The following is a 65,408-nucleotide window of genomic DNA, read 5'->3' as shown; positions in this document are numbered from 1 at the left end:
GTTTCGTTGTTTTTCATTATTTTTCCTCTTTTAAAGAAAAACAAAAGCCATAAAGAATGATAAAATAAGGGTAGATAACGAGAGAAAAGAAAAGAGCAGAGATTGATACGAAAAAAAGAGAGAAAAAAAAAAAAGAAAAATAATAATAATAATAAGTGTAGAGAAAAAAAATAGTGTAGACAAAAATTAGGATGATGTTAAAATGACCTCGCTACACTCAAAAGCTGGTAGAAATGAACATAAATTTAGGACAATTTTACAAATGTGATTCCTATGCTTGTTGTGTGCCCTAATCGTAACGGATGTCGTCTTTGATGAGCATGTTCTTTCAGATAACAGTGGTAGGTTTGCAGCATTCTGGCTAGTCACCCATACTTTACTACATCCAAAGCAAAGCTCGCCATGGCTAGCAGGGAGATTGAAAATTCGCTCATTGACCCAAATTAGGATCACAGGGAAGAAAGTTCTGAACACAATGATAAGGTAGTAAGGCTCAGGCAACAATTGATAGATTTACATCGGGCATGGGCCAGCAGAATGCCTCCTCTTCCGCTCCCTGAAGGTCTTGGGAATATCTCTAACTGTCCACCACTCTCTCAGGCGCAATTCTCTGCTCCTACGGAGTCACCTGAGCACGCGCCAGGATTCACTCCGCGACATTGTTATCCTGGCAGTTCTGGTGTGCCCTTGGCAGCTCCCCAATCAAGACCCGCTGCTCAGCCAGCGCCACTGATCACACCGGTATTCGTGGCTCCGCCACCACATGAAACTCCCATATATGCTGCGCGTCCCACAATGAGGCTTCCTAGGTCTGCCAGTGAGCCAGTACTGAAGGTTTCAGATAGTCAGTATTATGCCCCGGAGCCTACTTTGCAAATGAATGAACCGTATGGGTACACTCAGCCACCTGCATTTCCATTTGATATGGAGAAACCTATCGCAGCAGAGGAACAGGATATCATAGCCCAGAAACTGAAGAGTTTAGAGCAGGTTATGAGAAATCTGCAAGGGATCGGAGATTATAGGAGTGTTTCTTATAAAGATCTTTGTATGTTCCCAGACATCAATCTTCCCCCCGATTTTAAGATGCCTAAGTTCGAGAAGTATGCAGGACACGGCGATCCCGTGGCACACTTAAGACATTATTGCAACCAGTTGAGGGTTGTAGGAGGAAAGGAAGAATTGCTCATGGCCTTCTTTGGCGAGAGTCTTTCAGATCTGGCCTCAAAATAGTTTATCGATCGAGACATCGATAAATGGAACAGTTGGGATGATTTGGTTTCTGAATTTGTTCAATATTTTCAGTACAATATCGACCTGATTTCGGACGAAAAATCCTTGGTCAATATGAAGAAAATGAGCACCGAAGGTTTTAGGGAATACGCGATAAGGTGGCATGAACAGGCCGCCAGGGTAAAGCCTCCAATGAAAGAAAGTAAGTTGGTAGAAGTTTTCATTCAGGCACAGAATGAGACCTATTTTCAACATTTACTTTCGGCAATGGGAAAGTCTTTTATGGAAGTCCTCAAAATGGGAGAGATGATAGAGGACGGAATTAAGACCGACCGAATAGTGAGTTTTGCTGCATTGAAGGCCACCACACAAGCGATTCAAGGTGGATCTGGCGCATTTGGAGGTAAAAAGAAGAAAGAGGATGTGGCGACTGTCGTAGTTAGAACCCATTCCTATCCCAAAAGACCACCTCGCCCCTATCCCCAATCCCAAGCCCAAGTCTACACCCAAGCTCCATATATTCCTCCCTACCATTACTACCCTCCACAAAACCCTTTATATTCCATTCCACCACCTCCGTACCCAGTATATAGCGCGCAGCCATATGCCCAAACCCCTTCTTACTCGTATTGGCGCCCGCAAGCTCCACAAAATCGCCCATTCGCTCCACCAAATTACCAAAACCCCACTAAACCCAGTTTTCAGCCTAGGCCCGAGTATAAGAAGGAGAAGGCGGTCAAAAATCAATTCATACCTCTTGGGGAGTCATATGCTAGCTTGTTTGATAGGTTGAGAAAGTTGAAGGTTTTAAGCCCAATTCAAGGAAGGCTTTCAAATCCACCGCCGAGGAATCTCGATTATTCTTTAAGGTGTGTGTACTGTTCTGACATGCCATGCCATGATATCAAGAAATCCTGGCATTTAAAGAGAGTTGTCCAAGATTTAATTAATACAAATCAGATGCTGGTCCAAGCCCCGGAGGGTCCAAACATTAACCAGAATCCGCTGCCAACCTATGCTGAAGCTAATATCTTAGAATTGACATATGATGGGAAAGAGTCTTTGAGGGGTTATAAGCGTATTGTCAAGATACAGACCATTGATGAGAAATCGATGAATGTAGCGGAGTCTTTGAAAGCAATGTTGTTGAACCGAGAAGGAATGAGAGCAGATAAAGCCCAAGAAAGTACTAAGAAACCCCTGATCACAGTACAAGGCGCCAGAAGGCATGTTGATTCAAGTCAGGATAAGCCTAAGTTGACAGTGATGGGAGCTTTGAGTCAGCCCATCTTGACGGTGAAAGGAGCACTGGCAGCGCCTATTGTCCTCAAATCGGTGACCCAACCTCCGATAGTTGATACGAAAAGAGTTTCCTGAAATTATGGGCGGACTGTGATGACTTATCACGGGAAAGAAGTTGTGGAAGATGTAGATGAGGTAGGAGGTTTGACTAGGTCAGGAAGATGCTTCGTGCCTGAAAGCTTAAAGAAGTCCAAGCCAACGGTGAGTGGACCGTCATCTATCAAAAAGCCTATCACCGAAGAAGAATCCGAAGAATTTTTGAAAAAGATAAAATTGCCAGAGTATTTAATATTAGACCAGTTAAAGAAAACCCCTGCTCAAATTTCCCTTTTATCTTTGTTGTTGCACTCTAAGGAGCATCGTGATGTTTTACTGAAGGTATTAAATGAAGCATATGTTCCAAGGGAGATTACAATCAACCAACTTGAGAAAATGGTTGGAAAAATCTTTGAGGTCAATCGGATCAGCTTTTCTGACGATAAATTGCTTGTTGAAGGTACAGGGCATAATCGAGGCCTTTACATTACAGTGAAGTGTGAAGATTTCTACATCACTCATGTTATGATTGATGGAGGATCAGGTGCAAATATTTGACCTATTTCTACTTTGCAAAAGTTGAATATTGGTGCTGACAGGATTAGACCCAACAATGTATGTGTTAGGGCTTTCGATGGTGCAAAATCAAATTCCATTGGCAAAATAGAACTAATGTTGACCATAGGGCCTGTTGAGTTCGCTATAGAGTTTCAAGTATTGAATGTAGACTCCTCTTACAATCTATTATTGGGAAGGCCGTGGATCCACAAAGCCAAGGCGGTTGCATCTACACTGCACCAAATAATTAAGTTTGAGCACGACAGGCAAGAAGTAGTTATTCATGGTGAAGGAGATTTGTCAGCCTACGAAGATTCTCCCTTGTCTCTTATTGAAGCAAATAACGTAGAGGAGACATTCGTCTATCAAATTTTTAATACAGTGACAGTGAATCGTATCCTTGAATGGCAGGCTATACCGGGACCGCAATTGTCTTCTGCTTCTATCATGATGGTGAGTGAACTTTGAAAATACGGATTCGAGCCAGGAAAGGGCTTGAGAGCGTCTCTGCATGGTATAGTTTATCCCATACGTCCGAGTGAGAACGTGGGCACGTTTGGTCTGGGATTTGAGGCTACGGCTGAAGATCTGAAGAAGTCCAAGGGAAGGAAAAAGGAAACATGGTCACTCCCTCGCCCAATGCCACTACTCAGTGAATCATTTGTTAAGAGCGGTGTCACGAAGCATGTGGAATTTGAAGTTAAATTGGTTGATGACTTCCAGAACCTTTTTATTGAAGTTGATATGGTCGAAGCAGGAGAAGGTACCAGTATGGCCGACATGCAATTCATAGGTCCGGCTGTCTGACTCAATAATTAGGAAGTCACTCCTCTCCCCGTCAGGAGGGAGTTTTGGTAGTTTATTTTGTTTTTCTTTCCGTTTATTCGAGTTATTTTAGGGTTGTAATTCAGATTTTAGTTTGTTTATGTTATGTTAGAATCTATCTTTAAACCCTTCTATCTTTATTTAATGAAATCCAATGTCCCTTTTGTTTTGTGTCTAATATATTTTGTTTTTCTTTTCTTACACAGTTCTCTTTATGCTAATTCTAATGACATGACATGCATGCGGAATTTTTAGCCTGATCTTAAAATCCAAACTAATCAAGATATAATGAGGCCGGATGAGGAATATGATGAAGAAGAAGCACTAGAAGAAATAAGCAAAGAATTGGAACAGTTTGAATACAAACCAAATCCTAATTTGAATGAGACTGAGCCAATAAATCTAGGGGATCAAGAAGATGTTAGGGAAACTAAAATTAGTGTACATGTTTTGCCACAGCTAAAAGATGAAATGATTCAAGCATTAATTGATTATAAAGATGTTTTTGCATGGTCTTATGATGATATGCCTGGTTTAAGCACTGAATTAGTGGCTCACAAACTGCCAACTGATCTCGCGTTCCCTCCTGTCAAACAGAAGTTGAGGAAGTTTAAAATAGATGTAAGTATTAAAATCAAAGAGGAAATCATGAAACAACTTGAAGACAAAGTAATTCAAGTGGCTCGCTATCCCATGTGGTTATCCAATGTTGTTCCCGTACCAAAGAAAAATGGCAAAATTTGAGTGTATGTTGATTATCGTGATTTGAATAGAGCCAGTCCGAAAGATGATTTTCCACTGCCCAATATTCATATTTTGTTAGATAACTGTGCTAAACATGAGGTTGCCTCTTTTGTGGATTGCTATGCCGGATATCACCAGATCATTATGGATAATGAAGATGTGGAGAAGACATTTTTTATCACACCATGGGGAACTTATTGTTATCGAGTGATGCCGTTCGGTTTGAAGAATGATGGAGCAACATATATGAGAGCCATGACCACTATGTTTCATGACATGATGCATAAGGATATTGAGGTCTACGTGGATGATATGATTATTAAGTCAAAAAGTCAGGCCGACTATGTTAAAGGTTTAAGAAAGTTCTTTGAAAGGCTTCGCAGGTATAATCTCAAACTCAACCCGGCAAAATGTGTATTTGGAGTTCCCTCTGGAAAGCTGTTGGGGTTTGTAGTCAGCCGTCGGGGAATTGAATTGGATCCGTCGAAAATCAAAGTCATTTAGGATCTACCCCCGCCCAAGAATAGAGCAAAGGTAATAAGTTTGCTTGGTAGACTAAACTACATTAGCAGGTTTATTGCTCAACTCACAACCACTTGTGAACCCATATTCAAGTTGTTGAAAAAGAGTGTTGTGGTAAAATGGACTGAAGAATGTCAAGAAGCGTTCGATCGAATCAAAAGATATTTGTCAAATCCGCCCGTGCTGGTACCCCCAGAGCCTAGTAGGCCTTTGATCTTATATTTATCAGTCATGGATAATTCTTTCGGTTGTGTCTTGGGTCAACATGATGTCACAGGCAAAAAGGAGCGGGCTATTTATTATCTTAGCAAGAAGTTCACCGCATATGAGGCCAGGTATACTCTTCTTGAAAGGACGTGTTGTGCCCTAACTTGGGTGGCACAGAAGTTGAAGCATTATCTCTCTTCCTATACTACTTATCTCATCTCCCGCATGGATCCTTTAAAGTATATTTTTCAGAAGCCTATACCGACGGGTCGATTGGCAAAGTGGCAAATATTGCTTACCGAGTTCGACATTGTATATGTGACTCGAACCGCCATGAAAGCCCAAGCTTTGGCAAATCATCTTGCTGAGAATCCCATCGATGAAGAGTACGAGCCTTTAAAGACATATTTTCCTGACGAAGAAGTGTCGTGTGTTGATGAAGTCATTATAGATGCTGATCCCGGTTGGAGGTTATTCTTCGATGGAGCTGTCAATATGAAAGGAGTTGGAATAGGTGCGGTTCTTATCTCTGAATCGGGACAATATTTCCTGGTGACAGCGCAACTTCGATTCTACTGTACTAATAATATGGCAGAGTATGAAGCCTGCATTCTTGGTTTGAGGTTAGCTGTTGATATGGGAGTCTAAGAATTATTGGTGTTGGGAGATTCGGATTTACTCATCCATCAAATTCAAGGCGATTGGGAGACGCGAGATTTGAAGCTCGTCCCGTATCGACAATGCTTGCAGGAGCTATGTCAACGGTTTGTGTTAGTAAAATTTAGGCATATTCCAAGGATTCGCAATGAAATTGTTGATGCTTTAGCCACTCTGTCTTCAATGCTCCAATATCCTGATAAAGCCTACATCAATCCAGTGCATATACAGAGTCGTGATCAGCATGCTTACTGTAATGCGGTTGAAGAAGAGCTCGATGGAGAACCTTGGTTCTTGGATATCAAGCGGTACATTCAGTCAGGAGAATACCCAGCATATGCCACCAATGATCAAAAGAGGACTATTAGGCGTTTGGCTAGTGGATTTTTCTTAAGTGGGGGAATCTTGTATAAGAGGACCCCAGATCTGGGACTTTTAAGATGCGTAGATGCAAAAGAAGCCTCGGTAATTATGGTTGAAATACACTCTGGAGTATGCGGGTCGCATATGAACGGTCATGTCTTATCAAAGAAGATTCTTCGAGCAGGTTATTACTGGCTTACTATGGAAAGGGATTCTATTCAATTTGTTCGAAAGTGTCATCAATGTCAGGTACACGGTGATCTGATACGTTCTCCTCCTATTGAGTTGCATGCAATGGCCGCTCTATGGCCGTTTGTGGCTTGGGGAATGGATGTGATTGGACCGATTGAGCCGAAAGCATCAAATGGGCATAGATTCATTTTGGTAGCCATTGACTACTTCACAAAGTGGGTAGAAGCAGTAACTTTCAAGTCAGTGACAAAGAAGGCTATGGTAGATTTTGTTCATGCCAATATCATTTGTAGATTTGGAGTACCTAATATGATCATTACAGACAACGCTCCCAATCTCAATAGTCATTTGATGCAAGAAGTATGTCAACAATTTAAGATCGCACATCGAAATTCTACTTCATATCGCCCAAAGGCCAATGGTGCTGTAGAAGCCGCCAATAAGAATATAAAAAAGATACTATAAAAAATGGTATAAGAGTCTAGACAGTGGCATGAAAAGTTGTCGTTTTCATTGCTAGGCTATCGCACCACTGTTCGTACTTCAACAGGGGCAACTCCATATTTATTGGTGTATGGGACAGAAGCAGTCATCCCTGCAGAAGTTAAAATTCCCTCTCTTCGAGTCATTATAGAAGCAGAGATTGATGATAACGAATGGGTAAAAACCCAATTGGAACATTTGAGTTTGATTGAGGAAAAAAGGCTAACGTCTGTGTATCATGGTCGGTTGTATCAGAGGAGGATGGCTCAAGCGTATAACAAAAAGGTCTGTCCCAGAAATTTTGAAGTTGGTCAATTGGTATTGAGACGTATCCTTCCTCACCAGATTGAAGCGAAAGGCAAGTTCTCCGCTAACTGGCAAGGTCCCTTCGTTGTGAAGAAAGTGTTGCCCAATGGAGCCTTATATTTGACAGATATTGAAGGCAAAATGGCAGAAATGGCTATCAATGCTAATGCGGTCAAAAGATATTATGTATGATATTTGATCCTTTGTTGATTTTATTGCATGTTTAGTACTTGCATTTTTGAAGATTGATATGATGAAGGCATTTTACTCTTCTATCCAAACATTGTGTCATCCTTTGTTTACCCGTTTGAGCTTCGTTTTAATTTTCTTTCATATCCCTCTTTTGGAATCCAAATAGAGTCAAAGATAAATGTCAAGAAAATAAGAATAAAAGAAAGAGTTCGAAAATAAAAAAAATCAAAATCATATCAGAATAAAGAACAAGCTGATGGAACTACGTCCGACCTGATTCTCCTCTCTTGGGAGTGAGATACGTAGGCTGCCCTATTTCGAGCTCGGTCCAACCAAATAAAGATTTAAGATTCACCCATTCAACAAAATTGGGGCATGAGTTAATGCATTGTTTGAGTCGATTCCAAAAGTTGTAAGTCCTACCCCCACTTCAAGTATCGTTTGAGCCTCTTACCATCTTTTCTAACCTTAACCAAAAGCCAAGTTATAACCAAAGAAAACCTTTCAGATCAATTTTTGATAATGTTAAGGCTAAGCATGCAATGGATATGATGATGCATGGTGAAGTGCCGCTTGTCTCCCTCAGCATAAGAAATCAGGAAAGAAATACAAAAATGAAAGAGTCTTATTGGTGAAAACCCCCCGTGGGCATCATAAGGCGATGGTGAGTTGAGAGAAATGAAAATGAGAGAGTCTTATTGGTGAAAACCTTTGCAGGCACCATAAGGCGATGGTGAGTGGAGAGAAATAAAAATGAGAGAGTCTTATGGTGAAAACCCTCACGGGCACCGTAAGGCGATGGAGAGTTCAGGAGAAAAGTGAAAAGTGAGAAGAAAGAGATTTGTTGGCGAAAGTCTTTTAAAATGTTGTCAATCGAATATGATGTATGAGTCCAATGGATTTGAAGAAGCGGTTCAGCGGCAAAAGGTACGAACTCAACAACAAATGGGGAGTCTGGATTGGAAGATCAGGCAACTCAATCCAAAATGCATGTCATACTCATTGGAGTTGGTTGTCGTATTCAGATAAGTTTTCTTTTTGAATATGAGACATTGCCCTTCTCTTTCATTTACATATTCATGCTTTTTGTCTTTTTATCTCATTTATCAAAATAAAAGTCACCATCATTTCTTTACATTTTAAGTCAAGTCTATGTCAAAACAAACGAGAAAGGATTTCAAAATTTACTACCAGTCTTTCCAATTATATGAGGAAAAGCCAAGGAACAGCACAGGGAGAAATATGATTGTAATTCAACATGAAGCAAAGGAAGTCTATCAACCGACAGGCTATTGGATTCGTAGAAACATTCAGATTTGGAAAGAGTGCACCTCAGAGGCATAGTAAAATGGAAACCCGTTGTTTGAGTCAGAGCTCATTTCCCTCAATATGGGTCCGGGTCAATGATGCGGCAAGACAGGACAAGTGTTAGCGATTTGGAACAAAGATAAAAGGAATGAATGCTGGGCAGATACCTGAAAAGACAAGATCTGCAAGCCACCACTAAGTTTTTAACTGACAAATTTTCTTTGTTGAAATAGGGGCAAATTCATTTCACTTGATTCAGTGACCATTGGAAATGCACATCCGTGGGATTTTACTTTATGTTCAGGACCCTCCTGAATTATGGGATTTTACTTTATGTTTAGGACCCTCCTAAAAAATGGGATTTTACTTTCTGTTCAGGACACTCCTGAATTATGGGATTTTACTTTATGTTCAGGACCCTCCTGAAAAATAGAATTTTACTTTCTGCTCAGGACCCTCCTAAAAATGGGATTTTACTTTCTGTTCAGGACCCTCCTGAAAAATGAGATTTTATTTTATGTATAGGACCCTCTTGAAAAATGGGATTTTACTTTATGTTCAGGACCCTCCTGAAAAATGAGATTTTATTTTATGTTCAGGACCCTCCTGAAAAATGGGATTTTACTTTTTGTTCAGGACCCTCCTGAAAAATGGGATTTTACTTTATGTTCAGGACCCTCCTGGAAAATGGAACAACACTTTCAAAAATGAAATACTACTTTACTATAATGTTTTGTTTGGGATAATTTTTGTTCTGGTTTTAATTTTGGGTTTCAGGAGCCCGCCTGAAGAACAGGGTGATGAAATAGCAAGTCAGGAGCCCGCCTGAAGAACAGGGTGATGAAATAACAAGTCAGGAGCCCGCCTGAAGAATAGGGTGAAGAAACGAAAAGTCAAGAAACAAAGTGAAGCAATTGAAAGCCAAGCAACAAGTTGAAAGAAATTGCAAGTCAGGAGCCCGCCTGAAGAATAGGGTAATGAAAGTCGAGTCAAAAACCAACAAAAGTTGTATAGATAGGATTTTTGTAATTTCATTTATGTTTTAACTTGTAATTTTCAATTTGATGTAATAACAGAGTCGCGGACCGGAACCTCGACGGAACCTCACTCGACTCTCCAACTTGGTATAGTCCATCTCCATCCAATCCTTGGAGATACTTGTCACTTAATCCCGTCATAATTTGGGTGGGTAGGTTGTCCTAATTCAAGATCCGGTAGTCCTTCTTTCTTTGTTTCTTCCTTTGAATAATGGTCGGGATAAAATTCTGTCTCGTTGTCTACTTCTTTGTCTGAAAACACTGCGTGCTTACATTCAAAGGGGGCATGATGTAGACACGTAATTTTGCCCCCCTCAGAAGTTCGATTTTATTCATTGCTACCTTATCATATCATGTACTCTCACCCACGTGATTACATCCCACAAAAAATACAAAAAATAACTCTCAACAAAATCCCTAACAAACTTGTATTCTTTTAACACCCTAACAACCCTCTCCAATAAGAAAATGACAAATCACCACCTCACCACCCCATACCCTACCTCCCTACCCCTACCTAACCCTACCTCACGTCACACCCCTCCTCTTTTTCTTGTCCAAAAAGAAGAAGAAAAACACAATATATATATATACACAGTAACAAACAAAGAGCATAGACAAAAAAGGAAAAAAATGGCTGCCTCTCTCTCTACTCTCTCTCCAAAATCGAAAAAGAAAAGCTCCGTTCACCAGCGAGACCCCCCCCCCCCCCACCAACGAAAGCCATCTCTGGTGACGCACCAACGCCGACGCCAGCGATGGCGCCACACCGCTCCTCCATCACCGCCTAGATCTGCCGCCGCCGTCACCAACAAAACCCCCATCGCCGTCGGAGAAGAAAGCAAAACCATCTGCTGCTCCGCCGCCAGCAGTTGCTGCTCCGGCTGCGGCGCGTCGACCACTGGCTCCAGCCGCAACTCACCCAGCCGGTGAAACAGCTCCGGTCACCACCGGAGAACAGGCACCGTCGCCGTTCTCTCCATCACCGGAGCTCGATCTGCGTCTGGGTTTTGGGTTCCTGTTGTTTGATTGGGGGTCTTGGTTTCGTCTATTTCTTGGTTCATCGTCGATATTGGATTTCGAGTTGTCTTTATCGAATCGCGTCGTCGTTCTTGGTTGTGTTTTCGTATAACAAAGTTTGTCTCACTGATTTTGAAGTTGTCCTATTAGCTTTTCTCTCTACCGAGTTGGATTCATCGCAATCGAGGTTCTCCGGTCGAGTATTTTGGTCTTCGGATTTCTTTATTATCGACAAGGATTAATTTCATCGAGGTCCATTTCTTCTAACCGAATCTTTAATTTATTTTTGACTTTTCATGATGTTGTGGATGTGAATGACTTATTTGTTGCGTGTTTGGTATGTTCGAATATGTGTTATGTGTTGGTTGATGTTGGTTTCGGACTTTGAAAAGTGAATTGATAAATCGAAGCATGTTTAATCATATTGTTTGAAATAAATTTGGGGACGGGAATCGAAAATTGATAAAAGTGAATATTACAATATTTTTGATACGTTGTTGATATTGAATGTGATATGTCGTCGATGGGTAGGCAATATAGGTCCGGGTAGGCAAATTTTAAAACATGTTATTTTGGTTGAATGTTAGAATGTGCGTGTGAACGTTTTCTTTCTAGTTTATCGTATTTAATTCAATTGTATAATTTGGCCGGGGAATGCCCCGAAGTATCTGTATATATTAATTCACCGGAGAATGACCCGAGGAATTTTGTACGCTAAGGATGTTCGTGATCAAGGCCCGAGGCATCGGGTAAAGCATGGTTTAGGACTAGTGTAGGTTATTTCAGTATTTTTTATTTCGGGTTGTAATAATTGGACTGGACTTTACATTTTGTTTGGTTTTGTTATTGTTTGATTATTTGGCGTGCTTTTTGTGTGGTTTATACATTTGTAACGTCAATTTAGCCGATACGCTCTGCCAAGCGACCGTGGTTGAACCACGGGATCGAGGGGTGCCTAACACGTTCCCCTCGATCAACAGAATTCCTTAGCCGGAATCTCTGTTCGCAAACCAGTTTAAGAGTCAAATGGTTTTCAAAAAGGATTTTTCAAATGTGACTTGGCACACCGGATTATGCCAAGTGGCGACTCTGAATAAAAAATGCAAATAATTCTTTTCCGAAATAACTTTTCATTTCTTGTCACTTAAATAATAAAACCTTTTCGAACTTTAAAATATACATTTTTTGGAGTACGTAAAAAAGGGGTGTGACATTATGCAATGAAATTTAAAATAAATGAGTATCTCATCTCGCTCATTTTAACCTTAATTATTAAACGAGCCTTAAACGTAAGTGTAGGCCTAGCTAAATTTTAACGAAAAATAGCATGTTAATCCCATAATTATTAGAAAAAAATTACAGAAAGTAGCATACTTAAGACTATAATTACAATAAATAGTAATACTTTTATAAAATTACAGTTTATACAAAATTGATCATTATTTATAAACAGCAAAAGTTTTTTAACATGCTACTTTTTTTAATAAGAGAAACGTCTTAAATTTGTCTTTGAACTTTGTGAAGTCTGAAATGCTTTAAACTTTGTGAAGAGGTCTGAATTTGCCCTGAATTTTTCGAAGTTAAGCATTTTTTTTTTCTCAACTACCATCCATCATCATCATCGCATTCTAAATGAATCACCTCTATAACAATTAATTCCCTCGACCCAAAAAAAATATCATTTGAAAATTAGTGTAACTTCACCTTAACGAGACTCACACAATGAACACACATAAATTCACGTAAAAATCACCTCATTCAAATGGTCTTTCTCACGCCTTCGTCTTTATTATATTGTTGTTACTTACCACCATTTACTCTATTGTAAGACCAATGATCATTAATCATTATAATCCACCCTAAACTGCTATAATATTGCTTCAAATGATTTAGAAGCTAGATATTGTATAACTAGATCTGTTTTAGGCCTCTAGCATTAAAAGGTTGATGTAGAATTTGGGCTCACTACTAGTGATCTGAGAAGGATTGGTAGGAGTTGTGTTGATTAAGTTTCCAGCAAACGTGAAACTTTAACTTGATGGTTTTGTTATTCATTGTTTGAGTACTATCTAGGATGATTTGAGGTTTGGGGGAGGTTAAATTGAACATGGGGGGTAGAGATGTTACGGTTGGAGGTTGGAGGTGTAGAATAAGATGATGTTGCGATAGGTGATATAATAAGCCCAATTTTTCAAAAACTTGGAGCAAATGTAAATTTTTTTCCTCCAAATTTCAAGGGCAAATTTAAGAATTTTCTCTTTTAAAAAAGGTCAATTGTTGGAAAGCTTTTGTCATGAGTGAATATGGACATATTTAGACTAATTTTGTAACGGTGGGATATAGTTTATCCCAACTATTGACGGATGATATATTTAGTCTGTTTCTCAAAGTTCATCGATATATTTGAACCTTTTCACTATCAACAAAATATCAGCGTGACTACAAACTATAAATTACACTTGTTTATTGGGTGTTTAAAAATATGATATAGTATGTAAGGAAGTGTATTGAAAACTATAGAATTCAGGTTGAACTTCGGAGATGATAGGGAAAATGTGAGAGGAAACCAAGAGTAACAGAGGTCCTAAACATCATGATATTCAGAAATTTAATGATCTGATCTAAACCAATTGAAGACTTTTTAGTTTTTGTGGATGGTAAGTTAGTGGGTGTACAATCCAATTCTCTAGCTAAATAATAACTTGTACTAATAATATTTGACAATATCCCTTTGCCAAATCCCTTTAGTTATTTGTCTAATTTCAATAATCCAATGATCCACCACTTGTAATATATTCCACAAATCATTAGTGCTCTCACTCGATTCCATAGCACGTTAAAGTTAAAGAAATTTCCACAAATGTGAATAATTCTGTAAACAAATATTAGCATTATGGGATTCGATAACGATGGCAAGGAATTGAATAACCAAATAGATAGAAGTTCCACAAGATGACCAGTACAACTGCATTTCCCCTAATTGAAAAGTTTTCTCCATTTTTTCTCTGAATTTTATAGAAAACAAGTCTTTGTTCTCCGAATCATGCGAAGCATTAAAGATACATCTAAAATCAAATCTTGAGTTTTATAGGTTTGAATTGTAGAAAAAGACAATTTTTACTTTCTAGATTTTGAATAACTTCTTTTATCCCTCCCTAAGAGCTATTATTATTTTTTCGCTATGTTGGTGAGTTAAACTCACAACCTCAAAATTAAAAGTAGAAAGTGCTTACCGTTCAAGCAACTCTAACTCCGCCTCTGTAAACCATGTATTGGTTCAAAAGCTTCACATAAGACATATACACCCATTACCAATTCATGTGATACTCATATATTAATATATAAAGTGAAGTTAAGTTGCTCGGACTCTCCAAAAATGATGCTGCATTCGTGTCGGATCCTTCAAAAATACACTGTTTTTAAAGGATCTAACACGCACCCGTAGACATTTTTGAAGAGTCTAAGCAACTTAGAAGTTAAGTAACTTTTTGTAAAAAATTATTTAGTGACTTTAATGGTATTTATGCAAATTAAAGTTAAGTAATTATTTTGTTATACAAAATTATTTAGTGATTTTTTGCCGTAAAATAAAAATTGATCACCATCCATAAAACAAAGGACAGATTTAGGAGAAGTTGCTTAACTTTTAGTAGCTTAGTTGGTTGGTTACGAACTTTACCTTGTTGGTGAGAGTTCGATCATTCCCTTTTCCCTACCCCCAATTTTTTTTTTTAAAAAAAAGTATGGAACATTTTTTTTTCTAACCACAAAATCACTCGACTTTTATAATTGCTATTTTTGATATAATATCTTTTTGATATATAATATCGGTATAAACTTCACCAAGATCACAATCATCTTATTAAAATATTATTTTAAAATAAAAGACCTCCATGACCCAAATAATATACCGATACCCAAAACCGACCCATTTGTAACTTATGAGTTGTTTGAATATTCAACATGATAACCAAGCTTGTTTGGCCTAGTGGTTAGCTCACTAGGTCGCTTAAACAAGTGTCGGGAGTTCGATTCCCGCCTTCTGCATGCAGCAACCAATTGGCCAGCGGCAAATCCTTAAATGGAGCTTAGATCCGCGGAGGATTAGTCCTTGACATGTCGGGCTTGGAGATACTTGGGAGACCAATAAAAAAATATTCAAACATGATAATATCCCAAAATCTTTGCTTATGATTTTTATGAAATATATTTAACAAACTGATAATATCATATCCGTTTGTTGAACCCCTTGAATCTTGATTATTTGTCTCCCAATAATCCATTGCTCCACCACTTGCATTCTTCCACAATCTTCAGTGCGTTCACTAGGTCATTAAGTCCGTTATTTTTTTCGAGGGTAAAATGTACACACTGATTCTTTAATGAGAAACACATACGCTTCTTTAAGGTCCCTTTCTAGATCATTCTCTCCCTTTCCTTCCGCTTTCAGATTGTGAGAGAACGCGATGGCTCGAGCAAAGAAATAGGCAAAGTATTGGTCATCTTCCTTAAATCCAGTGTTACTACATCTGAAGCAATCAAGATGAGAGCCATGATTTGAGGATGAAGAATTTCATTTCACTATTAGTTCAATTTTTAGTTTATGGGCTGATGATAGTACTTGAAAATATATTCTTTGTTTCCATCATCCATCAATTTTTTGAATTTTCCATTTTCTGTTTCTAATTCTCTCTGTGAATTTATGTGTGTGTGTGTGTCTATATATATATATATTTATTTATTCTTCTTTCTCATGCTTTGTTAATTGTTATATGTTATAGTAGTTGAAAAATTAATGATTATGAGATTTCTACTTGCAATTTGTACACATTCACTCATCCTTGGTTTTCGATTTCAATTGAAATTGAAGTTTGTGTTGATAGTTCAAACTGCACATATGAAGCTTTTAGCAAGATAAGTAATAATAATTATGACATGGATTAAGGAGTTTGATTAGGTTTGACTTTGCTATGTGTCGTGATCTCCTCCTTCTGGATGACACACTATTTGATTGGAGTGAGGGAAAAATTAGGAGCTAAATGGTGTCCATTCTTTATTTTACAGAGGAAGTTGGCTATTGAAGAAGTTATCAGATGTTGCATTTTAGTTCCTTTTTCTCATAACACTTTTTTTTACTCGAGTGTTGTTAACCTGATGCTAATGGTTGATGCATGTTTTAGCTTATCTAGGACGTGTAGTTTCTACTATGTTCATTATATTTTCACAATAGTGGAACTTATCAGTGTCGCTGCTACATGTCAACTATTATATTGCTTGCTGAATTCTCCCTCCTACTGACATCCTGGTCTATGTTTTTGGAATTCTGATTTGAACCAGCACTTTGTAGTTTGGCTTAGTCAATTTAACTCGTCTATTCGATTTCTAGCACGAATGAATGGATTATTATTTTCATCAAACAATTTGTTAATTTAAGAGTTGCAGTGGATACAGGGGAAATTTGTTTTAAGTGGGTTAGAAAAATGTTAATCATGTAAAACTGCCCTTCCACACCTTATTTATTTATTTTTTGTAAAAATGGAAAAACCACTCCTCCTCTGCTTCTTGATGATGACACGATGCAATCATTTCTTATCTCTTGAAGCTCAAGTTCCTGGAACCAGTCAAGATCACTTGCAGATTTTCAATATTGAGGCAAAGCAGAAAATGAAATCATATCAGATGCCTGAGCAGGTTCTTGCTTTATGTATTTATTTGATTTGGTTTATGCATTATTTAGTGCCCATGGCCGTCAATCATGTGATGTTTTGCTCTGCCATATAACGATCAAATGTGTACTACACGTTGTTTTCTGGAAATGGATCCCACCGAAGATGTTAGCTCTTGTTACTCAAACGTCAGTCTATCATTGGCCAACTGAAGGTACGACAGATTTGCTTTTCACATTACAACTTTTTTTCCCTCCTGTTTACCTGGTGAAGCTCTTTTTTCTGTTGTTAATGGTTTGTTTTACACTTTTTGAAAATGGTGGATGGTTGTTTGTCCTTAATAATTCCCGCTTGTCTTTATGCAGGGGATTCTGAGCCTATAAAAATGTTCGATAGAACAGCCAATTTAGCCAACAACCAAATAATTAACTACCGATGTGATCCTTCTGAGAAATGGTTGGTTTTGATTGGTATTGCCCCAGTTTCAGCAGAGGTGTGTAGTGCTTATATGCTTATGGAAAACATAATCTTGATGTCCTATTTCTGAAAGCAGACCTACTTAACTTCCCCAGCAGCCTTTTCAATGTCATTGGGGATGCAGATACTAAAAAGTTTGTGCAGGGCTTGTCAGCTTTTCTCAATCATCTGATTTTCTTGTCTCCGTGATTGCTCTGTCTATGCTCCATCATTGTAACATGCTTTTGCATGTACTCCCTCCGTTTCAATTTGTTTGACCTATTTTCCTTTTTAGTCCGTTTCAAAAAGAATGACCCTTTCCCTTTTTATCAACTCTTTAGTTTCAACTTTCTACATGGCATGTTTAAGACGACAGACGACAAGATTAAAGGACATTTTGGTACATTCACATATCTTTAATTTAAAACTAGAAGATTCAAAGGTCGTCTTTATTTTCTTAATTTCATGTCAAGTCAAAACAAGTCAGTCAATTTGAAATAGAGGGAGTAGTTTTCTGTATTTGATTTCTGTAACATGCTATTACAGTGGTTAATTGCATCAAAATGACAGTATATACTGCAATTACTTTTACCATTGGATGTTTGATGCCATCAGATGATAACTTTAAGCTCAAAGGACTGGTCGAAACATGTTTGTAGTTGTTAAGATTCCCGTATATATCGAATATAGAAGGAATATACTCTTCCTTATTTGACTATGCTCTGTGACTTCTGTCAATAGAGACCTCAGCTGGTCAAAGGAAACATGCAGTTATATTCAGTGGATCAGCAACACAGTCAAGCTCTCGAGGCACATGCTGCAGCATTTGCCTCATTCAGGGTGAGAAAGGCTCCTTCATAGTTCTTTTAATGTGTTCAACTATTCTTGATTTTATGTTTTCCTGCCTGACTGTTGCTTTATTCAGATTCCTGGAAATGAAAGAGATTCCATACTCATTTCTTTTGCCACGAAATCCTCAAATGCTGGACAAGTCACATCAAAGTTGCGTGCTGTTAGAATAAGAATAGGAATAGCATATTGAATTCTACTTGGAAAGGGATTGTAATGTAGTGTCCTATTAGGAATAGGATTGGAATGTAGTGTCTATAAATAGGGTCTCAATGTAATAATTTAGAGACAACAATTCAATAATATTTTTCTTCATTATTTTCCACATGGTATCAAAGCAGGTTAGAAATATCAGACAAGATAACTCGATGACCTTGCATCAATTCCGGTGACTGATTTGGGTTTATTTTTATTTTGTGGGTTGTGTGAAAAATACACCACCACCAAAAGGATCGAAAACATCAGGCAACAAAAACCCGACGAAAAATTACCCTCCATGCGCCGCCACGCGCTAGCCGGAATCCAGAAATTCCGGCGAGATCTGCGTTGCGCGCCGGCGCGTGAGCCCATCTCCGGTCGATTTTGAGTTGTTTCTTTTTCTGTTGGGGTCGTCGGTCTATTCTGATCCAACCACTTGCTCCTTTCCAGATTCTGACAATTATTTTGAGATTCCGACCGTCGGAACCCTAGTTCTGGCGACATGAGTTTTTTTTTCGGAGATTTTTTTTTTTCAGAAATTCAGATCTGGTTCTTGGTATTTTCAAGTCAAATTCCCAACTTTTGGGCATGATATTTTTTTTTTTGGCTTCAAAAATATTGAAATTGGAAGTTCAAGTCCTATGATTAAATCTGAGCCCTTAATGAGAAGATCAGAAAATCAAACGGTACAGTCCATGAAGAATTGATGAGGGGAAGGTCGATTTGGAAGATCTCGTCCTAGGTATAGTTATTGTAAAAGGCGGACATACTCGTGGCGTATGTTATTCTAGACCCAAGTGTAGTTATTGTAATAGGCTTGGACATACTCGTGGAATATGCTATTCTTTGCATGGTCAACCAGCTAAAAATGCTCATATTGCTCAGTCTAACACCACAGGTGATCAACGAGTGTATTTATTTGACAGGGAATATAATGAGTATCTTCAGTATCAAGCAAGTAAGCATATATTTCTACCAATAGTCTCAACTGCACAATCTCCTACCTTTGGATCATGAGTTGTGGACTCAGGTGCTTCTGATCATATTTCTGGTGATAAATCACTTTTGTCTGATGTTGTTTATTCATAATCTCTTCCAGCTATTATTTTAGCTAATGGAATTCGAACAGAGCCAAAAGGAGTTGGACAAGCCAAACTCCTATCTTCTGTCACTCTAGACTCTGTTTTTTATGTCCCTGGTTGTCCTTTTAATCTTGTATCTGTTAGTCGTTTGACACGTGTCCTTGATTGTACTATAACTTTTTTTGATGATTTTTTTCTAGTGCAGGACCTCAAAACGGGATAGACAATTGGCATACACAAGGCCTTTACCATTTTACTGCTTCAAATTCCTTCACAACATGCTCTGCTACAGATCCTCCCAACCTTATTCACAAACATTTGGGACATCCTAGTCTATCCAAGCTACAAAAGATGGTGTCTAGTTTGTCTAGTCTATCCACATTAGATTGTGAGTCGTGTCAACTTGGAAAACACACTCGTGCTACATTTTTACGTAGTATTGAGAGTCGCTCAGAGTCTATTTTCTCATTAGTTCATTCCGATATTTGGGGTCCTAGTAGAGTCAGTTCATCGTTAGGATTTCGTTACTTTGTTACTTTCATCGATGATTTTTCAAGATGTACTTGGGTTTACTTAATGAAAGATCGTTCCAAGTTATTCTCTATATTCAAAAGTTTTTGTGCTGAAATATAAAATCAATTTGGTGTTTCTATTCGTGCTTTTCGTAGTGATAATGCCTTAGAATACTTATCCTCCCAGTTTCAGGAGTTTATGTCTCCTTAAGGAATCATTCACCAAACATTATGTCCATACAGGCTTCAGCAGAACGGTATAGCAAAAAGAAAAAATAGGCATCTCATTGAGACTGGTTGCACTCTTCTCATTGAATCCCATGTTCCACTGTGTTTTTGGGGCGATGCGGTCCTCACATCTTGCTATCTCATTAACAGAATGCCATCATCTTCGATCCAGAATAAGGTTTCCCATTTCATACTATTTCCTCAGTCACATCTCTACTCTATCTCCCCTCGTGTTTTTGGGAGCACATGTTTTGTTCATAACTTAGCCGCCCCAGGAAAAGATAAATTAGCCCCTCATGCTCTTAAATGTGTCTTCCTTGGTTACTCTCGAGTTCAAAAAGGGTATCGATGCTATTCACCTGATCTGGGTCGCTACCTTATGTCCGCTGATGTCGCATTCTTTGAATCTCAACCTTACTATACATCTTCTGATCATCTTAGTATCTCTGAGGTTTTACCCATGCCTCCAATCTTACCCACACCAATCTTTGAGGAATTCACGGTTACTTTTCCATCTTCAGCCACAGTGCCACCACTTTTGACTTATCACCAGCGCCCACGTCCGGTATCAGTCCCAGATGATTCATGTCTTGCACCTGGCGCTTCCCCTACTGCGGAACATTATACTTTCTTGAGTTATCATCGTTTGTCATCACCCCGTTATGCTTTTGTATCATCTTTGTCCTCTATTTCCATTCCTAAGACTATAGCTGAAGCACTTTCCCATTTAGGATGGAAACATGCTATGATTGATAAGATGTCTGCTTTATATATGAGTGGTACTTGGGAGCTTGTTTCCCTTCTTGCAGGTAAATCTACTGTTGGTTGTCATTGAGTTTATACAGTTAAAGTTAGTCCAGATGGTCAAGTTGATCGGCTGAAGGCTCGCCTTATTGCCAAAGGATATACAGATATTTGGGCTTGATTATAGTGACACTTTCTCTCCTGTGGCTAAAATAGCATCAGTCCGTCTTTTTGTCTCTATGACTGTCGTTCGTCATGGGCCTCTTTATCAGTTGGACATTAAGAATGCTTTTCTGCATGGTGATCTTGAGGAAGAAGTTTATATGGAGCAACCACCTGGTTTTGTTGCACAGAGGGAGTCTAGTAGCTTTGTATGTCGATTGCGCAAGTCACTCTATGGTTTGAAACAATCCCTTCGAGCCTGGTTTAGAAAGTTTAGCACAATTATTAAGGAGTTTGGCATGATTCGTAGTGGAGTTGATCATTTAGTGTTTTATCGCCATTCTGAACCAAATCTGTGTATTTATTTAGTGGTTTATGTTGACAATATTGTTATTACCGACAAGATCAAGATGGTATCACTCACTTGAAGCAAGTATGTTTTAGACATTCTTGCTCAGTCCAGCTCGGGTATTGTTATTTCTCAACGCAAGTATGTTTTAGACATTCTTGAGGAAACATGAATGATGGGATGTCGACCCATTGGATCCAAATGCTAAACTTCTGTCAGGACAGGGGGGCACTCAGTGATCCTGGAAGGTATAGGCGGTTAGTTGGAAAGTTGAATTATCTCACAGTGACTAGACCTGACATCTCTTTTCCTGTGAGTGTTGTAAGTCAGTTTATGACTTCCTCTGTGATAGTATTGGGATGCAGTTGTTCGGATTTTGCGATACATAAAGTCATCTCCAAGTAAAGGACTACTCTTCGAGGATCGAGGCCATGAGCATATCACTGGATATGCAGATGCTGATTGGGCAGGATCACCCTCTAATAGACGTTTTATATCTGGATATTGTGTTTTAGTAGGAGGTAATTTGGTATCCTGGAAGAGTAAGAAACAGAGTGTGGTTGCTCGATCTAGTGCCGAAGCAGAGTATCGAGCAATGGCTTCAGCAATTTGCGAGCTGGTTTGGATCAAGCAATTGCTGAGAGAATTAAAATTTGTAGAAACTGGTAAAATGAAACTTGTATGTGATAATCAGGCGGCCTTCATATTTCATCTAATCCTGTTCCATGAGAGGACCAAGCACATAGAGATTGATTGTCACTTTGTCAGAGAAAAGATACTCGAGATATTGTTACAAAATTTGTGAAGTCAAGTGATCAACTTGTAGATATCTTCACCAAGTCCCTCACCAGTCCTCGTATTAATTACATTTGTGACAAGCTTGGTACATATGACTTGTATGCACTAGCTTGAGGAGTATTAGAATAAGAATAGGAATAGCATATTGAATTCTACTTGGAAAGGGATTGTAATGTAATGTCCTATTAGAAATATGATTGGAATGTAGTGTCTATAAATAGGGTCTCAATGTAATAATTTAGAGACAATAATTCAATAATATTTTTCTCCATTATTTTCCACACGTGCCATTGAGCTTGGAGCCCAGCCTGGTCAAAACACTGCTCTCTTCTTCCTTTCACCTGTAGTTTAATCGTGAAGTTATTTAGTAAAATTATTGTGGCAAAACTCCCTGATATGATTGCGATCAGTTTTCTTAATTCGTTAAATCTTTGCAGGGAAGAAGCCGTCTTTTACGAAGAAACAAGCCGATCTCTTCTTTCCTCCATATTTTGCTGATGATTTCCCAGTTGCAATGCAGGTATCTCTTGCCTTCCATATGTAGAGCTGTTGTCACTTGTCTTGTCTTTCTTCAATTTGAAAGAATTCAGTTTCTGTAACATGGTTCTCTGTTATTCTTGTAGATATCTCATAGATACAGTTTAATTTATGTCATCACAAAGCTTGGGCTTTTCTTTATCTATGACCTCGAAACAGCTACTGCACTTCATGGGAAACGATGAAAGCCAGAGGGTCATTTCATACATAAGTACTTATTTTTTCCCCACAAGCTTTTGGCTAAACAGTTTATGTGCTGCTTTGTCTTTATTAGACTTGCCCTTTGGTCTGCTTGGTCTGCTTTTTGCCCTTTTTCTACCTATTGGTCTGCTTATTAGACTTGTATAAGAATCAGCATGAATGTGCATTATGTGAACTCAATGCACATTTATAGTTTGGTTGAGAGATGCACAAGACATCATGTGAATCTATATTAAAGTCCCATTTCATTACACGTCTCCATCCCTGCTCCCAAGCCTCCTTTCCAAGAGAAAGTAAGAAAATGATAAAAATTTCTTCTTTCAATGACTTATTGGTAAGGAAGGTTTGATTTTGGTGCAAGCCATAGAACCTTAACATGCACTATAATGCCATATAAGCCTACACTCAAAGAAGAAAATATTACTGTGGGTTGGCTTAGGGACCGAGCTCAGGGGCACAAGGGAGTTCATCATAACCTTCTTCAACGAAAAAGCACATTGTGTATACAAGGTCAAAATTATCTTTCAATCATATTAGTAGTTGTTAAATCCCCTTAGCTTCTTAGTCCATTTACTTTCTTTATGTTTTGAATCCCCTTGATGAAAATCATGGTTCCAACACTAGGTTGGGCTTTTAGATATGGTCCAACCTTGGGTAAAATGATGTGGCAAATATCAGCATTTATGAATTTAGGCAAATAATGCATCATTAAGATAGAGCGGCAAAATCTCAATTGAGTTTGATGTGTCTCTAATGTATTTGAAATGATGGTGTAGTAAACATCAATGAGAACACTGAATCCTAAAGAGCATGTAGTATATAACATCTTAGACAAAGAGCATATCGGCAAAACAAAGGAAAAAGATCACGTTTTTCTTGAAATGTTTATCTTATAATTCTTGTATTTTACACCTATTTTTTAGTCGTCTCGGTAAAAAGATGTCCCAATGCAATAACTTTTGCCTCCAACTGTTGCAGTGTTGATGATGGATTCCCTCAAATCACTTTTCATTTCAAAAATTCTCTATCATTAAGAGTTAATCCCCACGAGTATCTGTTACCGTCTGGGAGGATCTTCTTTTACCAGTTCCTTTTATCACCATAAAAAGTGTGTGCTTTTTAATTTAGCATTATGTTTTGACCTTTTTGGTCTAATGTAACTAGAATTGAGTTGTCAAACTATCACTTACTGTTAGTAGTATAGGACCATCCTGTCAAATTTCTTAAACTTGGAGAGTGGAATGTGAATTGCTTCATAATTGTGTAATTTTGAAGAGTAGATGACTTCTGCTTAGTTCCGCTTTTCGTTAGTACTGTTTCAGTTACATGATGTGTCAGATATATGAGGGGATTTGCACAAGCATACTGTTGACCTCCTTTCCCCTCCTAAAGATTATAAATAGTTGCAAATATCTCTGAACTTTATATTTGTATGAACTTGTCATACAATAAGCTGTCAATTGATCTTCTCTGAGAAATTATTCTATCTTCATGATCATGTTTACTAAAGTAAACGATAAACATTAAAGGGAATAGTGTATAAATTAGTTGATTCTATGTGGATTATCACATTAGCCGATAGATCTAACTTCTCTATGCTCTCTTAGGAAGATTTACTTTGTATTGGATGGCTAAACAGTGGTGATCTATCAAGGGACAAATGGAACCACTCCTATTTCCGAGGTGTGTTTATCTTTCGTTGTTGTTCATTGCAAATGTCAAAGCTACTCTATTCTGGCTAAATTTACAGAAATTAGTTTATTTTCAGCTCGAAACATTTACATCTTTAGTTGAGGACTAATACATGCATAGTTGCCATTACTGAATCATGCAACTGAAATGGATCCTCCTAGACCCAATTGTTACAAAGTTAACTGAGGGAGACTTTATTAAGGACCCTCCTATCATTAATAAAGACACGTAAGACAGAAAGTGGACATATATGATCTACTGCGTTTTGGGAAGAGGGAGATGTTTTTTTTTGGGGCATTCATTCTGGTTTGGGGAGTTCAATTGAGACTGAGATGAAGAGAAGCATGTTGAATGTGATTAAGGAGGCATCTTTACGAGATTGAGAGCGCTAAGGAGTCATTTACAAATATGTGGACATAACAATGCATTAGGATTCAAATCTGCATGTGAACTGTATTAATTCAATTTACAGCTAAACAGGTAGATGAGGATTTCACAGCAAAATGACTTGTTTTGTTTCATGGTTTACGCAACATTTTTAAGTATTCAGTAGAGGAAATTCAATACACCAGCATTTTGAGAGCTAAATTTTTGTGTCTTGGAAGAAGTGGCAACTATTTTTATCCCGAACAAATGTTATTTTTGCGAAAGAGGGTCTATAGTTTTCTGGGATGTATGTTTTTCTGTTTGAAAAATGTGCATTTGGCACTCTTGATAACAAGTGGGAGTGCTCTGCGACCTTGTTCCGAAGGTTTATGCCCAAATTCTCTTTCCAGCTCTTCTAATACAGGAGCATTGTGGTAGGTTGAACATCAGTGTAAAAATAGTTGAGCCATTATAAATCAACTGAATGCTATCGGGAATAAGCTAATGCAGCATCTATATACGACCGCCAATTAATTGGTGAGGTGTAGTCGATTTATTGATTCTTCCGTACCTGGCAGTACAAATTTCCTTGCGCATGAAGGCTTATGGCTCACTTTCTTATCGTTTTCATCATGAGAATTCATGATAATATTCTTGCTTTCTGACAGGTTAAAAAGTACTTCAAGGAGCTCGGAGAGACAACTGATGTTAAATACGTTGATCCCACTTACATGATCCGTGCAAATGCTTCATATGGTATTCTGTGCACGGTACTTGGGCTAAATGTTGTAAGTCCTCCATGTTCACTTACTAATTATCCAAATTATCATAAAACAAAGGCAAAATATATGAGTGGTTCACGATCGAACTCATAAAATTGTGATGACCTTCACAATCATGACTTGTTTTAAGTTGAGAATGTAAATGCTTGTAGAATCCTCATTACTCTATGGGTAAGAGTTTCTCCAAGCTTAATCTGGTATTAGATTATACTTCCCGTGATTGAGACATTATTCAACCATTTATATATTCGAAACACATGCTTTGTTTTGACAGGTTCACGGTGCATTTGCTGGATGTAGTGGTATCACAGTGGGTATATGCAACACTCATTATGTCTACTTTCCAATTCCAGAAGTCATCCTTTTAGAAGGACAGCAAAGCAGAAATTGTTCTCCCTGTCGTTGTCCACCATGACCTAAGTTTTGGCAATCTGCTATCTGGAATCGAATCACCGCCTGCTCCATTTTCCATCTGGAAAACCCAGCATCATATCTCCGTTGATGCCGCCATCAATTGCTTTGGGTATGTGCTAAAATATTTCTACATTTTTCCTTCCACTTGTCGGATTTCACTGGTTATGTTGTTGTTGTTGTTGGCCAAAGGGTTTGTAGTAAATTGAATATTAGAATCCCCTTCAGTGTTTTTTTGCATTTCTTGAAAAATGGAGATAGCTTTACATTATGATATGATATGATCAAAAGTGGTAATGGATTTAATTACAGGAACAGAAGATTTGGTTGGTAATGATGGTAACAAGATACTTACACTATATGATATTATGATTGGAATTTGCAGCTTGTAATTAAATGAAATCTTTGGAACCTTATGGATTGAAAGCAATCAACTTTTCTGGATAGTAGCCGTCGTTTGATGATTTGCAAATTAACTTGTGTTCAACATTGTTGATGATAGCCAATTTACAATTAGTGGGATTAGAGTAACTCTTCAGAATCTCTCTTTGTTCAATAATAATAGTAAAACATTAGCGAAGTGGCAAGCAGACTTCTAAATTCTGTTTATAGTTTGTTCGTTTACATGAATGGACTTAACACTTCCAGGTCTTGCTAACACCTACTTATCTAGCAATAGTAATGGAGTATGCGGCGGGAGGAGAACTCTTTGCGAGGATCTGTAATGCTGGAAGATTTAACGAAGATGAGGTAAGAATTATGCTTACACCAGATCCTGCTATTAGTCAAGGCTAGAACAAATGAATTTTGCTTTTGACAGTCAGATCATTGCTGCCCCTTTCTTGGATGGGTTGGGTAGGGTAATATGCCTTTTACGTTCGTGGTGCAGTAGTAGGCTACCACGGCATTAATATGATGCTTTGATGTGGGACGTCTTTTTGGTAGTATGCCTTATAAATTGTTGGTTAGACACAGAACAGTAAAGGGCCTCCATATCATAGGCTCCATTGATGAATGAAACTAAAATCTTAAGAGGTCGTTTGGTGTGAGGGATAAGGGATAATAATCTTGGAATAAAATGCAGTATTATCTTCTCCAGCGTGTGGTTAGACTCTACAGGATAAAATACAAGGTATCACATTATGTGAATGCAAATGTTTATTAAATAGTACCTGAGTTGCTATATCTCAAGGCTAACACCATGTTACATTATCAACTTTTTCTTTTTAGGTTGTATATTTAGAGATACAACAACAACAACAAACCCAGTGTATTCCCACCTAGTGGGGTCTGGGGGGGTAAGATGTACGCAGTCCATACCTTTACCTCTGAAGAAGTAGAAAGGCTGTTTCCGATAGACCCTCGGCACAAGGCACGAGATACCACACAAACACATAGTAAAGCACAGCACAAGATTACATAACATAAATACGGCACCCATAAGTAATATAAAATAGAGGAAAGCACACAGATTCGTAATAAAACATGGAACGCGGACTCATAACAGGAATAAAACCTCCATCAAGTAATTCCCTACACTAGCGACTCAAACTGGCCCTAGTTCTTTGCCCTAATTCGCGTCCTCCAGACCTTCCTATCTAGGGTCATGTCCTCGGTGAGATGTAACTGCTCCATGTCCCACCTAATCACCTCACCCCAGTACTTCTTCGGCCTACCCCTACCCCGCCTAAAACCATCCAACGCTAGCCTCTCACACCTACGGACCGGGGCATGAATGCCCCTCCTCTTCACGTGTCCGAACCATCTCAACCGGGCTTCCCGCATCTTGTACTCCACTGGAGTCACACCTTCTCCCGGATAGTCTCATTCTGAACTCTATCCCCTCTAGTCAGCCCACACATCCAGCGCAACATCCGCATTTCTGCCATCCTCATATTTTGGATGTGGGAGTTCTTAACTGGCCAACACTCCGCTCCATACAATATGGCCGGACGGACTACCGCCCTGTAGATTGCCTTTAAGCTTGGGCGGCACCTTCTTATCACACAACACCCCCGACGCGAGCTTCCACTTCATCCATCCCGCCTCAATACGGTGCGAGACATCCTCGTCAATCTCACCGTTACTCTGGATCACGGACCCGAGATACTTGAAACTCTCCCTCTTACATGCCTCTTGTGATTCCAGCTTCACTACTACCTCATTCTCCCGCCTCACGTCATTAAACTTGCATTCCATATACTCTGTCTTGCTTCTGCTCACCCTGAACCCTTTAGACTCAAGGGTTTGCCTCCACACCTCTAATTTGTCACTCACACCCCCTCGGGTCTCATCTATCAGAACTACGTCGTCTGCAAAAAGCATACACCACGACACCTCCCCTTGAATACGCCGCGTCAACACATCCATCACCAACGCAAACAAAAAGGGACTAAGAGTAGATCCCTGATGCAACCCTGTCAGGACAGTGAAATGCTCTGAGTCTCCTCCCGCCGTCCTCACCTTAGTTTTCGCTCCATCATACATATCCTTAATTGCTCTGATATATGCCAGCGGTACTCCACTCACCTCCAAGCATCTCCAAAGCACCTCCTTGGGGACTTTGTCGTATGCCTTCTCCAGGTCGATAAACACCATGTGCAGGTCCTTCTTCCTTTCCCTATACTGTTCCACCAACCTCCGTACTAGGTGAATTGCCTCCGTCGTCGAGCGGCCGGGCATAAATCCAAACTGGTTTTCTGAAATAGACATTATCCGTCTCAGCCTCACCTCGACCACTCTCTCCCAGATCTTCATAGAGTGACTCAATAACTTAATCCCCCTATAGTTATTGCAACTCTGGATGTCCCCCTTATTCTTATAGAGAGGGATCATGGTACTTCACCTCCAAGCCTCGGGCATCTTTGCCGTCTTGAAGATTTCATTAAACAATCCAGTCAACCACCTTACACCAGCCTCTCCAACGAACTTCCAAAACTCCACCGGTATCTCATCCGGCTCCGTCGCCCTACCCCTTCGCATTCTGCGAACAGCCTGTCTAACCTCTTCTACCTTAAAACGTCTACAATAGCTAAAATTCCGACACTCCTCTGAGTGCTCCAGTTCCCCTAACACAATAGCTCTATCCCCTTCGTTATTCAAGAGCCTATGAAAGTACGACTGCCATCTATTCTTAATGTGGCCGTCCTCCACCAACACTCTACCGTCCTCCCCCTTAATGCACCTCACCTGATCGAGGTCACGACCCTTCCTCTCCCTAGCCTTAGCGAGTCTAAACAACTTTTTCTCCCTTCCTTTCCCCTGTAACCTTGCATACAAGCTCTCAAAGGCGGCCGTCTTAGCTGCCGTGACTGCTAACTTAGCTTGTATATTTAGAGATGAGAAAGAAATATATTTTGAAGTGCAACATATATGTATTCTTCGTCAAAACAAGAATCACGTTGGATAGAAAAACATGAAAAAGAGATACTTGAAAAAGAATTTGCAGAATCAGTTGTCCTAATTATTGGTAATCAAGATACTACCATTGGCCAAAGAATGATTTCCATTCTACCACTTGAAGTGGTTGGTTTTAGGCATTGAATTAGTTTTATTTTCTCTTCCTTACGTACTGTTATCCTTATTTAAATATGATCTGCTCTTATATTTGCCACTTTGTAAAGGATGAAACTTACTTTTTATATTTATAAATTATGATTGCTATGAGGTATGTATGACAATTTAGTGTTCAAATCATAGATGCAACTAAATCAAGTATCAATTAAACTATAGTCAAATTTAAAATGTTGGCCCGTTAATAGCACGGGCATGCTTATCTAGTAAATAAATAAACAACTCTGTCTAATTGAGACCGAAGATAATGGGTCTGATTCCTTCAAAGAATCTACCTAATGATATATACAATATTTAAATTCTCGTTTATAAATACTATATAGTTGCTATTCACTGTTTAGAGTATGAATATCATAAGAGTATCCGTTGATAAAAGAATCACCTCTAAATTAATCGTCTTATATTTATTGAAAACAGACTAAATGAGATGGTTCAAATTTGATAAGCTAGTCATATATTTTGCTTATGAGCAAAAAGTTTAGCTTGCTTGCGTCTTTAAATTGTTCGTAGCATACTAAAAGAAGCCAGTATGAATATCATAAGAGTATCCGTTGATAAAAGAATCACCTCTAAATTAATCGTCTTATATTTATTGAAAACAGACTAAATGAGATGGTTCAAATTTGATAAGCTAGTCATATATTTTGCTTATGAGCAAAAAGTTTAGCTTGCTTGCGTCTTTAAATTGTTCGTAGCATACTAAAAGAAGCCCGAGCCTAACTCAAGTAAATTTTATTCCCTCAAACACGTTTATTTTAGAAAACAAGAACAACACAGGCGTTTGCGCTCTCAATGGAAATATGCTAAATTTCCCCAAAAAAGAAGAGGACCAAAAGCCTTTATATAAGATGGGATAGTATATCTATCTATATCTACAATCTATATCTATAATATTAATGTTAAATATATTAAAAGTATGAAAATTTTTAGAAAATTGATTGAACGTTTTGATCTTCATTAAAGATCTCCGCATAGATAAAATCATCTTTTTATTATTTTTCAAATATATAAAAATTAGAACTTAATTATTAAACATTTTCTTGTTTAAATTATATACCTATAATTTTATATAAAATCTTACCTTATTTAAATTATATACCTGAAATTTTGGACCTTAAAATCAATTAAATTTTTAAATTGTGACAGAGGTATCAATTACTGCTAAGGAATTGTTCTGTTCAAAGAGTCCAGGTTTCAATTAAATTGCTGTAGCTGATATTTGTTACTTTAACTTTGTGTGTTAAATAAAATTTGGAGTCTTTCTATTAACTATACCTATTATTTTTTTTGGGATAACTACCTAGCAAATATAGGCTCAGTTTTAATTAATTATAATGTATAGTCCCCATTTACCTATTAATTATTTCTAATTACAATTCATATCCTCTTTCATGTATTTTCTCTTTTTTATTTTTTTATTTTCTATTATTCTCTTCCTTTTTCAATTTTTTCCTTTATTTTCTCTTTTCCTTTTTTTTTTTTTTTTTTTTTTTTTAAAATTTATTTTTTCTCTATTTTCTATTACTCTTCTTCTTTTTTGTATTTTTTTCTCCTTATTTTCTCTCTCATTTTTTCTTTTATTTCCTTTTCATTTTTTCTCCTTTTCATTTGTACGGAATAGCAAATACAAATACAAGTGCGAATTATAAATACAAATACAAATGTGAACTATAACATACAAATATAAGTGCGAACTATAAAATATAAATATAAATATGAACTATTACATACAAATACAAGTGCGAATTATAAATATAAATATAAATGCGAACTATAACATACAAATACACATGCAAACTATCATTTGTATTTTTTATTATTGAAAAGGAACGATTGATTTTCTTGTACGAATACTTGTTTGTATTTATTAATACGAGTTGTATTTATTGATACAAATAAATACAATTCAAATTTCTATACAAATGCATATTGTATTTATATTTGTAAAATCATTTGTTTCATTTGTTTGTAATTGTATTTGCATCAAATAAGATTTGTTTATTTACAAATATGAATGATAATTTTGATATACAAATACAAAATGATACATTTGTATCATATGATACATTACATATTTATATATTTTAGAATCAAGAAAATATAATTAATGCATTTACTTTTTTTGTATACAAATACAAATGATAAATAGTCACGGCTAAGTACAATATGCAATCAACTTACAAATACAAGTACAAAATAATTCTGTAAAAATAAAAAGGTATCGACGAAAATAGAATACAAACACAAGTATAATCTAGATATACAAACACAATAAAATCATAATATAAACATAATCCAATATAATATGCAGTCAATTATTAAATACAATTACAAAATAGTTCTTTAAAATACAAGTGTGAATATATAAAATATAAATGATGGTGAAAACTAACAAATATAAATACATGTGCGAACTATAAAATGCACATACAAATGCGAACTATAAAATATAAATATAAGCGCAAACTTTAAAATACAAATACAGTTGTATCAATGAATACAAAAATATAAATGATGGCGTGACTACAAATACGATAAATAATTGTAGCATTTACGTTACCATCCATGACTTGTGCTAGACTAATTATATTTTTTAAAAATACAAAAAATATAAAATAGAATAAAAAAATGATAAAGAAAATAAGTACATAAAAGAAAACCAAAGAAAATCAAAGAAGAAAAAGAAAAGAAGAAAGAGAAATAGAAGTTAAAGATTAAAGAAAGAGAAAAAGAAAAGAAATAAAAAAATAGAAAAAAGAAGGAAAAAAAAGGGAAAACACGAAAAAGAAAAAATATTAAAAAATTGAAAAAAATAATGATAGCGTTTTTGGCGAGACTAAATATGTAGTGTATTTATGTTTTTATGAATACAGATCACTGAGTAAAAGTGAATACAGTGACTATAAATGATAATTATGTAAAATGTGACTATGGAAGGAAATTTATAGCGAAGTGCCGCTATTTTTTAAAAATATTTTTTTTTTTTCAATCTTTTAGAATTAAGAGTTTTCTAAGAGTTTTTCTATAATTAAGGGTGGACTTACACATCTATACATATAAAAAAATTATTTCGTACTATAGGGTGACTGTTTTTTAAGGTTTTTTTTCTTAGTTGATTGATTTAATTTTATATTTAGGTTTTGGAATTTGTTTTTCAATCAAATCAATCTTCAAATATTAGTAGGTCTCTATTATCAAAAATCTAGGCGAATAATGCTCGCAAATTGTAAGACAATGTTACAGTTGTTCTATGTTCATGAAATTTTGATTGCGCTTTTTATTCTTTATCAAGAGCATTCAGTTAGGATTTGTATTAGAATTCCAACATCATACTAATTTCATGAACAAGAACACTATAAATCACTTTGTTTGTTATTGTATTTCTCAGGCATCACATTAGTGGAAGCAACTTCTAAAATTTTTAATATGATAGTGTTTATATCACACTCTTGAGGTCAACAAGATTTAATATATGGCAAGGATCGATATCAATTTTGTAGATTTTTATTACATATGAGTTCTAACTGAAGTTCAGAAAAAATTGGTTCAAGGCAGTAGAGAAAACATCCACAAAGGCAAAGAATTACCTGCACATGAAAGAAGTTGGAGTGTGCTATTTTATTTTTGTTTTCTTTATTGGATGTACATGTGATTTTTTTTTCTAGAGAAAATACATAAAGTTCGTTGTTGTCCGACTTTTTTAAAAAGACACTTAAACTATAATTTCGACCTATTACCTTACGAAACAATTTAAAAGTGATATAAATATTCATATTTCAGCCACCTTCAGATGCAGAAAAAAAAATATAAGTCACGCACCAATAAATGCTTGCCACGTGACACACTTATTTAATATCCTAATATTTAATTTAATTTTTATTTTTTATTTCTTTATACTTCTTTTCCTTTATCTTTTCTCCTTCTTCTTCTTCTTCATCAATCTCCATTAATTTTCTTCTTCAACCTCGTCCATGGTTACCTTTGGCATAGTTATCATCACCATTGTTACTATAACTTTACCTCCATTATTGTAGACACATGATTTTTTACCCTCCTCGAGTTTAATATATTTTCCGGCATTAAATATTTTATTTTTGTCCAATATTTATCTTAGCTTTTATTTTATTTTTAATAAGTTTTGGTTGAAAATAAATAAAAATAATAATAAATAAAGTTATATTTTTGATATATTTTTATTTGTTTTTTTATTGTTATTTTTAAAATAATACAAAAATTAAAAAATATATATTTTTAATAAATATGCTAGTAGTTTTTTATTCTTTTAATTATATTTATAAGCTTTTATTATATTTTTTGGGGAAAAGGCTTAAATATGCCACTGAACTATCAGAAATGGCTCATTTATGTCATCCGCTTAAAGTTGGGCTCATTTATGCCATCGCCGTTACAAAACTGGCTCATCCATGCCATTACTTTTTAACAGCCGGTTTTAAAAAACAGCCTTGCCACGTGGCAACTTATTAGAGGGCCACGTCATTTTTTATTTTATTTTTTATTTTTTTAAAAAAAATTAATTTTCTTTTTAATTTTTTTTTTGATCCATTAAAAAGAATCCACCCAATTTTTTGATCCATTAAAAATTAATTTGATCTATGCTTTTAAAATTTGATTAATTTTTCATGATCAAACAAATATTTAAAGATTTTTTTTTTTAAATCTACTACTAAAATTTATAACCAAACGCTATTCTAATTAAGCATATAGTATGTTTTAGCATACATGCAATATTTTTGTCAACCGAATGTAAGTAACTTTTTATTTGTTTATTTTTTTACTAAGCATAGAATGACATCATCAGCATCAGGGGCGGCTCAAGCAAATTTATGGCCTAAGGCAAAAATCAAACGGAGGCCTTGCGTTTTATTTTCTTATATAAATTTTTTCTTTTTTCTATAAATAGTATTTAATATATTTCTTAAAATTTGTAATTTATTATTACTAGGCTCCTCAAATTTTGGGGTCTTAGGCGGCCACCTTTTCTCGTAAAGGGTTGAGCTGCCCCTAATTAGCATTCAACATTTGTATGTAACACTTTATGCATCATCATTTATCATTGCAAAAACAGGAAGGCGACAACATGCCGACATATATAGTATACATAGAGTTGGCAAAATGAGAAGCTAACTATTAATAATATAATAATAATATTTGATGTTTATATATCCCTTCAGTTTCAACTGAAAAATGACAAAAGCTTTAGTTAACGTGAATCTTTTAAAATAAATAAATAAATAAAGTGATAAAAAGCGTGGAGTGTATACTCTCTCCGTTCCCTTTTAGTTACTCGCCAGTCAATTAAAATAACTATTTTATTATAATATATTTTTTAAATGATGTTTACTATTGTATTTGAAATTAATTTGAAGAAAAAAATAATTAATATTAAAGGTAAAATATGAAAACAATCTTAATATGTCAAAAATGACAAAAAAACGAATCGAACGAGAATGTTTTAAGAATATATTCATGAAAAATTAATCAAATTTTAAAAGCATAGATCAAACTAATTTTCAATGGATCAAAAGTTGTGCGGATTCTTTTTAATGGATTAAAAAAAAAAATTAATTTTTTTTTTAAAAAAATAAAAAATGACATGGCTCTCTAATAAGCTGCCACATGGCAAGGATATTTTTTAAAAACCATCTGTTAAAAAGTAATGGCCAGGATGGGTCGGTTTTGTAACGACGATGGCATGAATGAGCCCAATTTTTAACGGATGGCATAAATGAGCCATTTTAGATAGTTCAGTGGCATATGTGACCCTTTTTCCTATTTTTTTAAATATAAAAATTAATTAATTAATATTTTTTTATTTATATTATTATTTATTTTATATATTTTACATATTTTATATTTTAATTTATTAAATATTATTATTATAATTAATAGTAATTAAAAAAAATTCAAAATTTGAATCCTAAAACTATCTAAACTACTCCCCCCAAATCCCCCTACTTAAGGACTTCTTATCCTAGACAGAAAAAATGAACGTACTTTTGACTATACTATCATCGGACAAAAAAACTGACAGTGAGAAAAATTAGAAAAAGGCAGAGTGTGAACATCTAAGAGTAAAAAAAACAGTGAAATCCTTTTGAAATAGAGGAATCAAGTGTCGAAACAAATTTCTATTCGAATTTCCGATGAAGACGCTTTTACTTCTATTTTAACTACTTTAACGCACAAGTTCATGTTCTACTCTTGTTCTATACTTTTATGTTTAATGTAAGTTTGAAAACATGAACCTCAATCCTTATTTTAAATTAGTTTTATGGAATCTAACAACTTCATGTGTGATGTTTTCATGCCCGTAGTGTTTTTTTTAGACAGTGTTTTGACATGTTCTTAACTTGCTTTAGGATTTAGTTTTATTTTAGCTTTCTGCCCTATTACTTTTTTTTTACTAGTTTGAGTTTAAGTTAGTGATTAAATTAATCTGTAAAGTTATGGTTTATGAGTATTATAGTTAGCAAAAGATTAATAAATATATATATATATATATATATATATATATATATATATATATAATTTTGATCTCTAGTCTTGCACATTTCCTAACTCTACTATCAATTTCCGTTAAACTTTTTTTTTCTTTCCTCTTTCGTGTTCAAATTATATATCGTTTTCGAATTCGTATTTCAATGTTGTATCTGAAGAAATTTTGAATTTGGTAAAAATGTGAATTTTTTGCATAAGAAAAAGTAAAATCTTTCTTTTTTTTTTTTGTGATTTTTGTTAATCTTATTTTTTCTCTTTCTGTCATGATTGTATTATATATATATATAGTCAAAATCTATGTAGTTGAATGAGGAGTTTGGTTTCTTTGAGTCACTATTTGATTATATTAGAAAAACAGGAAATAGATCCTTTTTAAGATTCATTCCACGTTCTATTAGGACTAAAATGCTAAAATGGTCATATGTTGCTTGAATTCTTGTTGACAATGAATAGTATATGTTTCCTCCGTGTGTTTGGAATGGATTTTAGAGATTTTATTACAATGTAGTTAAAAAATAAGAAATAGAATAAATGCGTGAAGTTGAAAAGATAATAGTGATACTATAAAAAGTATATTGTTGAGTTAAATTTAGTTGATCTTTATTAGTTTCTCAAAAATGCATTTTATACAGAACATGTGCATGGCAAAGTTTCTTATACTTTTTTCTTTAACGTATAATTTGTAGTACTTAAAATATTATGATAGGGTCTTGTAATAATTATGGGATTAACATGCTATTTTTCGTTAAAATTTAGTTAGGCCTATACTTACGTTTAAGACCCATTTATTAATTAAGATGAGAATGAGTGAGATGAGATACAGATTTATTCTAAATTTCATTGCATAAGAGGAAAAAAAAGAGAGGAGAAACCTAATTGTGAGAGAGTGAGACGAGTTGCGAACTAATCCAAAACTCGTTGCGAATTTTAAAAGAAAAGAGAGCAAAAAATGAGAATAAAACAGATAAGATAAATTTATTTCGAGTTTACAAAAGACAAACCAACGCCTTTGACGCTAGGTAAGTTTAGACGCGTTGAAAATATTCGTATCAATTAAGAATGCGGCGTACGCATCTTTTTGAGTCATTTTAAAATTCAAGGATGCAATAATGCACCTTGACAAATATTCTTCTAAAATTAATTTTCACTAATTTAATATAAGAGACGTAGATAAATATTTTTGGTATAATAAAAATGAGCGAATTTAGGCCTTAACACAATTTATCAAATAGTTTTAGTCAAGATAAGTCAATAAAGGCGACCGTGCTAGAACCACGGGACTCGAGGGGTGCCTCGCGCCTTCCCCTCGGTCAACAGAATTTCTTACCCGGTCTTCTATTTTTGCGGACCAACAAAGAGTATTTCCTTTAGACTAGGGATTCAATAAGGTGACTTGGAACACCATAACTCAATTCCAAGTGGTGAATCTAAAAATGATAAAAATAATTCCTATTCAAAATCATCACTTTAATTGGAAAAACCCTTCGACTCCGACGCCTCGGGCGAAAAAGGGGTGTGACATCTCTGGCGACTTCGCTGGGGAATAACATAAGAATTTGAGCTTTTGATATTGATTTTACTTGCTTTAATTATTTTGATATTGTGTTTGTTGGCCCTATGTGCTACTTATCGCTCATTTACTGCTTCGATATTGATTGAACTGTTTTATAATTGTCTTCTGTTGTGTACCCCCTCTGAGTCTCTGAAATAGGATAGAAGGAATGCATCATATGCATCCTACTTTCTTTTTGAGATAGCCGGAGTGTCAAGACACCTGGTGAAGGATTATAGTCACACTTATTTGGCGGGGTTCGGATCGACAACGAAGGCGGAGTAGCACTGCTACCGAATAAGTTGTCCCTCTCCGACTTGAGTATCCGCTTGGGTAAGCCAGTCTAGACACCTATCCCTTTTAGGATAAACTTAGAAGAATTGAAACTCAGAATTTGGTAGTTCCTATTAGGTTCCGCTTTATTTGTATTATGTGTATTTGACTTAGCGGGACTCGACAAAGGGGCCGGGTCTATTTAGGCAAGTGACCTACTTTATAATGACCAACATGTGAATCCTACGTGCTCTTTGACATTTATTTGGGAAAGCTATTTAATTGTGGATCGACTTTAGATAACTTGGTAAAACGTAAGAGAATATTGTGTCCCCAAATTTAATAAATCATTTTTCAAAGAAATTAAAAAATATATATATATTATTTTTTTATGGTCTTCATGAACTACAAGGATCAGATTCTCACTCTTTAGTGAGATACGTAGGTAGTCCTTCCCGGGATACGACCCTGTCTTTTGAAAAATTATTCATAGATTTATTGGGGAATATTTTGAAAATATGATTAATTTTACAATTATTTTTCTAATCTTCAAGTCCATATATATATATATATAAATCTTAACAGTCCTGAACCTTTAGGGGTCTTGAGGCTGAGTTTTGTACGACATAATTTTCAAGAACTACGGACACCTGATTCTCATCTTAGTGAAATACGTAGGCAGTCCTTCATGGATTCGGTGGTCTTAAAAAATTTGAACTCTGACACATTAGTTTTCTCCAAAATTAAAATAGTATAAAGGTGGTTGGTTTGTGGCTAAGTTGTCTTCTCAATCCATGCCAGAGAGAGGTTCAAAGAAAAAAGAAAGATGACCCGCAGAGAGGGTGTAGGGTCTGATAGTGAGGAAGAGCGAAATCAGTTGATTTCAAAAGAATTAGCATCAATGGAAGAGATTAAGTTATTGAAACAATAGATGGCGAAAATGTACCAAGTTTGGATGAATGGACAAGCCCCGCCTTCCTCAATCCCTGGACTTTCGAATACGAATGATCCAAATCCTGCTCAAGCTCAAATTAGCGATCCATTATACCCACATGGATTCGGCCCGTATGTTAATGTGACTAGCGTTGCTGGTAGTTCTACCATGCGCCTACCAAATCCATCTGTCACAAATAACCCATTTTTCACTTCTGTAGCACCAGTTACTGTAGGCCCTCTATCTACAGTACAAAAGAATATGGGGGAACTAAGTCATGATCTGTTGTATCATTCTGAAACAGCGTTAAAACCCCAAAATTCACATTATCATGTTCATCAACACGATTCTCCTATCATGATTGAGAAGATTGTTAAGAATGAGGAACAAGAAGAGATGGCCAGAAAAGTGAGAAACTTAGAGTAGAGTATGAGAAATATGCAAGGATTAGGAGGACCAAAAAGTGTTTCATACAAAGATTTATGTATGTTTCCTGACGTTCATTTTGCCGCTAGGGTTCAAAATTCCAAAGTTTGATAAGTATGAAGGGCACGGTGTTATTGTAACCAATTAAGAGGTGCCGGAGGTAAAAAAGAATTACTCATGGCTTATTTCGGTGAGAGCCTTTCGAGTCTAGCCTCAGAGTGGTTGGTGGATCAGGACATCAACAAGTGGAATAGTTGGGATGACCTAGATAATGAATTCGTGCATCAATTCCAATACAATGTGGCGTTGATTTCTGATGAGAAATCCCTGACTAATATGAAGAAAAAGAATACTGAAAGTTTTAGAGAATATTCGATTAGATGGCGTGAACAAGCTGCTAGGGTGAAACTGCCAATAAAAGAAAGTAATATAGTGGAGGTTTTTATTCAAGCGCAAGACGAAACATATTATCAACATTTGTTACCTGCATTAGGCAAGCCGTTTACTGAGGTCCTTAAAATAGGGGAGATAATAGAAGATGGAATTAAGACTGGTCGCATTGTGAGTATTGTAACATTGAAAGAAACTACCCAAGCAATTTAAAATGGTTCAGGAAGTGTTGGGGAAAACAAGAATGAGGAAGATGCATATGCTATTGTAGTTGGATAGCGGGCACGATCAAGAAGACCACGTCGTCGTCGCTCTCAGGATCAAGCCCAGGTTCATGCCCAAGCTCCACAGAATCACTCCCAAAATTCATTATACTCCATTCCCTCACCTTCATAGATAGTGTGTAATGAATAACCACATGTTCAATCCTCATCTTACCCACAATGAACACACGAACTCCTTAGATTCGTCCTCTTACTTCACAAATATACCAAAGCCCTTCTAGGCCCGATTTTTATTCTAAGCCAAATAATGAAATAAGGTAGAAGTCGAGAGATAGCTTCACACCGATTGGAGAGTCATATGCCAGTTTATTTCAGAGATTGGTACAAGAGAAAATGATCACTCCTTTCTTTGGACACACTTTTAATTTGCGTTCAAGAAATTTCTATCCTAATGTATGATGTGCGTATCATTCTGATGCTCAGGGTCATAGTATTGAAGATTGTCAAGATTTCAAAAGAGCAATTCAAAAGATGATTTAAGATAGATCAATTATGGTGTAGAACATTTACAGTGAGAAAAGCTCTAGTTATGCTGATATGCAGACCAGTGGCTAAGATGTTAAGCTCAACAATTGGAAAGTTACTCCTCTCCCTGCTAGGATGGATGTTTGGTAGTTTGTTTTCTTTTCTTTTTTGTTATTCTAATTATTTCAGGATTGTCGTTTGGGATCTACCCTGTTTTGTCCCTTTGTCGTTTATGTTCAAACCCTTCTATCTTTTATTTCAACTAAATATAGTATCCCTTTTATTTATTTATTTATTTATTTATTTATTTATTTTTATTTTACTTTATTTTAATGTATATATTATTTGTTCGTCTTTCCTTTCTTTACACAATACATTTTATGTTGATTCTAGTGTTATGATATGCCTGCAAAATTTTCAGTCGGATCTTAAAATCCAGCTTAATCATGAAACATTGAATCAGAGAACTAAAGTGAGAAAAAGAGAGCATCTGAGAAAATAAGTTAAAGTGTTGAGGTGTTTAGGTCTCACTTGAATAATTGAGGCAATTACTTTGTGAATAAAATGATTTGGTCTTCAGTGAGAAGGTCCATCTCAAATATTTTAAATGAGATCAATCAGATGAGATATAGTTTTCATAGTCACGAGAAGCAAAAGGAAATTAGCTCCAAAAATAAAGGCATGAGTCATCTATTGTGAGGAAAGTACAACACATGTAGACCTGTATGTTTCATGTGCATGAGAAGCAATGATATACGTGCTCAGTCAAAATTAATGTTGAAAAAAATGTGTATGATTTTTATGATTACTCTCAGATTGTATGTTAAGTATTTGCTTTTTTAAGGATTGATATGACAAAGGCATTTCATTATGCTATTCAAATGTTGTGTCATCCTTTGTACCCCCTTTGAGCCTTAATTTTATTTTCTTTCATACACCTCTTTTGGAATCAAAATAGAGTCTAAAAAGAAAAAATAAAAAAAGAAAAGAAAAGAAGAATAAAAGTGTCAAGAAACAGAGAGATAGTTACAAGAAGTGCCAAAAAGAAATAGAGTCAGCAAAAAAAAATCTCTGTGTCTCTCTCTCTAAAAAACAAAAGAAAAGAAAAGCCAAGAAAAAGAAAAAAAGAGAGCCAAGGTTAGAGAAAAATCAAGCAGAAGAACAAGTTGCCTGAACTACGTTTGACCTGATTCTTACTATGACAAGATACAAAGGCAGCCCTACTTCGGGGTTCGGTCCAACCAAAAGAAAATTCAAATTACACAGAATGAAATGAAACTGGGGCAAAAGTTTATTTCCTTGAAAGAGTCGATTTCGAAAATTGTATGCTTCACCCAATGTTATGTAAAATTTTTAGCCTTATGCCGCCCTTTCTTTCTAACCCTTTCCAAAAGCCAAGTTACAACCAAAGAAAGACCTTCAGACCAATCTTTGAGAATGTCGAGGTTAAACATGTTATGGGTTCATGATATTTCATATTTTGGGTAATATTTTTCTTAGATTAAAAAAAATATAAATGAGATAGTATGATTAGTGAAAACCCTTTTGGACACCATAAGGTGAAAGTGAGTTGTGAGAATAATGAAATGAGAGAGTCTTATTGGTGAAAACCCCTATGGGCACCATAAGGCGACTCTGAGTCAAGAAAGAAATGAAAATGAGATACGCTCGTGGGCGAAAAACCCATTGAGGTGTCACTAGTCGAAGGAGAATTACAATACAGAAAGAACAAGTTCAAGATTGGCTTAATTTCAAGTTTAATAAGTGGACAAAAGATGATAATAATTGGTGTGATTAGATCAGGTTGTTAAATTCAAAATGCATGTCATAATCATTATAGTTGACTATCATTTTCAAATAATTTTTTTTCCTATTTTTAGAAAAGGACATTCACTATCTTTCTTCATTCTCTATATTTCTATTTTATTTTCTTGAGTCGGTTATTCAAATGAATATTATTATTATTTTTTCTCGTGTCTTTGATTCAAGTCCATGTCAAAACAAGTGAGAAAGGATCTCAAAACTTGCTATCGGCTTGTTCAATTGCACAAAGCAAGATAAAAAGCCAACACATAAAAGAGATATGATTGTGAGCCAAAATAAGGCTATGCAGAAAGTTTTGTCAACAGATGAGTCTGGAAACTCATGGAAGTACCAAGGTTCAAAGGGTTTATTTGAGGAGCATGACAAAGCAGAGATACTGTGTTTGTTTCAGAGTCACTTCTAATAAAATGAGTTTGAGTCAATGATGTAGCAAGTCGGTGACAGATGCTAATGGTTGGAAACAAGGTTAAATATGACGAGGGCAAGAGTGATTGCCACGGAAGCTAAAGCCACAAACCTGCCACCATATTTTTGAACTCACAAGGTTTCTTTGATGAAACATGAAACATGTTACCTTCAAATCAAGGACTTCAGAGCATAAATATCAAGAACTGTAATGCCTTATTTCTATAAATACAGAAAGCAATGTTGCTGCGCAGGTTTGATAATCAAATTATGGTAAATATTCATCATTCTATATCCCTCGGAGACATACTTCTTTGTTCAGATATTTCAGTTTTCAATTGCTAGATGATATACTTCTTAAATTAAACCTTGATTCCTAAAAGACGTACCTTTTAGTCGAGTCATTCCCCTTGATTCCTATAAGACGTACCTTTTAGTCGAGTCATTCCCCTTGATTCCTATAAGATGCACCTTTTAGTCAAGTTAATCCCCTTGATTCTTATAAGACGGACCTTTTAGTCGAGTCATTCCCCTTGATTCCTATAGGACCTACCTTTTATTTGAGTCATTCCCCTTGATTCCAATAGGACCTACCTTTTAGTCGAGTCATTCCCCTTGATTCCTATAGGACGTACTTTTTAGTCGAGTCATTCCCTTTGTTTTCTATAAGACGTACCTTTTATTCGAATCATTCCCCTTGATTCCTATAAGAAGTACCTTTTAGTCGAGTCATTCCCCTTGATTCCTATAAGACGTACCTTTTAGTCAAGTCATTTCCCGTGATTCCTATAAGACGTACCTTTTAGTCGAGTAATTCCCCTTGATTCCTAGAAGATGTACTTCCTAGTTGAGTCATTCCTCTTGATTCTTATAAAATATACTTTCTAGTCAAGTCATTCCCTTTAACTTCTAGAAAATGCACTTTTTAGTCGAATTATTCCAATTAACCCATAGAAGATGCATTTCTTTGTTCGGGTTTTTCAAGTAGTTATGATGTGACTTTCACAAAAGTTCTCTGATGATAAACTGGGGCAAAAATTTAATTTCTGTTGTTTGGAACTTTACTTTTTCAGAAAATGGAATATTTTTTTATAATAATCTTTGTTTGGGATAATTTTATTTTAAGTTTTGATGTGATTTCAGGAGCTCGCCTGAAGAACAGAGTGAAGAAAAAGTAAGTCCAGAAGCCTGCCCGAAGAACAGGGTAAAGAAAAGTAAGTCCAGGAGCCCGCTTGGAGAACAGGGTGAAGAAAAAAGTAAGTCCAGGAGCCCGCCTAAAGAGCAGAGTGAAGAAAAAGTAAGTCTAGGAGCCTGCCTGAAGAGCAGGGTGAATAAAAAGTAAATCCAGGAGCCCGCCTAAAGAACAGAGTAAAGAAAAAAGTAAGTCCAGGAGCCCGCCTGAAAAACAGGTGAAGAAAAAGAAAGTCCAGGAGCCCGCTTGAAAAACAGGTGAAGAAAAAGAAAGTCCAGGAGCCCGCCTGAAAAACAGGGTAAAGTAAAAGAAAGTCCAGGAGCCCGCCTGAAGAACAAAATGAAGAAAAAAGTAGGTCCAGGAGTCCGCCTGAAGAACAGGGTGAAGGAAAAAACAAGCCAGGAGCCCGCCTGAAGACCAAGGTGAAGAAATAGCAAATCAGGAGCCCGCCTGAAGAATAGGGTGAACATTATCAGTTGCAAGTCAGGTGACCGTCTGAAGAATATGGTGAATTTTTAAGTTCAAGTCATGAAGATTCAAATTAAAATTCCATAGCAATTACATTTTGTATTTGTATTTTTCATTTTTGATTTTGTTAGTCATTTGAATTTAAAAAGCAATAGTCGTTAACCGAAAACTCGAATGGAATCTCACTAGACGTCTAACTCATTCTCTCACCATGTTACCATTGAACTACTTGTGACTTGATTTCCTTATAACCCGGGATAGGTAGGAGGTCCAAAATCATGACTCGGTCACATTTTTTTTTATCCTTACCTTTCAAATGATTGGAGGATCAAAAATCATATCTTGTCTACTTCTTTGTATCAAAACTCTTTGTGATTTCACACAAAGAGTGGCAAAATGTAGATACATGATTTTTGACCCTCCCCGACTTTAATATATTTTTTGGCATTAAATATTTTATTTTTGTCCAATATTTATCTTAGCTTTTATTTTATTTTAAATATGTTTGGTTGAAAATAAATAAAAATAATAATAAATAAAGTTATATTTTTTATATATTTTTATTTTATTTTTTATTTTTGTTTTTAAAATAATATGAAAATTAAAAAATATATATTTTTAATAAATATGCTAGTAATTTTATTATTATTTTAATTATATTTATTTATAACCTTTTATTATATTTTCTTAAATATAAAATTAATTAATTAATATTTTTTATTTATATTATTATTATTATTATTTATTTTATTTATTTTCTATTTTAATTTATTAAATATTATTATTATTATAATTAATATTAATTAGAAAAATTTCAAAATTTGAATCCTAAAACTACCTAAACTACTCCTCCCAAATCCCCCTACTTAAGGACTTCTTATCCCAAACAGAAAAACGAACGTACTTTTGACTACACTATCAGACATTGTATCAGACAAAAAAACTAACAATGAGAAAAATCAGAAAAAAGCAGAGGGTGGACATCAAAGAGTAAAAAAATAAAATAGTGAAATCCTTTTGAAACAGAGGAATCAAGTGTCGAAACAAATTTCTATTCGAGTTTTCGATGAAGACGCTTTTACTTCTATTTTAACTACTTTAACGTAAAGGTTTACGTTCTACTCTTGTTCTATACTTTTATGTTTAATGTAAGTTTGAAAACATAATGAGGTGCCTTGGTGTATGTTATTTGTAGATGATGTAGTGGTAAGGGGGGGGGGGGGGGGGGGGGGGGAGAGGTGAATGAAAAATTAGAGTTTTGGAGGCAAACCCTTGAATCTAAGGGGTTCAGGTTGAGCAGGTCCAAGACGGAGTATTTAGAATGAAAATTTAGTGAATTGAGGCAGGAGGATGGAGTGGTGGTGAGGTTGGATTCCCAGGATATTTGTAAGAAGGATAGTTTTAAGTATCTTGGGTCTATAATTCAGGGGAATGACGAGATTGATGAGGATGCCTCTAATCGTATTGGAGTGGGTTGGATGAAGTGGAGGCTCACCTCAGTAGTGCTGTGTGATAAGAAGGCGCTCTTTAAGCTCAAAGGCAAGTTCTACAGAGTGGCAGCGGAGTGTTGGTCAGTCAAGAACTCCTACATCCAAAAATTGAAGATAGCGGAAATGAGAATGTTGCTTTGGATGTGTGGAATAACTAGAGGGGATAAATCTAGAAATGAGATTATCCAGGAAAAGATGAGAGTGGCTTCGGTGGAGGACAAGATGCGGGAAGGAAGACTGAGATTGTTTGGGCATGTGATGCCTCAGTTCGTAGGTGTGAGAGACTAGATTTGGATGGTTTCAAGAGGAGTAGAGGTAGGCCAAAGAAATACTGGAGGAAAGTGATTAGACATGACATGGGGCTGTTATAGCTTACTGAGGACATGACCCTAGATAGGAAGGTGTGGAGGTCGCAGATAAGGGTAGAAGGTTAATGCATGTGTGGGTTGTAACTAGTAGTTAGGGAGCTCTGGTGTAGCCGGGTTAGTAATCCTAGGACTCTGTCCATTGGTATAAGCCGTTAGTGTATGCTACTTCTAGAGATTGTCCTTTTCTTATTTCTTATTTCCTATTTTTATTTTCGTATGGCTCTTATTTTCGTGTCTCTTTTAGCTCTATTTTTACTATTTCTCATTTCTTATTTCGGTTATGCCTTTATGTTTCATGTATTACTATGAGCTTGTTGACTATGCATTATCTTGAGCCAGGGGTCTATCGAAAACAACCTCTCTACTTCTTCGGAGGTAGCGGTGTAGACTGCGTACATTTTACCTTCAGACCTCACTTGGTGGGAATACACTAGGTTTGTTGTTGTTGTAAGTTTGAAAACATGAACGTCAATCCTTATTTTAAATTAGTTTTATGGAATCTAACAACTTCATGTGTGATGTTTTCATGCCCGTAATGTTTTTTTTAGACAGTGTTTTGACATATTCTTAACTTGCTTTAGGATTTAGTTTTATTTTAGCTTTCTTCCCTATTACTCTGTTTTACTAGTTTGAGTTTAATTTAGTGATTAAATTAATCGGTAAAGTTATGGTTTATGAGTATTATAGTTAGCAAAAGATTAATATATATATATATAGATATAAAGTCAAAATCTATGTAGTTGTTTAGTCAGAATGAGGAGTTTGGTTTCTTTGAGTCACTATTTGATTATATTAGAAAAATAGGAAATAGATCCTTTTTAAGATTCATTCCACGTTCTATTAGGACTAAAATGCTAAAATGGTCATATGTTGTTTGAATTCTTGTTGACAATGAATAGTATATATTTCCTCCATGTGTTTGGAATGGATGTTAGAGATTTTATTACAATGTAGTTAAAAAATAAGAAATAGAATAAATACGTGAAGTTGAAAAGATAATAGTGATACTATAAAAATTATATTGTTGAGTTAAATTTAGTTGATCTTTATTAGTTTGTTAAAAATGCATTTTATACAGAACATGTGCATGGCAAAGTTTCTTATACTTTTTTCTTTAACATACAATTTGTAGTACTTAAAATATTATTATAGGGTCTTGTAATAATTAGGGAAAATTTCAGAAATAGCAACTATAGAGTCTTAATTGTAACTTTTATATCAACGATTTTATAATTACGAAAAATAGCAAATTGTATTTTGTATTTAAGTAAACTGTTGCTATATAAATACATATTCAACAAGATTTACTGCCCTTGTTTTACTCAAATTAATTGAAGTTAAATAAGGAATAATTATCAAATCTAATTAAATTCCCATAAATTACTTTTATTTAAATTAGTAGATTCCTTTTCCAAATCAAACTCAAATATGAAGATTATTATTTCCATGATCTTCAAAATTTCAAAATATCATTCTCTTATATCTCTAACTATTTTTTCTTGTTAGTTTTTTTTATTTTTTTTCTTTTTTTTTCTTTTCTATTTTTTCTTTCCACTTTATTTTCTCTGTTTTAGTTTTCTTCTTTTTTCTCCTTTTTCTTTTTTTTTTTTTACTTTTTTTTTTGTTTTTTTTTCCTTTTCTCATATTTTTTTCGTTTTCTTCTTTTTATTTTTTATTTTTTTTGCTTTTGTTTTTACATTTCTATTTCTAGTTTCTATTTCTCTTTCTTCTTCTTTTTCCTTTTTCACTTCTTTTTTTTTCGAATTTTTCTTTTTGTTTTTTTTTAATTTTTTTTTTTTACTCTTCTATCTCCATTTTTTATTTTTAAAAGACAAATATCTATATCATATATACATATTCAAAAAATATACAAAATAAATAGACATACAGATCTGCATATGAATTTACGGTAAAAAACATACATATATATTTACATATGTATTTACAGAAATACTTATCTGACTCACATGTATATATAAACATATAGGACACAAAATTTCTATTACAAAAATGACAATTATATACATATACATATAGGTAATAATAAAAAATATATGATACATATATTAAACAGTAAAAGAAAACAAATAAGTACGTATGTTACCCTCTAAAATGACATAGTATGTACAGTTCAACGACAAATCCAACACCGTATAAAATACATATAGCTTTGCATATGTATTTACAGAATACATACCTGATCCATATGTATATTATTATTTTATATGAGTCACCTTTGTATTTCGCAAATACATATGAAAATATATAATATAGTTATGTTTGTTACTGGTTAATATGAATATGATATGCATTTCGTAAATACATATGTATGTTTTGTACTGAAATACATATCTAGATCTGTATAGCTATGTATTTTGTATGTTTTTTAAATATGTGTATGTGATATACATATTTGTCTTTCCAAAATAAAAGTTAGAGATAGAAGAGTAAAAAAAACAGATAAAAACAACAATATAAAAAGAAAACAAATGAAAAAAAGAGAAGTGAAAAAGAAAAAAAAAGGAATAAAGATAAATAGAAGTATAAAAATAAAAGAAAAAAAGAAACAAAATAAAATAGAAAAAAGAAGGACAAAACAAAAATAGAAAACGAAAAAAAAGATATGAGAAAAAAAAAGAAAACTAAAAAGAAAAAAAAGAGAAATAGAAGAGAGAAAATAAAGTGGAAAGAAAAAATGAAAAAGAAAAATAAATCAAAATAAAAAAATAAAATGATAAAAGATAAGATGAAAAAAAACTAATAAGAAAAAAAAGGTAGAGATATAAGAGAGTGAAAGACAGTAATAATGTTTTATATTGAAATCTTGAAGATCATAGAGATAATTATTTTCAAATATGAAAAAGGGAAAACAAAGAAAACAAAAAATAAAAAAAGAAAAAAAAGAAAAAAGAAAAAAAAGAAGAGAAATAGAAGAGAGAAAATAAAGTGGAAATAAAAAAATGAAAAAATAATAAAATAAAAAATAAAATAATAAAAAAATAAGATGAAAAAAAAGGGTAAAAGATATGACTATATTTGGAGGAGGTGAAATAGTGGAGTGAAAATAAGAAAAATGTAAAGTAGTGAGAGTAAAACATGCACTTGCCTAGTTAATGAGTAAAATAATGCTACCCTTGCTATAAACTGTAATTTCACAAAAGTATTACTATTTATTGTAATTATAGTCTTAAGTATGCTACTTTCTGTAATTTTTTCAACATATTACCCCAACTTGATGGATGATATACTTGACCTATTTTCGAAAATTTAGTGACATATTTTGACCTTTTCTCTAGTTAATATTTTGAAGTAACCCAAATTTAATTTAAACAAGTTAAAAGGTAAACAACATAAATGACCTTCATAATGAGTGACTTAGTTTTTTTAACCCCCATAAAAAAAATCCTACAAAACTAGCCTCCCTTTTTTTTAAAACTAGTTTAGGTGTACGCGTCTTGCCCGTATATCTCATTTTAATGAGTTCAAACATTGCATAAAATAAGATATTTATTTAAATAATAAAAATGAGAAGAATAATTAAATTTAATATCTTTTGAGTATGTAAAGATGGAGAATTTATTTATTAGACCTAATTTTCATCAAAAATATTTTTAAAAGTCGACCGACATTCATCTACCATTTGTAAATTGCAACAAAATAATACAACGATAGAGACATCAAAATAATATAATTAAATCTAATCTTTAGATACAAAATTTTTTTCAAAGTCATCCGACACTCATCTACCACCTGTAAATAATAACAAAATAACACGATACTAGAGATATCAAAATAATACAACTAAACCTAACTTTTACATAAAAAAATTCTCAAAGCCGACCAACATTTATCTATTACCTGTGAACTGCAACAAAATAATACGATAAAAGTGATATCAAAACAATACGATTAAACTTAAATTTACTCACATAAATTTCTCAAAGTCGATCGAGATTCATCTACGAACTGTAAACTACCACAAAATAATAAACTAATAGAGATATTACGATAATACAACTAAACCTAACCTTTAACTAAAAAAAATTTCAAAGCCGAGCCACATTTATCTAACATCTGTAAATTAAAATAAAATAATAAGATAATAAAGATATCAAAATAATACACTTAAATCTAACCTTTACACCAGAAATTCTTCAAAGCCAACTGACATTCATCTACGACCTGTAAACTATATAAAAAAAAAATATAATAGCGGTCACAAAACTTCAATTTTATCTAACTAATTCTTGTCTGAGCGAAAATTTTAACCCTAAAGAATGATTTTGAATGAAAACAAAGAAGCTATATACACACACATATTGAATTCTATTATGCTGACAAAAACAGTGAAGAAGTTGAGGGTTAGAAAATCAAGCATCCACTATCTAGACATGCAATTGAATCAAGTTAGATGAGCATCAATCATATTCTCCCAATAGGCAAACAGGTTTGTTCTCTAGTTTAACGTATATCTCAATATTTATAGAAATATTTCTTTAATAGAGTCCTATTTTAGAAGTATTGTTCTAATTGAACAGTAGAAAGGAAAATATTAAGTAATTCTCATACCATATATTTTAGGAGTCTCATATATTTTAGAAAATCTAGTAGAAAGAAAAAAATTAATTAATTCTCCTCCTATATATTTTAGGAGTCTCATATATTTTAGAAAGTCTAGTTAATATAATAAAAAATAATTAAATAATAAATTAAAAAAATAGTGAAAAGATAGTTTTGTCTAAAGAAAAGTCTTTTAATGAAGGGTAAAAAGTTCAAATCACTTTTCTAAGAGTCTTCACACTTTTAATATATTATAGACTATAGATAGATATAGATATAGTACAATTACCTATTTGTCCCTCTATATTTCAAATATTTCTAAACAACTTCATACTTATTCATCTTTCAGTTTCTATTATTTTTTACTTTATTTTTTCTTTTTCCCTTTTTAATTTCTTTTTTTATTTTTTTCTCAATCCTTACCTTTTTTCCCTTTTCTTCTCTCTATCTTCTATTTTTTTTTATTTTTTTTATCTTTATTATTATTCTTTGTTTTTATTTTTTTTATTTTCCTCACCGTGGGGAGTACATTGGGTTTGTTGTTGTTGTTGTTGTTGTCTCTTTTATTTTTCTCAGCTTTTTTTTTTCTTTTTTCTCAACCTTTATTTTTTTTTCTTTTTCTCCCCTCAACTTCTATATTTTCTTACTTTTTCTTTTTTTTTCTTTGATTTTCATTTTTCCTATTTAGTATTTTTCTTTATTTTTTTTGCAACTTTTATTTTTATTCTTTTCTTTTCTTTGATTTCATCCAAACAATAAGTTATGCCTCATGGATAAGAGTTGACACTACCGTATTGTATCTTAATTTATGATATGTTCTATAAATCTTGCTTTAGAGGCAAGACTTACGGCTTTCAAACAATAAGTTACGTTTCATGGACAAGAGTTGACCTTACCACCTTGAATTTTGATTTATGAGATGTTCTATAACTCTTACCGTAGAGGCAAGACAAGGACTTTCAAACAACAAAGTTATGCCCCACGGACAAGAGTTGATACTACCATGTTATGTCTTAATTTTATGAGAGGTTTTATAAATCAAGGACTTTTAAATAACAAGTTATGTCCCATGGATAAGGGTTGACATTACCACATTATGTCTTGATTTATGAGATGTTCTATAACTCTTGCCTTAGAGACACGACTTAGTCCAAGAACTTTCAAACAATAAATTATGCCCCATGGGCAAAAGTTGACACTTACGCGTCGCGTGTTGATTTATGAGATGTTTTATAACTCTTGCATTAGAGGCAAGATTTAGCCCACAAGTTATGCCCCTGGACAAGAGTTGACACTGTCATATTGTGTTTTGATTTATTTGATGCTCGATTAGTCTTACCCGCAAGATAAGACTTAGCCCAAGAACCTCCCAAAAATTAAGTTATGTCCAGTGGGCAAGTGTTGACACTATCAAATTGAGTCTTACTTTATGAGATATTTTATAACTCTTGCCTTAGAGGCAAGACTTAACTCTAAGATTTTCAAATAACTAGTTATACCCCACAAACAAGACTTAACACTACCACATTGTGTCTTGATTTATGAAATGTTCTATAACTTTTGCCTTAGAGGCAAGACTTATCCCAAAGAACTTTCAAACAACAAGTCATGCCCTTAAATTTATTTTGATGTCAAAGAAAGAAGAATCCTTTGCGGATTATCCAACTTTCTATTTATTAGCAAAATATACTAGAAATTGAGAAAAAAAAAAGAGAAGAAGAAAAATAAAGAAAAAAAAAAAGAAAACAAAAAAATAAAGGTTAAGAAAAAATAGAAGAATAAAAAAATAAAAAAGAAGAAAAAAATAAGATTGAAAAAAACAAACATAAGAAGAAGAAAATAAAAATGAAGTTTGAGAAAAAAAATTGAGAAATGATTAAAAAAGAAAAATAAAGCTTGAGAAAAATGAATTAAAAAAGAAAAATAAAGCTTGAGAAAAATGAATTAAAAAAGAAAAAAAAGAAAAATAGAATAAAAATAAAAATAGAAATTGAGAGACAAACGAGAATAAAAAGTTTACAAATATTTGAGGTGTAGAGGGGCAAAAGTGTTCTTGTACTATACATAAAAAGAAAGAAAGATTAGTTTTTAAAAATTTATCTTATGGGGGAATAAAAACTAAAGTCACCCACTATGAGGGTCATCCCATGTAACTATGAATTTCTACAAATTTCTTATCGTCTTATCTAACTATGAATCAAGAAAAATACTACTTTCCTTAGTCCAAATTATTTCCAAATTTCCCTAGGCCAAATTCAAAATTGATCAAAACTAGCCTAGCCTAAAATTTATAACCTCAAATCAGGAAGGATTGAGACTTGGTATTTTAATCGTAGGACTCATATGTAATGATGGAGAGGGTCGTTACAACATATATCAATTAACCTATCATTCATCTCCAAATGATCAAATGAGAAATATAGGCTAAACAATTGTAACACCCATATTTTCTGAACCGAAAAGCTACACGGTGCTCATGACCCCGAAGGAACACAAGCTAACCCCTAACTGATATCTGTACCTGTATACTGCATAAAAGACTGTAAAATGTAGAAACATGAACTGAAAGACCATAAGGTTCAATACTAATACATGACTGAAAATATGGTATACAATACCAAAATAAATCCAAAGTAACTGTCTGACATGCTATAGTCTGAAAGCCTAAATAAATCTAAAATAACTGTCTGACATGCTATAATCTGAAAGCCTCTAAATTGTCTGAATAATGAGTTGATGGGACATGTCCCCAACTAACTCCATCTACTAAAATAAACTAAGAACTAAAATAGTAACATAATCAAATAATATCATCCTCGAATAATGAGGACTCACTGCTAACTCTGTCTGCTGAAACCTAGAATACTACTGACGCTCTGGATCTCGTGCTTCTAAACCTATGGTATAAGACACCAAAACTTAAATGCGTCAGTACTTTGAATGTATTGGTATACAAGTGAGGTAGGCTGAACGCAATAGGGTTCATATGCATGAACAATACTAATTGACTGACTAATATGAACGTGAGAATACATGCATGTATACGTAACTGTAATTGACATCGTGATAGGACTGAATATTGAGTTCTGACTATTAAGTTTACTGATATTGACATCTGAGTCGCTGATGAGTGAGAAAGATTGATACTATATTACTGTGTATTGAGGGACTGATACTATGCTACTAATACTCGAATAATTGTGTCTAATAGTTCTGATTATGAAGAACTGGTCTAGTTGACTGTATTTGACAGTCCTAAAGCTGAATATTAATAACATAAGTTCTGATTACTGATATAACTGATAACATGAGTGTCTGTATCTATTAGTCCTGAATCTGATGGAACTAGCCGAGTTCCGTACTATATCTAAGATCAGTCCTATCTAGCGGGTGATATCTGAATCTGATGATACTGATAATAAAGATGATTTGACATAGTCTGAGATCAGTCCTACCTAATGGGTGATCTCTGAATCTGATTATGCTGATACTGATTGACCATAGTTGAGACCAGTCCTAACTAATGGATGATCCCAAAGTCTATTTATAATGATAAGGATTGACTGTATTTGACAGTCCCGATTCTGTAACTGAAACTGTGGAAAGTAGTTATTTAACTAATATGCCCCATATATTCCATTATAGATAAACTGGGGTCCAATCTCTTCCCTAACTAGAAGGGTGTCAATACCGCGCCACTGGAAAAGACAACTGTGAGTGACCCTCATATACCAGGTTACTCTAATGAGAATGGTGGGAACCCTCATATATCAGGTTAAGCCACCTCATCTACCCTCATATAATAGGCTATGATGTCTCAACCTACGCTGGCTACGTAGTTCTGGAGTGCAAGGATGATTACTAAGAATCACACCCTAAAAATAACTGGTGAGTTCCCATCCTTAGGCTCACTCGGTGCTAACTCCTACTCCCACCTGAATAGACTAATCATGATTAACTGAACTGTACATGGGCTGAGTTTACTGAGTTCTGTGACTGATGAAATACTACTGGTATCTGATAACTTAACTGAGTTCATAAGATTACTGAGATTAATGGGAATACTGAGGTTATTGAGATTATTGAGTACTGAGATCATTGAGATTATTGAACTACTGAGATTACTAAGATTTTTGAGATTTCTGAGTTTTCCTGAGTCACCTGACTGACTGAGTACTATGGATCATGGCTTGACTGAGGATATCATGAAAACATGACTTGGCTCTAGGCACACAATTATACTTTTTGGGTACAAGTACCCCCTGGACTCGATAGAAGGAAACTGACAATACTTGTCATTCTTGAATACATGACCAACATTAATAGTTCATACTATAATAATTGGGGATAACTTATGTGGTACTTCATAATCATGATCTTGTACATAACATGGAATGCATATCGACACACTATGAATCCATTCTCCAATCATCATGTACATTCCATTAACACATAAATTGCACAACAATGACATGTGAGCCCTTTGAACATAATAGACTAGCATGAATTTATCATATAGTTCACCCCTGAACTATATTACATGATTTCTATCATTCTAGGTATTTTATCAAACAACTTACATGCCCAACTTTGGGCATAGGTATACTTATAAATTTAACAATCTTAAGCCACCCAAGTTCTTGGATTTCAACTAACATGATCACATACTTCATGAAAATACATCAAGATACCATCTTGAAAACCAAATAACAACCATCAACATGAACATAATCATACCACAAAGAGATAATCACAATTCATGATTTAAAACTTGATTCTTGAGCTCCATGGATGAAAGGGATCCATGGATGAACACTACACATACCTTAAAGCTTGATCTTTAAAGAGATCTAATATTTCTTGAAGGTTCTTGAAGAAATCCTTAGGCTTGTTCTTGATTTTTCTTAACTAGAGTTTAACCCATTTTGGGAGAGAATGTTCTTGTTCTTAAGGAGAATGAGAAAATAATGGGATAATAGCCTTCTCAGGGCTTTAATATTGTGTTTAGAGTGAGGGAGAAAGACCAAAATACCCCTACGAAATCACTTCCCAATTGCTGAAATTATCAGATGACGACCAAGGCTGATAAGCCGTCAGATCTGTGATAGCTCATCAGCTCAGGTTATCACCTGGGAGGTGGAATTTTTGGGTTTCTATCTAAGCCTGATGACATGGGCTGATAAGCCGTCAGACTTGTGATAAGTCGTCAGCTCATGTCATCACTCATTTGCTAGGTGGACATGCGAGATTAAAATGGGTATAAATTTTTGCTCCGATATTGGATTTTGAAAAAATTGGTATCGTTGGAAAGATAATTGAATTATCTATATGTTGGTGGGTAATGATAAAAAAATTCATAGTATAACGAGAGATATGCTCATTTGAAGTTAACTATAGCAATATCATTCCCAAGAATTCAATCGGTAAGGAATGTTTCGATTCGTCCGATAGCTGGGAGTTATTTAAAGCCTTAATATATATCTAAATTACTCATAAAACTATGAAAGAACAAGCATGGCTCTAATATTGGTTTTGATTTTTTGGGGTATTACAATATCTCCCCCTTGGGGACATTCGTCCTCGAATGAGACTGACTGAGATGGAAGAAAAGATCAACTGACGTACATACAAGACATACACTACCAAAACATGATCTAATGACTAACTTGACTGAGGAGCTGAATTTAACATATTGAACATACATATCTGATGCATGACTGAGTGTTCTAATGAACTGAGTTTCTTACAATGAGAATGCATATCGGATTCATGATTACATGCCTGAACTGATATATGAATACATGGCTGAATATGCAAGGGTACTTAGTACCAAGTCTGAAATGGGGATCTGACCATGAACTGAATACCTAGTCTGTAATGGTAATTTAAACATGGAACTGAGTAAGTTCAAGAGAAACTGTTACGTAAATTGAAATGTACTAATGACCCCATGATTATGCTAGAAGTATGCATGAATTGGAGCCTGAGAACATGATTGTAACTGAGACATGACAAATAAACTAAATTTGTAAACTAAACTGATCCCCTAAATACATGGCTCACGACTGAGATTTGAACTTGGGGGTCAACTTATGAGTACCCCTTACACCAAATTGGATTCATTATGTGAAAAAAGAATGGGATGTTTAAGTCATGAAAGTTTAGGGGTTCATAGTGTATATTCCCCTTGGGACACTATGTCCTTTGAAGAATGCTGACTTGTCTGAGATACTGAGGAAAACTGAGGTGGTGTGCAAGACACCTACGAACTGAATCATGATTGAATGTCTGAGATATAAAACTAAGGCATGATACATGAACTGAGTTGATCTTGTCATCTTAGAATAGTTACATTCTTTCATGAGGTTTCAGTTAGGACACATAGCTGGGGACATGGAAACTGAACTGTATGAATATGTCTGTGTAAGACAGCTGAGAAAGAAAATCATAACCTAATTGAGATTCGATAAGATGAGTTGAGGCTTATGAACATCATAAAGATAAAGTAACTAAGCTTCATATACCGCAACTGAGACTACTGAAAAATTTATGAGGTGCTGAGCACGAATGCATAAACTTACTAACTTATCCAATTAACTGAATAACTGATAGTTGAATATTGGTCATGTGAGACTGGTCTGTACTTAGTCTGAATAACTGGACTGAGACTAAAGAGTATTTACGTAGGAGGTAAGGACTAACTGAGTAACATGAGTTGACTGAGCATGGATTCATGAAGTCTGTATTATTTATGAATGTGAGATCAAGTGTACTACATAATTTGGAAACATTCCACAGACTGAGGTATTGAAATACCTATGATTGAGTAACTGATAACTGTACTCTATGATCAATAAAGTCTATAATTAAACTAAGTTTTCTAATTCGATTACGAAATTGGTGCTGCCACTAAACTAAGACAGTAACTGAAATTCTTACTGGAACTGAATGCTGGGTTCTGATAACTGAATGTTAATAACTGAGTTTCATACTGATACTGAGATACTAAATTCTGGAACTGAACACTGATTACTGGGTACTAAATATTGAAACTATAACTGATATAACAACTGAGTTTTCATAGTACATGATGGGGACTGACATAAGTCAAGGATCCAAATATACATTCACACTCTGTACTTTCCCAGCTTTTAAATACTACCTCTTGCTATCCATTTACTTGCACACTAACATGACATTCAAGCCTATCTTCATAACTACACTCTCGTGTACAATAAGCATGCAACAATCTTATCTTAACATAATATATTTACTTTTTCCCATCTAAGAAACTGCTCATCACTACACTGTTTCCATAAAGAGAGCTCACTGGAGGGTTAAATCGGGAGGACTTGAAGCATGAATAGACACTGATTGAACTTGACACATGACTAAAACCTAAGGAATAGAATGTCAATAACTGGATTTACTAAAAAGGTCAGAACTGAGGATATACATAACATAGTCTGAATTTATCTGAACAGTGGGGGCGTAGCTTGAGTAATTGAGGCTGATTATACTTGTAAAGCATGATATATGTACATGAGTCATGAACTGCATGACCTGAGGTTGGAGTTTTTGTGTTCATGAGACATAATTCGTAATACTAAGTGAACTGGAACTTCTTATGTGGGGAATTGAAAGCACACAATATTCTATGAAAAACGTGTGAATATAAGCTTTGTTCATGGAACTGAGTTATGAAACATATGTAGGCATTATGCTGACTGAAGTACAAAACTTGTACTGAGATAAGGATAGATCGGGAATCATCTTCCCTTATTGCGTTTTCTATTCATAATAGCACTACTACTGAAATTCTGAGAGCCTGACTTGGTTACTTGATCTATCATCTCCCCCTTAACTTTAAGCCATCTTCTTAAGTCTGTGAACACTTTACAAAGCACAGGACTAAACTGCAATATCACCATATACTTATACTTTGTTCAACACATACTTGCCTTAGAAAACATATTATCTGCTACTATTTCCTCATATACTACTAATATCGCATTCCTAATTCACGTCCATCTCTACACACTTAATTTTAAATCAATAGTCTTAATTTCTTGCTTGCACTGTTCAATTCTACTGATTCACCTTGGTTTAACTATCCCCATGAATACATAATCTATTCAATCTGGATGAAATCATCCCAACTCTACTACCGCCAAACTCCTGGGTTCATGCTTTTAACTCTAGGTCTATGCTATCATAAGATTCTGAGAAGGGATCTGATGGCATATCTAAATTCGGGTACAAGAATGAGTCCTCATGTTCATGAATGAAATTTGCATAACTTGAGGAAAGAACTAGACTGATGGGATACTTTGAGTCTGTGATCAGTCCCTTAACTGTCTAAGAAATCCCTCTCTATAGGACTTGAGCTTCACTATTTTTGATACCTTAAAAGTAAGGTGTAGTTGACATGAGTGGAGCATGATGTGAATCTACATGGGTTTCTTAGAGAACCTTGCTATAGCATGATCTGAGATATGAAAGAAGAAAAACTGTTCCTAAAACAACTCATAGCCTCCTGCACATAAGTGTGGTGCCTAACACACCCATCTACAAGGCTCTACTAGATGCGGCGTTCAGACTTTCTAGGACACTATTGAACCTCAGACTCTGATACCAAGTTTGTAACGCCCCGATTATCTAAACCAAAATGCTACACGATACTCATAATCTCGAAGAACCACAAGCTAATCCATGACTGATATCTGTACCTGTATACTGCATAAAAGACTGTAAAATGCGGAAACATGAAATAAAAGGCCATAAGATTCAATACTAATACATGACTGAAAATATGGTATACAATACCAAAATAAATCCAATATAACTGTCCGACATGCTATAGTTTGAAAGTCTCTAAACTGTCTGAATAAGGAGTTGATGGGACATATCCCCAACTAACTCCATCTACTGAAATAAACTGAAAACTGAAATAATAACATAATCAAATAATATCATCCTCGAATGATGAGGACTCACTACTAACTCTGTCTACTAAAACCTGGAATGCTACTGACGCTTTGGATCTCGTGCTTCTAAACCTATGGTATTAGACACCATGGCGCAAATACGTCAGTACTTTGAATGTATTAGTATGCAAGTAAGGTAGGCTAAATACAATAGGGTTCATATGCATAAACAATACTAATTAACTGACTAATATGAATGTAAGAATACATACATGCATACGTAACTGTAACTGACATCATGATAGGATTGAATACCGAGTTCTAACTACTGAGTTTACTGATATTGACATCTGAGTCACTGATGAGTGATAAAGACTGATACTATACTACTGTATACTAAGTGGCTGGTACTATGCTACTGATACACGAATAACTATGTCTAATAGTTCTGATTATGAAGAACTGGTCTGGTTGACTATATATAATAGTCCTGAGGCTGAATACTGATAACATGAGTTCTGATAATTGACATAATTAATAACATGAGTGACTATATCTGACAGTCCTGAATCTGATGGAACTAGCTGAGTTCCGTACAATATATGAGATCAGTCCTATCTAGCGGGTGATCTCTAAATCTAATGCTACTGATAATAAAGATGATTTGACTTAGTCTGAGATTAGTCCTACCTAGCAAGTAATCTCTGAATCTGATTATGCTGATACTGATTAACCATAGTTAAGATCAATCCTATCTAATGGTTGATCCCAAAGTCTATTTATAATGATAAGGATTGACAGTATTTGACAGTCCTGAATCTGTACTACTGAGCTGAATTGACTATATCTGACAGACCAGATTCTATAACTAAAACTATAGGAAGTATTTATTTAACTGATATGCCCCATATAAGCCATTATAGCTAAGCTGGGGTCTAATATCTGCCTTGACTAGAATGGTGTCAATACCGCACCACTGGTAAAGACAACTGTGAGTGACCCTCATATAATAAGTTACTCTAATGAGAATGGTCAAAACCCTCATATAGCAGGTTAATCCACCTCATCTACCCTGATATAATAGGCTATGATGTCTCAACCTATGCTGGTTATGTAGTTTTGTAGCACAAGGATGATTGCTAAGAATCACACCCTGAAAATAATAAGTGAGTTCCCATCCTTGCGCTCACTTGGTGCTAACTCCTACTCCTATTTTAATAGACTGATCATGATTAACTGAACTGTACATAGTCTAAGTTTACTAAGTTCCGTGACTGGCGAAATACTACAGGTATCTGACAACTTAACTGAGTTCATGAGATTACTTAGATTAATGGGAATACTGAGGTTACTGAGATTATTGAGTACTGAGATCACTGAGATTACTGAACTACTGAGATTACTGAGATTTTTGAGATTTCTGAGTTTTCCTGAGTCACCTGATTGACTGAATTCTATGGATCATGGCTTGACTGAGGATATCATGAAAACATGACTTGGCTCTAGGCACACAACTATATTTTTTAGGTATAAGTACCCCCATGACTCGATAGAAGGAAACTGACAATACTTCACATTCTTGAATACATGACCACCATCAATAGTTCATACTATAATAATTGGGGATAACTCATGTGGTACTTCATAATCATGATCTTGTACATAACATGGAATGCATATAGACACACTATGAATCCATTCTCCAATCATCATGTACATTCCATTAACACATATATTACACAACAATGACATGTGAGCCCTTTGAACATAATAGACTAGCATGAATTTATCATATAGTTTACCCCTAAGCTATATTAAAAGATTTCTATCATTCGATGCATTTTATCAAACAACTTGCATGCACAACTTTGGGCATAGTATACTTATCAATTTAACAATCTTAAGCTACCCAAGTTCATGGATTTCAACTAACATGCTCAAATATTTCATGAAAATACATCAAGATACCATCTTGAAAACCAAATAACAACCATCAACATGAGCATAATCATACCATACAAAGATAATCATAATTTATGATTTGAAACTTGATTCTTGAGCTCCATGGATGAAAGAAATCCATGGATGAACACTATGCATACCTTAAAGCTTGATCTTGAAAGAGATCTAATGTTTCTTAAAGGTTCTTGAAGAAATCCTTTGGCTTGTTCTTGATTTTTCTTGACTAGGGTTTATCCTCTTTTAGGAGAGAATGCTCTTGTTCTTGGATAGAATGAGAAAATAATGGGATAATATCATTCTTAGGTATTTAATACCGTATTTAGAGTGAGGTAAAAATACTAAAATACCCCTAAGAAATCACTTCCTAGTTGCTGAAATTATCAGCTGACGACCAAGGCTGATAAGCCGTCAGACATGTGATAGCTCGTCAGCCCAGGTCATCACTTGAGAGCTGGAATTTTTGTGTTTCTTTCTAAGCCTGATGACATGGGCTGATAAGCCGTCAGACTTGTGATAAGTCCTCAGCTCATGTCATCACTCATTTTCCAGGTGGACATACTGGAGTAAAATAGGTATAACTTTTTGCTCCGATATCGTATTTTGGAAAAATTGATATCATTGGAAAGATAATTCAATTATATATCTGCTGTGGATTATGATCTCAAAAATTCCTAGTATAAAGAGAGATATTCTCATTTAAAGTTGACTATCACAATATCCTTCCCAAAAATTCAATCGGTAAGGAATATTTTGATTCGTCCGATAGCTAGGGGTTATTTAAAGCCTTAATATAGATCTAAATTACTCATAAAACTATTAAAAACCATGATGTACCATGTATGAGCTTAAAGCATGGCGTTAATATTGGTTTGGATTTTTTGGGGTATTATAATATCTCCCCTTTGGGGATATTCATCCTCTAATGAGACTGACTGAGATGGAAGAAAATATCAACTGAAGTACGTACAAGACATACACTACCAAAAAATGATTTCACGATTGACATAACTGAGGAGATAAATATAACATACTGAACATGCATATCTGATGCTTGACTGAGTGTTCTGATGAACTGAGTTTCTCACAAAGAGGATGCATATATGATGTATGATTACATTCTTGAACAGATATATGAATGCATGGATAAATATGCAAGGGTACTTAGTACCAAGTCTAAAATGAAGATCTGAGCATGAACTGAATAGCTAGTTTGTAATGGTAATTTGAACATGGAACTGAATAAGTTCAAGAAAAACTGTTACGTAAACTGAAATGTACTGATGATCCCATGATTATGCTAGAAGTATACATGAAATGGAGCCCGAGAACATGACTGTAACTGAGACATGACACATAAACTGAACTTGGTGAACTGAACTGAGACCCTAAATACATGGCTCACGATTGAGATCTAAAACTTGAGGGTCAACTTATGAGTACCCCTTACTCCAAACTGGATTCATTATATAAAGAAAGAATCAGATGTTTAAGTCATGAAAGTTTGGGGGTTCATAATGTATCTCCCCCTTGGGATGCTATGTCTCTTGAAGAATGCTAACTTGTCTGAGATACTGAGAAAAACTGAGGTGGTGTACAAGACAACTATGAACTGAATCATGATTGAATGTATGAGATCTAAAACTGACTCATGATACAAGAATTGAGCTGAGTTTGCACCTATCTGGTTGGTTCATCTTAGAATGGTTACATTATTTTATGAGATTTCGGTTAGGATGTATAGTTGGGACATGGAAACCAAACTATATGATATATCTATATAAGACAGCTAAGTAAGAAAATCATAACCTGATTGAGATTTAGTAAGACGAGTTAAGGCATATGAACATCATCTAAAATGAAGTAACTAAGCTTCCTATACTTTAATCGAGACTACTGAAAAATTTATGAGGTGCTGAGCATGAATGTATAAACATACTAACTTATCAGATTAACTGAATAAATGATAGATGAATATTGGTCATGTGAGACTGGTCTGTACTTAGTTTGAATAAATGGATTGAGACTAAAGAGTATTTACATAGGAGGTAAGTACTAACTGAGTAACATGAGTTGACTGAGCATGGATTCATGAAGTCTATATTATTTGCGAATATGAGACCAAACATACTACATAATTTGGAAACATTTCATAGACTGAGGTATTGAAATACCTATAATGAGTAACTGATAACTGTAATCTATGGTCAAGCAAGTCTGAAATTAAACTGAGTTTTCTGATCCGATTACGGAACTGAAGCTAACACTATAACTAAGACTGTAATTGAGATTCTTACTGAAACTGAATGCTAGGTTCTGATAACTGTATACTGATAACTGAGGTTAGACTGATACTGAGATACTAAATTCTTAAACTGAACACTGATTATGGGTACTGAATACTGAAATTCTAACGGAGATAGAAACTGAGTTTTCATAGTACGCGATGAGGACTGACATAAGTCAAGGATCCAAATATACATTCACACTTTGTACTTTCCCAACTTTTAAATACTACCTCTTGCTAGCCATTTACTTGCACACTAACATGACATTCAAGCCTATCTTCATAACTACGCCCTCTTGTACAATAAGCGTGCAACAATCTTATCTTAATATAATACATTTACTCTTTCCCATCTAAGCAACTACTCATCACTACACTGTTTCCATAAAGAGAGCTCACTGAAGGGTTAAATCAGGAGGACCTGAAGCATGAATAGACACTGACTAAACCTTATATATGAATAAAACCTGAGGAATAGAATGTCAACAACATGGATTTATTGAAAAGGTCTGAACTGAGGATATACATAACATAGTCTTAATATATCTGATCAATTGGGGCGTAGCATGTGTCATGAAGGTTGAGTATACTTGTAAAGCATGATATATGTACATGAGTCATGAATTGCATAACCTGAGGTTGGAGTTTTTGTGTTCATGAGACATGATTCATAATCCTGAGTGAGCTGGAACTTCTTATGCGGGGAACTGGAAGCGTACAAGATTCTATGAAAAGCGTGTGAATATAAGCTGTGTTCATGGAACTAAGTTATGAAACATGTGTAGGCATTATGCTGACTGAATTACAAAATTGTACTGAGATAAGGATGGATAAGGAATCATCTTCCCTTACTTCTTTTTTTATTCATACTAGCCCTACTACTGGAATTCTGAGAGCCTGACTTGGTTACTTGATCTATCATCTCCCTCGTAACTTTATGCCATCATCTTAAGTCTGTGAACAATTTACTAAGCTCTGGACTAAACTGCAATCATCACCATATACTTACACTCTATTAAACACATGCTTGCCTTACTAAACACATTATCTGCTACTATTTCCACATATACTACTAATATCGCATTCCTAATTAACATCCATCTCTACATACTTAATTTTAAATCAATAGTCTTAATTTCTTACTTGCACTGTTCAAGCCTACTGATTCACTTTGGTACAACTATCCCCATGAATACAAAATTTGTGCAATATGGATGATATTATCCCAACTCTACTACTACCAAACTCCTGGGTTCATGCTTCTAACTCTAGGGCTATGCTATCATAGGATTCTGAGAAGGAATCTGATGGCATATCTAAATTCAAGTTCAAGAATAAGTTCTCATGTTCATTAATAAAATCTGTATAACTTTGGGAAAGAATTGGACTAATGGGATACTTTGAGTCTGTGATTACTTCCATAACTGACTGCAGGGACTACTGAGAAATCACTATTCTAGGACTTGAGCTTCACTATATCTGATACCTTGAAAG

The 65,408-nt window shown here is 34.9% G+C and overlaps 1 protein-coding gene and 1 pseudogene across 8 annotated transcripts; both read left to right on the top strand.

The window, feature by feature from the left end:
• Window positions 1-4,734: 4,734 nt before the first annotated feature.
• Window positions 4,735-39,964, top strand: LOC124896662 (annotated as a pseudogene).
• On the top strand, window positions 15,187-44,490 carry LOC107863804 (clathrin heavy chain 1). Of its 8 annotated transcripts, XM_047408017.1 has the most exons (11): window positions 15,188-16,676; window positions 16,817-16,865; window positions 17,017-17,144; window positions 17,849-17,947; window positions 22,467-22,549; window positions 22,653-22,777; window positions 24,375-24,450; window positions 25,494-25,613; window positions 25,882-26,130; window positions 26,667-26,768; window positions 34,397-34,595. In XM_047408017.1, the coding sequence occupies exons 1-6, from the start codon at window positions 16,521-16,523 to the stop codon at window positions 22,672-22,674; spliced, it is 537 nt and encodes a 178-aa protein (XP_047263973.1). In that variant the 5' UTR covers window positions 15,188-16,520; the 3' UTR covers window positions 22,675-22,777; window positions 24,375-24,450; window positions 25,494-25,613; window positions 25,882-26,130; window positions 26,667-26,768; window positions 34,397-34,595. The 8 variants fall into 8 exon arrangements, with proteins under 8 accessions (XP_016565436.1, XP_047263970.1, XP_016565435.1 ...); XM_016709950.2 differs by lacking the exons at window positions 22,653-22,777; window positions 34,397-34,595 and adding an exon at window positions 43,807-44,490 and having other exon boundaries at window positions 15,187-16,676; window positions 24,379-24,450; XM_047408014.1 differs by lacking the exon at window positions 22,653-22,777 and having other exon boundaries at window positions 15,187-16,676; window positions 24,379-24,450.
• The last annotated feature ends 20,918 nt before the right edge of the window (window positions 44,491-65,408 follow it).

This window comes from Capsicum annuum, chromosome 3 (genome assembly GCF_002878395.1).
Source record: "Capsicum annuum cultivar UCD-10X-F1 chromosome 3, UCD10Xv1.1, whole genome shotgun sequence".
Taxonomy (NCBI): Eukaryota; Viridiplantae; Streptophyta; class Magnoliopsida; order Solanales; family Solanaceae; genus Capsicum; species Capsicum annuum.
Note: the sequence above shows the minus strand (reverse complement) of the source record. Positions and strands in the feature narration are given on the sequence as shown.

Bases quoted from the DNA above. Each gene is read 5' to 3' on its own strand.
- LOC107863804 (XM_016709950.2), top strand. From the start codon at position 16,521: ATGGAAAAACCACTCCTCCTCTGCTTCTTGATGATGACACGATGCAAT. The intron at 16,866-17,016 runs GTACGACAGATT...GTCTTTATGCAG, and splicing joins CTATCATTGGCCAACTGAAG to GGGATTCTGAGCCTATAAAA. The intron at 22,550-24,378 runs GTATCTCTTGCC...TCTCTTAGGAAG, and splicing joins ATTTCCCAGTTGCAATGCAG to ATTTACTTTGTATTGGATGG.